This window comes from Cupressus sempervirens, chromosome 3 (genome assembly GCF_028749045.1).
Source record: "Cupressus sempervirens isolate cs-2001-9-10 chromosome 3, ASM2874904v1, whole genome shotgun sequence".
Lineage (NCBI taxonomy): Eukaryota > Viridiplantae > Streptophyta > Pinopsida > Cupressales > Cupressaceae > Cupressus > Cupressus sempervirens.
The window spans coordinates 21,174,169-21,246,257 of record NC_143120.1 but is presented as its reverse complement, the minus strand read 5'-3'; the positions used below and the strand labels follow the sequence as shown (position 1 = coordinate 21,246,257).

General features: G+C 34.9%; 1 long non-coding RNA gene and 2 pseudogenes across 2 annotated transcripts; all 3 read left to right on the top strand.

Annotated features, from left to right (window-relative positions):
* Window positions 1-22,305: 22,305 nt before the first annotated feature.
* LOC149564543 (uncharacterized) lies at window positions 22,306-65,450 on the top strand (annotated as a pseudogene). The gene is made up of 5 exons (XR_016361370.1): window positions 22,306-22,882; window positions 23,099-23,193; window positions 26,385-26,456; window positions 50,836-53,217; window positions 65,373-65,450. The product of XR_016361370.1 is annotated as an uncharacterized LOC149564543 (transcript).
* On the top strand, window positions 54,729-56,250 carry LOC149564545 (uncharacterized). Its single transcript, XR_016361440.1, has 2 exons — window positions 54,729-54,891; window positions 55,018-56,250. It is a non-coding gene; the product is annotated as an uncharacterized LOC149564545 (long non-coding RNA).
* LOC149564544 (uncharacterized) lies at window positions 62,692-64,635 on the top strand (annotated as a pseudogene).
* Window positions 65,451-72,089: the final 6,639 nt, after the last annotated feature.

The following is a 72,089-nucleotide window of genomic DNA, read 5'->3' as shown; positions in this document are numbered from 1 at the left end:
TCCTCTCATGTAGAAGAGACACTGATTTGCAGATCCGACAATATACACACTCCATCATGTCATGGTGAAAGCACAACATCAACACATCAAGTAGGTGATATTCCATCTTTTACATCTTATTGCCAAGGCACATCATCTTCGGTTCAAGGTACACAATACACTCAACCTTATATTGATGTTCAAAATATTGAGAGAATTGAAGAGATTAGAACACCTTCTAGAATTCATTTTAGAAGACCAAAATATTTGATTGATATTGATACTAACATTTTGAAATCAATGCCTGACAAGATTAGCAAGCGTACTTGTCAAAGAAAAGTTAATAATATGTGGAGATTATTTTTTGAAGAATTAAATATTACAGGTCAATGCCAATTATTTGTTGAAATGATGAGAAATTTGAAATTTAGGCCTATCATGAAGATTTTTGGGCTAAGAATGATGGACGATTCAAATGAAAGAAATATTGTAAAGAATTTAATGAGTGCTTATGACAAAGTGGGTTCTAAATCACACACTGAAGATACTAATATCACAAGATGAGTAGTCACATCAACAATAGTAAGTAGACAAATGAAGAAAGCTCGACTCATGAGAAAGACAAGAAAAATATTAAAAATTGGTAGAGGTACCCTAAGGAGAGCCATGCTAAGGCGTGAGAGATTAGAAGATCCAACAAAAAATGAGTTATGGACATTTAGCGATAGACTACCACGAAAGGATAAAGAATTTAGTGAAGCCTTGAAATCATTGATTGAAGATTTTTGGAAAAATAATACACGTGTTTCTCCTAATCAAAGAGATGTTATAAGAAGGAGGATTGGTAGCTGAAATCGTGAGCCACATGCAAAACATTTTTTGAAATCAACTCAGACACAATTTTTTGCAAAATTTATTGGTATGTATCTTCAAATTCAAATAAGTGAAAGATTTTTTGAGATGGGTAAACCTTTTTATGTGAAGATAAATCACACGCACAACTTCTTGTTGTAGGATACATATTGAATTTTCTAACCATTTTGATGTTTTTCGGCATATATGCATAGTTTTGCATTCTCAGTTTGTTTTGTAGGATTGTGACATAAAAGAACCACCAAGATCTTCAAGGGAATTCATATCCAACATTTTATGTGAAATAGGGGACAACCAAAAATTTTACAAGACATCATGCTTGGATGGTACGTGCTTATTTTGTGGTTCTTTGCAACTTTTATCAACTTCTCAACATATGGATAGTACACATGCAATTGGAAATGAAATAGTAGATTACAAAAAATTCAAGATAGTGACATATGCTCTAAAAGATGGGAAACATGGTAAAAGATGTGATCTAGTCATTGAAAAGATTCCAGTGTATGAGTTCATAAAGATTTTTTGTGAAAAGATTATTTACGAGTATGCAAGGTATACCCATAGAGCTCGATGTTTGAATTTGCAATTCAAGTTGTACAAGGATATGTTTCCATTGGATACCATTGTTTCGATTGTAGATTTTGCAGAGAACTACACACTATAACCACAAAATGAGGTGCAAACAAAGTATTATACATGTCAACCGGTTTCAATATTTGTTCACATAACATTCATGCATTCACCTACAAGTATAGAGGATGACAGGAAGATTTTGAGGGAGTACCATTTTTATATTAGTGATGATCAATCACATTCTATGGAGTTTGTACATAGTTATTTTCAACTATTTTATGGAGATTTGGCTAACAGGGGCATATCATATCGTCAACACATTATTTGGTCAGACAATTGTGCATCTTAATTCAAGAATGCACGGATGTTCTATTGGTTGAGCAGGATGCATAGGTTGTGTATAATTCAATATATGTGGAATTTCACAAAGGCTAGTCATGGTAAGGGAGAGCATGATGGTGCAAGCGCATGCATTAAAAGAGCCTTGGCTCGTGAAGAACTAAAGTACAAAGATGGAGCAATATTGATAGATGCAAAATCCATCGTCCAATGGTGTAATGCTACAATGGGTCTAGGTAAGGAAGGTGAGTCTACAGTTCGTAGATTTTTTTGGTTGATACATAATACTAACATTGCACCATATCAGGATTGTTGCACACTAATAGGATCTAGTGAGTTACACTCTTTTAGAAGCTCTGATGCAGGTTCATGGAGTATCCACACATGAAAAATTGCATGCTATTGTCCATCATGTGCAAAGGAAAATTGGGATGACTGTGAGTCAACTAAATGGGTGGACAAATGAGATATACGGGTTTTGGACCCAATTGACACCTATCATCCCCAACAAGCACTAGAAATGGTAGAGATGGATTCATCTATTGACTTTGACCGCTTGTTAGATCTAGTGCAACCTGGTAATATATATATATATATATATATATATATATATATATATATATATATATATATATATATATATATATATATATATATATATATATATATATATATATATATATATATATATATATATATAATTTATTTATTTATTTATATATCTTTGTAATTTGAATATGTAACTTTATAACTTTTACCCAAGTATTTTCTAAATTAATGACCACATTTTGTACATTTGTCACTGCAGGCCATGTTTTTGCTGTTATTGCACCTGAAAACAATGAAGAAGGGACAAATTATTATTTGTGTCATTATGTTGAAGCCAAACAAAAATTGTATCACTCGGTTATAGATGGTGAAGGTTTAGAGTCATGTCTGTGCGGTGGTTGTAACAGGCACATGGCTTAGACAATATCCTATGAAGAATCCTAACTTGTGGTTATTCGAGAATTGGCAAACAGAGAGGAAGATTCTTCATTATTCAAACCTTGTTTTCGCATCAAATGTCCACTTGATAAAATATGGTGGAAAACCACATAATAAGATTCTTTGGAAAGTTTGCGAGTCAGACAATGAGGCAATACTTGAGACATTAAAATATCGAGAAAATCCAGTTGGCTCATTAGATTGAATAGGGAGAGAGGGAGAGAGATAAAAAGTGATCAATTGGATCCAAATACAATGTTACAACCTCTTCCCCAAGACTATCACATGACTAAGGTGGACCGTATTGTTATGATGTGTAAGTGATGAGATTTAGTTTTTATTTGTTTAGAATCTAGATACATTATTTGAATTTATATTAGATTCTTTAATAGGACCTATTTTTTTAATCTTATCTTAGATTTTTTACTGTGCTAAATCTTGTTAAAGTTGCCAGTTCGCTAGTCTATACAAAGCAATCAGCAAAGAAACCTCTATAACTTGAATTCCAATGGTGGAACCATGATGGCCTTTTGAAATCAAGTAATATACTGTATAAACAATGTAAATATGTATTTTGGTCTTGTTTTTTAGAGGTTTGTTTTTTTTTTCCAAGAGGCCCTAGGCGACTTTGCATACCCGGCTAGGCAATGAAATCAGCAAATAAGTGTTTGAAAGGAGCATAGAATATAGCCAAGAATGCACTCTTGGAAGCCAGTTGTGAAGAACGGTGCAATGAGAGCACTAGGGGGACCCCATGGTGAAATAGAGTTTTGAGTTGATTGATGAGGATTAGCATAATAAGGGAATAGAGAGAAGATTCCCTTGGAATAGGGTATAGGAGAAATACCCTAAGGCTAGGAGAAAGCCTAGAGTGAGTTCTAGTAGTCGATGCTAGAACCTTGTTCAAGATCATTTGTCCTCCAACTCCAAACTATTTCCAATACCAAACTGAAACTGATTTTCTAGAATAATCAAAACTGACAACACCAGAAGGCTAGATTACCATGCACCATGCACCTAGTACATACCAACTATTATAAAGACTCAAAACTGGCTATTTCAGTCTGCCAACTAGGCCTAGTTTAAGGCCATTTACAAAGCAACTCACAATCCCTTGACTTTTGGAACTCTGATGACCCAAAATAGTCTTAAGAGATGACTCAAATGCAAGGATTCTTTTTTTTTTTGGTCTCATGATCATCTTTACAATGGTTTTTACAAAACCCTCCTTTCTAGCCCCTTTACCCTAGGGCTTTCTACAAATCTTACTTTGTAACATCTCTAGAATCTCAAAATGGTTCAAACACCTTCACTTTGGTTATATTAGACGACTTCCAATGTAAAATGAAACTCTTGTTTAGAGAAAACACTAAATCCACCTTTGGAGCAATCAATTTTGACAACCCAAACTTGTCTCCCACACATGGAAATGAGGTTTTAAACTCATTTAGACTCTCAAAACCAAATGAAATCTCCCTTTGGACCCTTTACATGACTTGATTAAGCCCAATTTGGCTTATATTGCCAATGTTGGCAATTTTACAAAATATTGCACTTTTAGTGCCTTTTACATCTTTTAGAGGCTTTGGTAGCCTTATTAGATTATTTAATACCTTTATAGGTCTTTTCTATCCACCCCTAACCTAGAATCAATCTTGATGCAGAGGATAGGGTGATGGACCCAAGTAACAACCCAAAATGAGCAAATTTGTAGTAATGTGCCAAGTGACCCTTCTAGGTCTTGATGGGCAAATCCTGCAAACAGTCAACTCTAAGATTTTTTTAGGCTTTAATATTTTTTTTCTACCCTATCTAGCATGTTCCCATCAACACCTTTTAGTTTCCACACCCTCCAAGCCAAAATGCATAATTCACCCAAATGTTGTCAATGTAAAAATTGAAAAGTTGCATTAGCAACTTTTAGGAAATAACCATAAAAATATCTATATTTCTATATTCCTTTGAGGTTTTACTATTGTTGAACCTTTTCTAAGTCATAGAATTGGAATCAAGTGAAAAATGTAAAAACTGCACTTTTTGTGCAAAGTTGCATTGTTGAAAGTGGTAAAAGTTGCTCAAATTTGCAACTTAGTGGAAAAAAGGTCGTGGGATCGAACTGTCTACGCTGTTAGCTCTAGGTGGCTGAGTAAACCCTATCCTCAACCTCGTCATGTCCCCTTCATTTCTCGAACATTCTCGAGCATGCCGAACCGGAATGTCCCCATGGGTCACTAAATCCCATAGGGCTGCAATCTTTGACGGGGCATATCTTGAAGCTTGTGTGAGGTATGGATGTGATTATAGTTCCTACAGGACCATGTTGTAGAGACCTACAATAACATCTCTCACTTTTTGGAGATCACATTTTGTTTTCATTTTACAACGCCATCTCGGGTGATGTTGAAACTTGCAGTGTTGGCTAGTACAAAGTTGCCAACTACCAAATCTCTCTCACCTTTCATTGTGGGATCGAACTGCCTGCTCCATTAGCTTCGAGTAGCTAGGTAAACCCTATCCTCAACCTTATCATGTCCCCTTCAGCGCTCGAACATTCTCGGGCATGCCGAACCAGAATGTCCCCAAGGGTCACTAAATCCCACAGGGTTGCGATCTTTGATGGGGCATATCTCGGAGCTCATGTGATGTATGGATGCGATTCTAGTTCCTACAGGACCATGTTGTAGATGCCTACAATAACCTCTCTTTCTTTTTGGAGATCACCTTCTGTTTTCATTTTACAATGCCATCTCGGGTGATGCTGAAACTTGCAGTGTTGGCTAGTACAAAGTTGCCAACTGCCAAATCTCTCTCAGCTTTCGTCATGGGATCAAATTGTCTACTCTATTAGCTCTAGGTGGCTAGGTAAACCCTATCCTCAACATCATCATGTCCCCTTCAGTGCTTGAACATTCTTGGGCATGCCGAACCGGAATGTCCCCAAGGGTCACTAAATCCCACAGGGCTACGATCTTTGACAGGGCATATCTCAGAGCTCGTGTGAGGTATGGATGGAATTCTAGTTCCTACAGGACCATGTTATAGAGACCTACAATAACCTCTCTCACTTTTTGGATATCACATTCTATTTTCATTTTACAACGCCATCTCGGGTGATGTTGAAACTTGCAGTGTTGGCTAGTACAAAGTTGCCAACTGCCAAATCTCTCTCACCTTTCATCGTGGAAACGAACTGTCTACTCCATTAGCTTCGGGTGGCTAGGTAAACCCTATCCTCAACCTCTTCATGTCCCCTTCATTGCTCAAACATTCTTGGGCACGCCGAACTAGAATGTCCCCAAGGGTCACTAAATCTCATAGGGTTGTGCTCTTTGACGGGGCATATCTCAGAGCTCGTGTGAGGTATGGATGCGATTTTAGTTCCTACAAGACCGTGTTGTAAAGACTTACAATAACCTCTCTCACTTTTTGGAGATCACATTTCTTTTTTATTTTACAATGCCATCTCGGGTGATCCTAAAACTTGCAATGTTGGCTAGTACAAAGTTGCCAACTGCCGAATTTCTCTCACCTTTCATCGTGGGATCGAACTGTCTGCTCTATTAGCTCTGAGTGGCTAGGTAAACCCTATCCTCAACCTTTCCATGTCCCCTTCAGCACTCAAAAATTCTCGGGCATGCCAAATTGGAATGTCCCCAAGGGTCACTAAATCCCATAGGGTTGTGATCTTTGACGAGGCATATCTCGGAGCTCATGTGAGGTATGGATGTGATTCTTTTTCCTACAGGACCATGTTGCAAAGACCTACAATAACCTCTCTCATTTTTTGGAGATCACATTCTGTTTTTATTTTACAACGTCATCTCGGGTGATGCTAAAACTTGTAGTGTTGGCTAGTACAAAGTTGCCAACTGCCAAATCTCTCTCACCTTTCATCGAGGGATCGAACTGTCTGCTTCGTTAGCTCCGGGTGGTTAGGTAAACCCTATCCTCAACCTATTAAACAAATATTTTTAGACCACTATTAAATCTATCTCTCTAATGACTTGTCAAATGTCTTTTGTTGGATGAAAATGATCACCAATTGAACCATTGATAATTACAAAATATCTTGCACCCTCTAAAAAAGGAATATTCCATTTACATCATTTCTTAACAAAACCAAATTTTATCATAACTTTGTGCAAGAAATCCCTTTGAAGCCTATCATAAGCTTTCATCATAGTCAGGTTAATGACACATGAGGGAAGGGAGTTTTTTTTAATGGAATGCAATACTTCATGAAAAAATAATCCACCATCCGTAGTTTCTCTTCCAAAAATAAGCCCCCTTCTATTTAGAAACAATCAAAGGGAGAATATACCTTCAATTTTCTCATCCTGAGATAGAATGCCATTGAAATCCCCAAGCACAATAAATTTATCATATTCAATGCTGGAAATAGCCTAAGAATAGGAATCCAAAAGCTCTGTCTTATCATCACATGTAGAAGTAGGGCCATATATATTGAGCACTGTGAATGACATACCAAAATTAGTAACAACTACTTGCCACTAGTTAGGAAAAGACTGAATATATAGTAGTGCAAGATTTATGGTTCCAAAGAATACATGAACCACCCGAAGCATGTGCAACATGAACATGAAATGAGTTCCACTTAGTCAACTTTGCAATAATAGAAGAATATGATTATTGAGACAATTTTTTTTTGAAGCAAAATTACATCAACACCACCCACATCAAGTTAGATTAGAGAGAAAATCTTTTGTTTGACATTTCACAAAAGGTCCCTCATTCTTCTACGGAGTGCCTTTTGCACTCCTTTTCCTTTTGCTATCTATCAAATTTTTATCTAGAGTAGCTTGAATACCAAGGTCAATTTTCTCCTTAATCTTTTAAGCATTAGTTTTGCTTTTTTGTCTCTTACAAGTAGACACTTGACTTGAATCGGGCATGGGAGTTTGATGTGGAGAATAGCTTTGCAAAGGATCAAAATTCTTCTTAGAGTCCTTATTCGCAAAATATGACTTACTAATAGGCACCTTATGTACAACCAAGTCAGAATTAGTTAAATCATTATAGAAATTATCAACTATTATAGGACTGTAATGAATAAAAGGAAACGTTATTGGGGTTACATGGATTAGTAACTATCACTATTCCCTTAAATAATAATGAACACTGTTGTATACACATAGCCAAAACTAAAAAAAATTGTTGTTTCAAATGTTGTTATAGGGACACTAGCTAAATAGCCTAATATTTGCACAACAAAAAGTGGGTAAAGTAAGACAAACCTTTAATTGATGAGAAAAATAAGAAATCTAAGGAGGAGATGGCTTTAGTGCAACCAATTATATCACCAAGTACAAGATCAATCACATTACAAGACTAGAAAAAGATGAAAAAGAGTAGAAGAGATCAGGTAATATTAGATGAAGCTATCATACTTTCAATCTATGAGCATACAAAATTGGATTCTGATGCTATGATAAATTATGGAGAATTGTGAATGGGAAAGATGCAAAAGAGAAAGATAGGAAGTGAAGTACAAACAAGTATTATAAGATGTAAAGGACATCTTATTACAAATTGTTCTAGATCCACCAGCCAATGACAAACCTCCAATGATTGATCAATTAAGTTTACTTGTAAAATAGGTAAATGCACCTGATGTTGATGTTAATGAAAATTTGATACAATTAGAAGAGAAAAGAATAGAGAAGAATATTATGGAGAAACTAAATGAGTCCATTACTACTCAACAAGTTGAACTTGGTGGTATTACAACCGAGCTAGAAAATATTCTTAAGGAGATAATCCACCTACTCCAATAGTTATGTGATGTACTACATTTGACACAATATATTTTAAAGAAAGTTGAAAAATATTGATGAGGATTTAAAGAATAGTGTTTCTAAGTTAACTGAGGTACCTTAGTTAATCCAGGTTGATTTAAGTAAAGACATGGACAAGATGAGAAGACAAAGTCTTGAATTTCAAGCACTCTTGATACCTTACTTGGAACTCATACAAACGAATGTTAATAAGGTTAGATAACTTATTCTTACTCCTAAAATATCTATTATTTAACATGTGATTGAACTTTGAATGGAGATACATCCACAACACTTGGCATTGGATGGCCACTTGGTAAATATTAAATCTATCTCTCTAATATTTGTAGACCACTATTTTGTTGGATAGAGTAATTTCAAACTACTGATTTCTTTAATGGAGTTCCTAATAAATCTCAAGGTTCTCATTTAGGTGACCAATTGCCAGGAGGTCCACGAATATTGCCTGATAAAGTCTATTGCCAATCAATATTGTATCAAAAATTCAAACTAATTAGGTATTGAATTAAACTTGATAAACAAATGATAGAGAAGGAAAAATTTAAACATGAACAAGATCATAAATCATATGATGATGACATATTGCAAATGATTAACTTATGCTTAAACAATGATAAAGTTTATTGTTAATCAATATTCTATCAAAGTTTTGAATAGATTAGGTATTGAATTTAATTTCATACATGCACATATCTAATTTAATGTCATACACGAACATATCTAATCTAATGTCATACATGAACAAACATGAACAAACATATCATATCATATGTTGTACATATGAACAAACATATCATATATTAACCAATAATGTCATAAGTTGAATAATGTCATACATCAAATATAGAATGTCATATACATCAAATGTGTATCAAATATTTCCACTGATGCCTATATATATACATGTCTAGATCAACTACATCTTTTCCTTCCCACAAGGGGAAGGAAACAAGTCTCTCGACGTCCTTTTTCGTCGTGTGGAGGGAGACGGTGGAGATGATGGGGCCCTCTTGACATGCTCACTTGACCTCTTATTGAGGCTCTTCTCTAGCTCTAACTAATATAAAGAAAGTAGATATGAATCAATATTTATTATAGTTGAAATCAAATATATGTACACACAAAATTAATTATTTTCTTACCGCCAACAAATAGTCACTCTGTAAGTTCACCTCAAATGCTCGTGGACGATTAGGCGTGATGAGACCCTACAACAATTCAATAAATATAATCACTTATAAATACACATATCACCAAAAAAAAAATTGTACCTAAGTAAATATCACCAAATTCATCTTATACCCACCAATTCCAACCCAAGTTTTGATTGTGGGTCCAAGATATTTAGAGCCTGTGAAATTTGATCTAACAACTTATTTTTGGGTTTAGAGAGAAAATACATGTCATAAATGGTAAGATAAGGTCCAATAAATGAAAGGAATTATTTGATTGAAGTTGAAATAGAGAAGCACACTTATAGATAAGGGTAACCTTGAGTTTTTAAAGAAAATGAATCAGTATAGGACTTAAATAATAATTTGAAGGTCCAATGAGTGTTAGGAGAGTGTGAAATCAATGTAGGAACCTATAATGTATATTAAAATGGGGCTAAAATTAATACAAAATAAGTGTTGTTACTTTTTCAAATGATACATGTAGTCCCCACTTTATTGGAAGCATGTGTCCACCTCATGCACACAATAAAGTAGAAGAAAAAAGAGAAAGAGGTAAAGATTTTGGGAAAACTACAAGGAGATTAAATATCACCAAGCTGAAGGACAAAAGCTCCCAAACCAAGAATATTAACTATTACATTCATTTGCAAGGATACATAAAAGAATAACAAAACCCTAAAGCTTACTAAGATTCCAAGTCAACTAGTTGAAGAGACCTCACTCAAGAAAATGTCTCAATCTCAAGCATCGTGTTGAAAAAGCTATAACAAAAGCTCAAGTGGTCACTTGAGAAAAGAAAGTGCAAAAATAAAAGATAAGAAAATACTCAATGATTTATCCCACTAGCATAGCTATAAGAGTATGAAAAGAAGAGAGAAGGGCCATGAATCCTAAGGTCTAGTAAGTTATCTTATCCAAGTTTATTTTGTATGAGAGGAGGACGAGGAAAAGAATGAAAGAATGTAGAATTTTGTTATTATAGTTCCATTCATCCCAAAGAAATAGTGAAGGAGAGTTGATGGTGTTGATTCCAAAAACTATAGTTTCTTTGAATCCTAAGGATATGCCTAGTTCTATTATCAAGTTCAACATTTGACTTTGGCCTATGAATAATATTAATTTAAAACAAAAATTCTCCTGCACTTATGACTCTACTAGACCAAGGTGAGTATATCTAATCAACAATTATATCTTTAAACTTGACTATTATTTATAGAAACCATATAACTTCCATCTTGTAGGTCCTACTCCTAGTTGCAATCAACTTGGAATACAAATAATCTTCTATTCCTATCTTTACTTTTAATTTCATTATCTACTACTCTTAGTCCTCATACCTTTATTTGATTTTGCTACTTCATCTCTACTTATAACTTCAATATGTGCTCCTAGTTCTTCCTTATCTAATTCTTTCACTGCCAGTTCTACCTTCACTTCTAGTTTTTGAATTAAAAGTAGCCAAAACTAGGGGGTTGACCCTTTAACAACAAACTGACCTACTATCAGTAGATAACCATTAAAAAAAACTACCCCTTACCACTTAGTAAAACAAAAACAAGGTTTTGATCCATAATTAAAACAGTATCAGTAGGCCTAACATACATACTGCTTGTGTAAAAACCATAAAAGCTATAGTAATATATAAAAAATGGTTAACATTAGAAATTTTGAGATTAACTATTATAAACAACAACTAAAATGAAGAAAATTCTTTCATACCTTCGTCAATGGCTATGAGCTAGCCATAGCTGCGGCCACTCCTCTATCAACAAACTATCGCAGATGAGGAGGTGTGTTTGACATCATGAGCTTCATGTCATACAATACATGTTACATCTAACATGAAACATAAAATAAATATAATCAAATGAATTAAATTAACATGAAACAACTATACCTGTGTGAAGCTTGTATGATGTCTATGCTCCGAGTCTATGGTAAAGGTTGAGGGTCCTGTGGAGAACTGATGCACATGCATAATTTTTTTTGTCAATCCTTAATATGATTATGTAATAAATATATGTATTAATTAAAATGATTAAATCGATACATACCTCAGGACTCATGGAAGGGATAAAAAATGGGCTTGGAGGATCGCTGCTAGGCCCAGCAACACTCTGACCTTGAATTTTGAACAATGTCAATAGATGCTAATTAATTAATCATTCACTATACATATGAAATGTGATCAAATTAGTAAATTATAATTGTAATTTACTTGTGTGTCAATGCCAAATGTGTCATTCAGGAACTGATCGGTGACAAGCCCATCATCTGCACCATCTCCAGCATGAGTGCCAAATGTGCATAGGGATCCACATGAAGTGCACATGTGAGCACCATGCACAGAAGGTTCCCCCTCAACTAATGGGCTCGTGGAATGGATGAGGGTTTGTGTCAAAGCATTAATGGTCCCTAGAGTGCTAGCCTCTACATTTTCCTTCAAAACTGAAGGAATAGTCACATGCTCGTGTTCTGGCTTGACCACAGGTGCCCTAACTACATTAGGGTCACAACGTGCTCCTAAAATCTCAAATATTGACCCCCCACCTCTACCCTAGGAGTCTAATATATCAAAATAATTGGGGATCTCTCCAAGGACAAACTCACAATATAATTTCTTCAAAAAATACATGGGGACCTCATGATTGTTGCAAGGAGGGGCATAAAAAACCATCCACCATCTATCCCAAAAATTATTTCTAATAGTATCGTGTATGCACCAATGGATGGGGAATCGTTTAGTACCCTCTCTAACAGTATTTTGCTTACTGGGTTTTCTAAATAATGCACATATACTACCTTTTGGTATTTCTTTTTTTTTTTAACATCTTCATATGACAATTTATTGGCATAAAATCTTTTTTGTTCATCCCTCTTAACCCGCCAAATATCTAACTGACCACTAACTGAGGCTATCTGGGTGTTAACGGATTCGAGGGATGATGCCAATTGAGCCCTCATTGGATTGGTTTTTCCGAATTCTTTCAATCGAGCAATGAGTCTTTCTAATTCAATTTTGCCTCTCACTATTTCATTTATTATATTTTCTTGTGTGCCTAGCGGAGGTCTTGCAATTGGTTCGAGTTGTGAAATTTGTTGTTCTTCTTGAGGAGGGTTTTGGTTTTGAGGCTCTTGAGGGTTTTGACATTCTTGTGGATTTTTCGGTTGATTATGGACATTTCCTGATAAAAAATCAATTGAAATCCAAATAAATAAACAAATCTAAATGAAATTTGTAAAAACCCTACAAAACAATATAAAAAACCTACAAAACAATATGAAAAACTTATCAAACAATGCAAAGTTAGGTTTGTATCACTTAGGGCATCGTCGTGGGTGCGCTTGTGGTCTTGGATTTCGACGATGAGGAGGCATTTTGGCAAATGGTGGTGAAAATGCTAAGTTTTCAACTCGCGTACGCGCTACTCGCTGTAGGAGTATAACAAAATACTGATAAAAGTGATGGGTTGTGGGTCTATAGCCCATCATATACACTTTTTTTGTTTTGATAATAGCGTGTATGCGCTATAGCACGCACACGCTATGGCTTCGGTTACCCAAGCCATAGCATGCACGCGCTATAGCATGCACACGCTATAGTGTGTGTACGCTATAACGCATATGCACTATTTAAAATAGGAAAAAAAAACCACTTGTCACCTTTTTGGCACCACAAGTCGGTGCATATGCCCCATGTGTAGAAAGATTTGTCATACAATTCTACAATATCATATACATTTTTGAATTTGGCTTTTTTCTCAAATTTTAGTCACTCTCTGCAATCGGCTCTCTTAACTCATGCACCAATACCATTACAATCTCCTTTACCATGTCCAACCTCAAGAAAACTCCACATATGTTGGATATTAGTTTGCTTATATGTGTTCTACTCAACCAATAGAATATTCTACCATTCTTGAATTGTTTTGTACAATTATATGACCATATTAGATGTTGTGTCATTTGAATTTCTCTCTCCCTTAAATCATCATAAAAGGCCTTGAAGCAATACCAAACAAAGTCAAATGAGTGTAGTTTATTATCACTCATATAGAAATGGTACTATCTCAAAAGAATTAATCCTCTTTTGTAATATCATATGTATGCATATAAACAATATGAACAAAAAATGCTACTTGCACTAAATTGTAATATTGTGATTATACCTCATCTTGGAGTGCAAGTGTCTAGTTCTTTTCAAAGTCAACGACTAAAAGTATACTACCAATTATAAACTTATTCTCGCATATGAGAAATTGTTCATCAAGCCATCTAGCATATTGATACTGTTTAACATATTCTGGTATGACTTGCATGCCAACTATTTTTTTATGTAATTAGATCACACCTTCTTCTAACCTTTCCACCCTTCAATGGATATTCAAAAATTTTGAATCCTTTGACATCAACTTATTGTTGTCCAAAATAAGTTAAACTATTTTCATGCAAACATTCATCTAACAAAGAAGATTTGACATACATATCACATGCACTAGAAATAAATGCATCGAAAAGAAAATATTTCTCATTAGGTATGTTAAAAAATAATCTTGATATGAAATCCTTTATAGTTTGAGATGGTATTTTTAAACTACGTCTACAACATTTTAAATTAGTATGCGTGGTACTACGTATAGATTGAAATACATCATAATGGTAATGAGATTGAACATGGGTATTACAACAACATGCAACAATGTCCTTGTTAATCCTAACATACCATGCTTAATTTTCAAAATATCTTTGACTAATGCTTGTAGCTAACAACTTATCATCTAAATTATTTTTGAACAATTAAGTTTGATTCATATCCAAAAGGTGTTTAGGATGTGGATCACAAATTTTTTATCCAACTCCCAATTCAAGAATATCTCTTGAATTAGGTGATACTCTTGTATTATCATGCCAAAAAAATTTAATCAAAGTTTTGACTTCACAAGTAAGTTTCATATTAGATCTTGGGAGTCTACTACTAGAAGTCCACAAACTATTTGTTAGATCACTTTCAAAGTTATCATTTCTCTTTGTAGATCTTTCTAAAGTTTTACAACTCACATTAAGATATCCAATTATGTTACTAACTATCCTTTTTGTAAAAATTTGATTTGTTAACTAAAGGTGTTGTTATTTCTCATTGTGTTACATTCTTATATTCAAAGAAACTTTGCTTTCTAATAACATCAAAGGCACTAATAACAATGGATACAACTTATTTTAAAAACTTATCTTTATTATTTGGTTTTACAAAAATTCCTAACCTTTCCATCACTTTTTACATTTTAAACATTTTAATTAGTTGCAACATTATTTGACATTGAAACCCAAATTTCTTATTATAAAAAAAATTCTCTGAATAATTTACTACCATGTGTCCTAATTTGAGTCCACAATATCAATCTATGAAGATTATCTAGTACTTCACTAGAAATTTGATAATATTCATGTGCTTCACTTTGTTCATGTACTTCACTATCATTCAAACATGTTTCTTCATTAGTTGACTTGTTCCGACGTCTACATTCATATTTTGGTTTGCAAATAGAGTTTTATTTTCAATTTTAATTAGGATTTGAAAGCCATTTTCATTTTTTTGTTTGTATTTCATTTGTGGTTTGAATTTAGATTGGATTTTTTTGTGCATGATCATTTGTCACTCTATTCTCATGAAGAAAGTCTAAATCATTTAAATCATAACCTTCTTGTACCAAATTACCAATTTCATTATGAGAATAAACTCGAGGTGTGGAGACACATTTGTATTGAATGCTTGATCAAAATGTGCAATTTAACCTCCTTGTATTGGGTTCTCTTATTTGAACTCTGCATTCATTATGTTATCCTCAATGTTCTTCTCTTGTGAAATGGTTGTTGAGCTTGAAGCCCCAAAATTGAACTCAAATCTCAAATTCTATGTCTTCTCTCTTCTTTGTTGATTTGATCCCATGTTTTCACTAATTTAAATTCAAATAAATTTGAACTTTTTAAATGCAAAAGAAGACAAGAAAACAAAATAATATGACATAATTATGTTGTTGGAGCTTGAGACTGTTGAACAATGATTACAACTATTTTTGTATGCCCATGTGGGGTAGATTTTTGGGCCCTAATGCATAGGCACTCATTTTGTAAATGAAGTTCTTATTATTTAAAAAATTGGCACCTAATTTATAAATGGGCACCTAATTTATAAATGGGCACCTAGTTCATGCTCAATGACCAAACACAAATTGTGTGCCCACTTTTTGAATTCAAAAACAGGCACCCAATTATGAAGACATTGGTGGGAACCACCTCTTAGCCACATATTTTGGCTTGGGGAAAGGCATGGTATAGGCTTGGTAGGACCAAGCCTAGGCCTTGATCTCTCAAAATCTAGCTAAGACAATTAATTAACAAATTCAGGCATTGCCATAATTTCTATTAGATGGTCTTCATGATCAAATTTGTTGATGAAATGAAAACCCATTACAAGTCTCACTATCTTGATTACAAGAATGTAAATTTTATAGTGATGTGATTTTATTCACCATAGTTACATTATTTATCAATCAAAACTGTCACCTAAATGTGAAACTGTGAGGTTCACTAAAACTTTAATAACATTTTCAATTTTATTTTTTTCTTAAATTAATTTAAATTTCACCAATCTGTATGCAATTCTTTTGAAGTTAAAAACAAATATTTTTTTGAAAAAAGTGAAAATTTGATCAAATTACATATGGTATCCATACATGAAGGTGTTATAAATTAGCTTAATTGCCAATTAAAATTTTAAATTTTAAAAATTATTCAACAAAAAATTAAGGAAAAATATTCTCATCAATCTTTGATGTGTCAGGTAACTTCCTTTAAAATGACTCACAAAAATTAATTAATTTATATCATATTATAGTGTTCATACACCAGTGTGGTGTGGTCCTGAAACAATCATTTTGAAAAAAATAGTTTTTAAAGATCTATACAAAAACCAAATGTCATATGGGTATTGAAAATAAATTACATATTCAAATGGTAGAATCCAAGCACTACGATGTCTATTGTTGAACTTTATAATATTCAAATTCTAAGTGCTTGAAATTTTTACATCAATTGGCAAGAAATTCCAAAAATAGGAAAATCATTTCCACTTTTTGCCCAAAAGTAAGCCTTGACTTCTTGCACTAAGCTTGTTAATAAAGCATTATAACAAGTAAATTATTAAATGAATGGTTTAGTTGTTAGAGTTGTTGACTTCTGGGCAAAGTGTTGATAACATGACAATAAGGAACCCTTCAGTGGATAGTGGACAAGTCAATAAAGAAGAATAGCCCCTAAAACCACCAAATACTTGAAAACTAAAAAACCCCTAAGTCTTGAATTAAAAAAATCTTCAACACCATGGGAAAGCAATAAAATGCCCAAACAGGATCTCCATGATGGGAGAGAACCTATGTTGTAATTTCTTATAGTTGATGTATTGCTACATATATAGGAGCATTGGAACTCAGAAGTTCATGGTTCTATATAATTTCAAATGGTTGTAGAATTTATTTATGACAAAGAACATTATAGCATATTCTCTACACTTCTCTCAATCAAAAACTTTGATAGTGAAGATGTTGCTTTAGTTTAGTTGACTTCTTTTGTTTCTTTTATTTTTCGTCCCTTCTTTCCATGTTGCAATTACTTTTCTAGTGTTTTTCTTAAAAAATTATATTTTCTTTTTGGGGTTCTCCCACTAGTAGGCATTAGGCATGATTCTCTCCTCTTTCCTTCTGCTTTTTTATTTTAGTGTTTTATTAATTAGTAATGTCAATAAACTATGGAGGAAAATATTATTTTGTTCTAATTTATTTTATAATATATTTTCTCCTTGTCATATTTTGTTGAGCAACATTCTTTTTACCCTTATTAATTAAAAAATTCAGCATGAATTCTAATCCTTTCAATGATGATGTCTCTAGGGAAGGAGTGGATTTATGTTGTATATTCTTGTACTGATTTATTGGTTCATATGGGAGTGGTGGAACTTAGAAAGTTCATGGTTTCATTACTTCTAAATGCTTGTAGTATTTATATATGACAATACTACTTTACTTTCTAAAGCTCGAGTGCTAAGTTACCTTGAATCTTGCAATCATTAATTTAACGGTAAAACTTAAAGAAATGATAATTAATCCATAAATCCTCAATATTCAACCTTTCATCATTAACCATAAATCCTATACCTTGACCTCTACACCTTATACCTTAGGCATTGAATCTTAAGCCTTAAAACCAAACATTAATAATTTAACATTAAAATCTATCAAGATAAATTCAATCTTTAAATCCTCAACATTAAACCCTCCAACATTAACCATAATTTACAAACCGTAATCCCAAGGTTCTAAAACCATGATTAATTTAAGAGAGAGGATATAGAAGGAGAAGGGAAGGAGGAAGGGAGGGCTTGAGCTAGAGAGGCAAGAGAGTCATGTGGTAAAGGGAAGTAAAGAGGGAACATGAATTGTGTTGACATTCAAGTTCACCACTTGGTTTTATCCTTTCATTGTCAGAATCTTCGTAATGGGAGATGAATCATGTTGAACTTTCTCATAATTGTTGTAGTATTTCATATGAGAATGGTGAACTTAGTGAATTCATTATTCTATGACATCTACATGGTTGTAGTGTTTATGTCTAACGAAGACCTCATTATTTTCTATCTTTGCACTACTTATGGCTCAATATTTCACCCTTTTTCTTTTTTTTTTCTTGAAAGTTGGAGAAGAATGAGTCATGGCCTTTCTTCAAAAGAAAAATAAACAAACTAATATATTGTTAATATCATGATTTAATTTTGTTTTAATGTGTGAATGTAAATATGTATTTCAATTCATATGAAAAACTTGTACATTTTTATCAACCCCTTTTGATACATAGACTCTTTCTATAAATAAATAACATAAAAGTACATATTGCTATGAATAAATAATATAAAAGTACATATTCACTAAAAAATATTATTATTATTTATTAACTTTGTATCCATTAACCATTTAAATTAAAAATAAACTGATGTATTATTTTTCTAATATCTAACACATATAAATAAAATTGATTCAAATTAATGATGATACAAAATATTCAAAATTGACTGCAGAAGATTTCCAAAAACACCCACACAAACTATGTCCAGCAGGTAGCAATCCAAACAGAACAAAAAAAATAGTAAAGATCAAACAACAAGAACAAGCCAGGGGAAGAACCCTAGCCCAGCCGGCAGCCAATGCTTCTCCACATTCTCCGAAAAAAATTCAAGGGGAAGTCCCAACAACTGTTATGAGCTTGGCCTCAACTAACCAATACAAGGAGGTTAAATTGTCTTATGTAATGTGGTTTACAAAGTTATTACTAAGTTGATTTCTGAGAGACTGAAAAGGTGGCTTCCCATAATTATCTTAGAAGAACAAGGTGGTTTTGTTGCTGGCAGACAAATTTTGGATGGGGTGGTTATTGCTACTGAGGCTATTCACTCTATGGCTACTTCAAGGGAGAGAGCAATGTTTGTTAAGCTAGATATGGCTAAGGCCTACAATAGAGTTAAATGGAGTTTCCTAAGGAGTATTCTTCTTTCTTTTGGATTTAGCTCTGACTGGGTGAGTTGGACTACAAGTTGTGTTACTTCTGCTTCTTTTTCTGTTCTTATTAATGGTCAACCTTCTTAGCTATTTGGTGCTTCTAGAGGCCTCTGCCAAGGTGACCCTCTCTCCCCATATCTATTCATCATCATGGCCGAAGGCTTGGGCAGAATCATTAAGTATCAGGTGTCCCAAAATTCTATTCAAGGCTGGCAGTGGGGTAATGACTTACCTTCTCTTTCCCATCTTCAATTTGTTGATGATTCTTCTCTTGTGGGTCTTGCTAGGATCAAGGAAGCTGAAGCCTTTCGACATGCTTTGGACATTTATTTGGCAGCTTCAGGCCAGAAAGTTAATGAGCACAAATCTTCCATTTACTTTTTTAACACTCCTGATTCTATTTAGCACAGGATTGTTGGTATCCTACAGTTTCAGATTGGGTCACTTCCTTTGACTTATCTTGGCATTCCTATTGCTGTTTCTAGGCAGCCACATCTCTTCTGGAAAAATTTGATTACCAAGCTTCAGGATAAGGTAAATCATTGGACTCATAGATGGCTTTCTACTGCTACCCAGGTTACTCTTCTTCAAGCTGTTATCCAAGCTCTTCCTAATTATAGAAGCATGGTTCAGGCTGCTCCTATTTACTTTCTCAAGGAGTTTGATGCTCTTTCCCGACAATTCCTTTGGAGTGGTAATTTGCGTAGTACTAAATGGAGTTTGGTTAATTGGGCAACATCAACTTTGGGCTTGTATTATCACTCATAAATATTTTTATGGTGCTGATCCTTGCTCTGTTTCTACACTTTCTCTTGAAGGTTGTGGCTCAATGGTTTGGCATACTTTGAAGACAGGTGCGATGTTGGTGAAGAGGGGTCTGTTCTGGATATGTAAAGGAGGTTCTCAGGCTTTGTTTTGGTTTGATGCTTGGGATGGATTCCCTTCCATTTTATCTGTGTACCCTCATCTTCAGTCTCTTTGTGACTCTTTTCTTGCTGCTGGATGGGATAAAGTGGCTCATTACAAGTCTCCTTATCAATTAAGACTTGTTGTTGGTTACAGATGGAAGCATTCTTCTAATTGGCCTCCTAGAGGTACAGATGGAGATCGTCAGGAGCTTTCTCAAATTTTGGCCTCTAGAGAGTGTTCCTCTTTGCTTGGTCTAGATGTTTTGGCTTGGGGCGGTACCTTGTCTAGTAAATATCATGTTTCTGCTGGGTATCAGGAGATAACTAGACAATTATTTGGGGATGATGAGGTCCCTTGGTGGAAGCAAGTTTGGAATAAAGTTTCTTGGTCCAAGTGCAATTTTTTCATGTGGCTAGTAGCTCACAACCGTTGTCTTACCTGGGATAATCTTTGTAAACGGGGATTTCAAGGCCCCTCTTATTGTGTTTTGTGTGGTAATGGAGAAGAGTCTGTCTCCCATCTATTTTTCCATTGCTCCTATTCTACTCAAATATGGCACCTTTGGTGGAGCGCTTGGGGTTGCTCTTGTAGGCATGCTTCCTCTTTGCCTGAGTTCTAGGCCCGCTTGGGCAGTGCTCCCTCCAAGTCTTCTTCTCTCCATGCTGCTTGGATTGCTAGCCCATCTTTCATGCTTTGGCATATCTAGTTGGAGAGGAATCGTCGCATATTCCAAGATGTTTGGCTTGGTGTTTTGCATCTTTGGTGGAAGATATCACATTCTCTTCAGGAAACTATTCTTGTGAAGTGTGAGCTTGATGGGGGTATGGATCCGGTTGATCAATTTTCATCTTCAGGATGGGGCTGCAGCTCAAATGTTTCTTTCTATGTCCAGGCAGCTTCACCATCCGAGGAAGGGTCGGGTTAACCGGGATGGGCATTGGACTCCTCCTCCCTGTGGAGTTCTGAAAATTAACACTGATGGTTCTTCCCGTGGGAATCTTGGCCCTGCTGGTATTGGGGGAGTGGCTCGTTGTAGTTCTGGGGATGTTAAATTTTTCTTTTCAGTTCATGAGGGTGATTACACTAACAATCTCATGGAAGCTCAGGCTATTTTATATGTTGTGGAACAGTGTTGCTTGCGAGGATGGAGTACGATTATCTGTGAGTCTGATTCCTAGGTGGTGGTGAACATGCTTTTTTCGTAGGAGCTTGAGGATGTTAGTTGGCAGCTGGCCACTGTTGTTAAGCAGATTATTCTCTTCTCTACTTCTTTTCAGTTCATTAGGTTCACGTATATTCCTCGTGAATGGAACAGAGCTGCTGATTGTTTAGCCAAATGGGCTTCTAGTCATGATCCAGGTTGGAATATTAGGGATAGAAGGCAACTGTCCTTTGAGACGGTGCAAGAATTTGATGATCCCGTTGCTCAGGATCGAGCTCCTTGTTGTATTCTTTTCTGTCTTAATAAATTTTTACCCCTCTTTTCTCAAAAAAAAAATATTAATTATTTAGACAGAAGACAAAACTAATCTATCTGCTGTCCATAGATAAAAAGTAATGTGATATTATGATTTTGTTCCCACAAACTTTCCTCCTATTTTCCAGGAAGAAAACAGTCTGAAAGCTATACTAAATTTCCAGTGTTTTTGTTTTTCTTAAATTGACTCCAGACTTATATTTGAGGGCTGTAAGTGGGTCAAGGCACTGGGACGACAGCTTATTTAAGCTAACTTTCCTCTCATTTTCCACATTTTTCATTTGGCGTGTGAGAAAAAACCTTTTTTACCTAACATGATTCTGGACTCTGCAAATAATAGACAAAAGATTTTAACTATGGAAGGTCCCATATGCACGCTGCAAAAATTGCGGGGCAATTTTTTACCTTGTACAGCTTTGATGATAGATTCAAACTAGTCTTAACCCTAACATACTCGGGAAATTGTATAATTCCCAAACATAATGTTTTTTTATTTTAATTTTCATGTATAGGAGCCTGAAGAAAGTCCTTGACTAGCCCATCAAATCTTTGCTGAAAACCATACAAACTAATCCCGCTGGCCATTCATGTCATGGAGGGAACTTCGTGGAGGACTATTCCAACTGCGCCATCTCCAACGCTTAGACTTGAGTTACAGTACCCTCTTTCCTCCTCTTGCTATCCCTTCACAGCTTTACAAGCTCAGCAATTTGAGGTTTTTAAGGCTTAAGCTTGTATGTCTCTAACTTTGTTGGCCAAATTCCAAAAGAGCTCGCTAATCTCTCTGCCTTAACATATCTTGATTTTACTAATAATTATTTGAATGGTTCAATCCCAATCTTTCCAAACTCACACATCTTAGTCTAGGCAGAGATGTTTTAAGTGGCAACATCCCAACATCTTTGGGTAATCTGTCGAACCTGACATATCTTGATCTGAGTTCTAACTATTTGAATGGTACAATTCCTACCCTCTTGGGTAAGTTGTCAAAGCTCAGGGAACTAAACCTTGGTTTTAACTCTTTGAGAGGCACCATCCCAACATCTTTGAGTAAGCTATCAAAGCTCACATATCTTGACCTGGGACATAACTCTTTAAATGGTACAATCCCAACTTCTTTAGACAACCTCACCAAATTAACAACACTTGATCTTAGACATAACCAGCTCACCGGAACTTTCACACTTTCCTTTTTTGATAGAACCCATAATATTCAAGAGTTATTTCTTTCAAGGAATATGCTGACAGTAAAAGTCAATGCCACTTATATTCCTAATTTTCAACTTGAATCCATAGGTTTAGGTTCTTGTAATATAGAAGGGGACTTTCCAGCTTTCATTTCAACACAATACTTCTTGGGCTCACTAGATTTGTCTCAAAACTCTCTTAGTGGAAATATTCCTGATTGGCTATGGGATTCTATGCACCTTTCTTATCTCAACCTATCTTGTAACCAATTGGTAGGTAATTTACCATTGAAGTTGTTGGGTTTCGAAAATAATTATCATGTAGGCTCAACTATTGATTTGCACGATAATAAGTTACAAGGAAATATTCCCCTTCCTCTACAAAATGTGAATATCTTGGATCTTTCAGAGAATCTACATCACGGACGCATTTTAATAGGAATCGGTAAATATGGACAAGATCTTGGATTTTTGTCACTAGCAAAAAACAATTTTAAGTGGTGTCATTCCACATTCTATTTGTGAGGCAAATAATTTAGAAGTTTTGGATTTGTCAAATAACAAGCTTAGAGGTAAGATTCCCTCAAGTTTATACCAATGGTCTATGTTGTCCATGCTAAATCTAGAAAAGAATGATCTCAAGGGCACAATTCCAAACATATTTGGGAACTTGACTCGTCAAGAAACATTGAAACTAGGTTTCCATGGGCTAAATGGGAAGATACCATCGTCTCTTAGAAATTGTACTTCTTTGGAAATCATAGATTTTAGGAATAACAATATGCATGGGGACATTTCTACTTGGATTGAAAGGTTGCAAAGGTTTCACATCCTAATACTGAAATCAAATAGATTTGTTGGTCAAATACTCTCTGAATTATCAAAACTACAAAAACTTCAAATATTGGACCTATCAAGAAATAAATTTTCAGGCCTTTTTCCAAGTGGCTTTATGATCTCGATTGCAATGGCAAATGAGACAGAAAATACTGGAACTCTTGAAATTATACGTGATAGTGGCATTTATATAGATAGTATAATCATTAAAAACAAAGGACAAGACATGGAGTATACAAGAATATTGAGATTAGTAAAATGTCTTGATCTATCAGACAACAACTTAATAGGTAAAATGCCTTGGGATATTGAATCCTTGAAAGCATTGATAATTCTCAATGTTTAGAGAAACCATTACAGTGGTGAGATTCCAAAATCCTTGGGTAGCATGGTACAGCTAGAATCACTTGATATTTTAAGAAATGAATTTGATGGGATGTTTCCCATTGAATTGATACATCTTACATATTTGGGCTACTTTGATGTTTCTCATAATAATCTATCAGGAATGATACCACGAACAAGACAAATGATATGATGACATTTAATGTCTCATCTTTTTCCAACAATTTAGATCTATGTAGCCTGCAAATCAATGTGTCATGCTCAAGAAATCATCCTGTTTCTTCCAATGATGAAGAAGAAAATAACGAAATGTTGCAAGAAGATATGTAGTGGGATGTGGGAATGGGAATGGGCAGTGCACTTGGATTTCCAGTTCTGATTTGGGTACTTCGTTTAAGAAAATGTTTGAGTACAAAATGTTTCAGAATAATGGACGACATTACTTACTGCCTTTTCCAAGCAGTCAGAAAAAAATTGTTTAATACAAGATAAAAATGTTCTTCTGATCTTCATCTCCTTTACACTGTTTATTTCACAAATTTTATTTTTTCTGTTAATGATTTTCCAATTAAATTACAGATGTTATTTATATTGACAATGCTTTTGTATAATAGCTTAAAATTGCATTTTTCAGATACGATAAAGCTAGTCTTTATGTGTATTCTGCCCAGGTTTCAATTGAAAGTGTACAATATCATGTTGTATATATTAGACCAGACACTAACATTCACAAGTGGAGTATATTTTTGTCCTCAATAAATCTAGTTTCCTCTTGTTGAAAATAGGAAAGTGCACAACAAATTCATACATATCATCAATTCTGTGACTGTCGAGATTCAGAATTACATAGGTACGGAGAAAAAGTTCAATTAGCTGAGAAAAAAAATCAAATTTCTCATTCAACCTACTTGTTACTTAATTCTGATTTTTCATTGCGTTTCTCCATTACCATATTGGTTCCACATTATGAGTGCTGAGATGGATTTGCAGACTTTCACCATACAAAAGAAAACTAAAATTTAAGAAAAGCTTATCATGAAAGTTCTGACTTGTTCTGTTCAGTCAATAAATTGTGTTTTTGAGATTTATATGTCATTAGTGTATAGTAGCACTCAATTTGCAGCAATTATATCTCTCCTTTATATCTCCATTTGGATAGGATAAACTTGAAGACTCTGTTTCTCATCTACTTCAGGAAGCGCTACAGTTCAATTAGAGGTGTGTCTAATTTGACTGAATATGTTGTTTAATTATAGGATTATTCCCGACTGTTGAAGTATGATATGGTTTCAGTGTGCAGGTTTTCTAATCAATTTTTGTTGCAAATTTTAAGTGGAGCTCGGTACCATAGCCACTCTACCAGAAATACATGGTACTCACTTTGCATTGGATAATTACTTCTTCTGGTTTTGGTTAACAAGAAATCTTTATGAATCCTATTTGTTCCATGACAGTTGAGGCATAAATTAAAGGGCTTTCTATGGATGTGCAACGAAGGCAGCTTATAATGGGTAGTTCAAAGTTTACGAGGCATGAATCAGAGAAAAAGTATGTCCTTTCCACAACATCATTCGAATGTTAGGAATTGAAATGAAGGTGTCTTGAAATGAAGGAACTAATAAATTGAAGTCAAACACAGAGTTTACAGAAATAATTAACTTTGTTTGCAAACAATTCTTGTGGGCAATTTTAGCATCTATGATTTCTTGAGTGCATTTTCCATGTTGTCAGTATCTGATATCTTAAATTGGCAGAATTTGCTGAATATTTGAAAATAGGTCTTTGCTGAATGCTTGACATTGTGTGCCTAAGAAAGCGGTTTTGGTGGGGAGAGCACAAAATCCATTTCGGAGCTGATTTGAATGGTAATAAGAATAATTTCAATTTTTATATAAAGCCTCAAGATGATTAAAAAAAGGGCCTGTTTCAGATATTAGATAGTGGTAGCCCTAATAAAATGCTAATTATTATTCGGTTAGCATTACAGAATAATTATCAGAAGTTACAACTGATAGAAAGATTGTTGAGAACAAGAGGAAGGATTTTGGATCCATTATCTTCAATTACTCCTGGGCTATTTGTTCATATTCCCATAGCTACTCTTCCAGAAATACCAGGTACTTACCTTGCATTTGATAATTACTTATTGTATTTATATGATAGCTGAGGCACCTTTTTAATGAATATTATTTTTAAACTGATGGAAAGGAGGTATTGCTTAACAAGAGTTTTATGAATAGTATTCGTTATGTTACAAGCATTTGACACTTTTAAATTGGCAGATTTTGCAGAAAAATCCAACAGGCTTTTGCCGAAACACACAACTCATGGCATTTTCAGAGCTGATTTCAATGGTAAGAATAAATCCACTTTTTATATCAAGGCTCAAGATGTTCAAACGATACGCATGTCTAACTATTTCAGGTACCCCTACTAAAATGCTAATTGTTGTTCATACAGAATTAACAGCAGAAAGTAATATTGTTAGAAAGATTGTTTAGAACAAAAGGAAGGATATTGTTCCCATTCTCTTCAGTTGTTTGTCTGGGATAGCAACTGTATAGAGCATATGAAAGGTAAAGACAGAACCTTCATTCTCATCACAATGCAGGTGATAAATGCTTAAATTCCACAAAATAGTTTTACAGAGTATGGGATTTCAGATTTTCAGTGAACAAAAATGATCTGATTCATCAAAATATATTACTAAAGATGTTCCCTTATATAAACGGTACGCCAAATTCAAGGAAAGAAGAAGGGTAAATGTCTTAGTCTCAGTGGATGTTTCCAATCACAAGTGGAGTGACATCTATCCAGAAACTCCAAGCAAGAATCTTTATGGGTGAAGAAATTCCAAGGCAACAGAAATATACGTTACAATTATGGTGTTGTTTTTAACACGTTCAAAATTTGATGATTATATTCTATTGAAAACTTAACACTACAGATGTTTAATTTAGAGTTTTCTTAGCTACCATAGCCATTGGGGCAACACAAGATCTAATATCATCCCATTGGGATCATTTGGATCGGTCTCCCTAACAGTCTTGAATGTGAACAGAGCGATACCTGGAGCAAATGGATTGCAGAATGCTGAAGAACAAATCTTATATTTCAATAACAGTAAAGCCGAAGAGAATTTTCTTTCTTTTCATAGTAACAGTTTCAAAGTTTCTTTACTTCTGATGATCCTTACATCTCCCATATTTGATTGCAATTTGGCTTTATTTATAAGATTTCCATCCCTTCTGTATTAAGGGTAGCGACCCCAAGAATCTGTTGTATAAGGAAGATTTCCCACCTTTTCTTCGCAAGCGGATCAAGAGGACACTTCCTTTTGCTCCTTGAAATGAGCATAGTAGCATTAATACATGTTTGCATAGTTAAGCTCATATTTTCTTATGTTATTTCATTTATTCAGTTGTTTACAATTGGTGCTATATTATGATGTTTGAAGATATATAAATGTTTCTATGAGTCTATGTATGTTCACAGATATTACTTAATTTGACATGGAGAATATTGATTTCTAAACATGTATGGAGATTCAATTACATCATATTTGAATTGCATATTTAATAAGTAGCATTGAATAACTACAACATTCTAGTAATAAAATGAATAAGGAAAAATAGGCATGAAGAACACAAGAATGGAAGAGATGAGGATCACAGATCTAATAATTCAGTTTTCTTCTAGAACTTGAGAAAAATAATTATATCCAACATTCATAATTGTTCAACAATTGTATAATCACCCTATCAAAATTGGCAATTTCAAATAGATGGCCAAAATTAGACTTTTTGACTTCCATTCCTGAATCAAAAGTTGCCGCAGTATTTATCATGGATGCAAAGTGTAACAAACATATTTTTAAATCTTTTTGCAAATCACACCTTCCCAATGTGGAGGAATTTTTTCCCCAAAAGATGTGAATGTTTACAAACTGAGTGAAAGCCCCTTCATGAATGAATTGTTGTAACCCAACTTTTTGCTACACGAGCTAAGAGCCAGAAAAATAAAAAATCATGCCTTAAACTATCTGAAAATGCTTTTGAAACATGTCATGTCTAAGTTGCCTAGATATGAAATTTATGAAAATAATTTTCAAATGTAATCATCATAAATTTAGAGTTATTACTTAGTAGTTGTGATGTAAAGGGGATGGATACAGTCCAAAACTGTCTTAAAATATTTTAATCTTGCAATCTTTTTCTAGAAAATTCTAGAATTTGTTTGTGGAAGTTTTCCACTTGTTTATATCTTGGAAAAGAGTGTATAAAATAACAAAAGGTGCCCTGTCCATAGTAGAATATAGGAAGGCCATTTTTAGAGCATAGTTAACTTGTTTTATGACTTTTATGGGGGTCTAAACTAAGAGACAAAATTATGGACGAAATTGCTATTTTAATTTAGTTGTTTTTCCATATTGAAAATGTAAATGTCAAAAATGGGTAACATGTGGCATGGTAGTTTTTTTCATGATTTTGTAAAATCACAAGTGGTTTTCAGGTTGTAAAATCACTATAAAATGAGGGCTTGGGGAGGTGTTTGTAAAATTGAGTTCAGTTTGCAAGATTGGTGCTAGAAGGAGTCTCAATGAGTTCAAGTTGTGGTGATGCGCTCTTGTAAGAACTTGCATTGCAAGTGTATTGTAATCATCTTCGTTTGATAATACATTGTGCGGGTTTTAGAGGGTGGAGTTTTTCTCCCAGAAGAGTTTCCCCACGATAATCACTATGTTATGTGTTCATTGTTATTTTGATTATATTATCATGCATTTCTTCAGATCTCTGCAATAGTTAGTTGAATTTACATAATTGTCCTCTCAAAGATTAGTGTAGGAAGCGATTTTGCACACCTTTGCTTCCTTACAAGTGGTATCAAAGCCTAGTTAGTTTTGGTTCTATTTGTTGGGTACAAGATTTTTTGAGCTAATCAAGGTTTGAGTGGGAGCTTGTGCAGAGTATTTCATTTCTGTGTTGCAGGATTGAAAAGATGGCAAGCATGTCAGGGAGAATCGATGTTGAAAAGTTTTCTGGCACAAACTTTGAGATGTGGAAGCTGAAGATGGAAGATCTGTTGACTGATCAAGATCTATGAGATGCGATTGATGAGAAAAAGCCGAGACCCACAGATCTAGCTGCACAATATGATGTGATAGACAAAAAAGCTAAAGGTCTCATCATATTGTGTCTTGCAGATTCGATTCTAATTAATATCCATGAAAAACCTACCGCGAAGAAGCTTTGGAAAAAGCTAAGTGAGATTTATCAAGCAAAATCACTTGTAAACAAGATTTTCTTGAGGAAGAATTTGTATTCCTTGAGAATGGATGAAGGTGGACAAATTTTTGAGCATCTGGAAAGCTTTAATATGTTGGTGACTCAGTTGACCTTAGTAGGGGTGCCATTGGGTGAAGAAGAAATGTGTCAAATGTTGCTATGTTCATTGCCAGACTCATGGGATAGTCTTGTGATGGCTAGAGGGAGCACTTCAATTGTCTTGAAGATGGAGGATGTTGTTGGTTCTCTACTATATGAGGAGATGAGAAGGAAGATCTCTCTAAATGCCAAAGAGGCTTTGAGTGTTCGAGGAAGATCAAAAGAAAGAGGCAAGAATGAAAAGCAGCTTAGCCATTCTAAGTCCAAAAATAAGGGGAGATCAAAATCTCCTGATAAGTCCAAGGCAATCTGCTAGAATTCTGACAAACCTAGACACTTTCGAAAGGTCTGCAAAGAGGACAAGAAAAAAAGAAGAAGAAGCAAGATTCTAATTCTGAGTTTGAGAAGGAAGATGGAGATGCTTTTATCATAGCCTTGGCCACTAATGTAGGTGAAAATGCATGGATTAATAGACTCAAGTGTATCTTTCCACATGACTCCTAATAGAAACTAGTTTAGTAAGTATGAAAATTTTGATGGTGGTAAGGTGTATTTGGGTGATAACTCAGTACTTGATATTGTTGGTCGTGGAAGTATTCATGTAAAATTTTCTAATAGTAGAATTAGAAGATTTGATGGTGTCTTGTATGCATGTACAATTTTTTGAAGCAGGTGTAAAAATGGTGAGACATGCTATGGTAATAGCAAGAGGAAGTAGATTGGGTACATTGTACCAGCTTGATGCATGCACAATTGAGTGCAATAGTACTTCTAATAAGATTGTGAAGAAGACTACTCAGTTGGAGAAGGAGAAGATTTCTCTTTCAACAAATGGCCGTGGTTTTTGGGTACCCAAGGGTGCTTTGTCTACCAAATCAAAGTTTCCTACAGAGAAGACCATGTTATGGCACCAAAGACTCGGCCACATTTGTGAGAAGGGTCTATGGACCTTGAAAAATAAGAACATTGTTGATGGGTTAAATGAATGCAATCTTGAACTTGATTTTTGTGAGCATTGTATCTATGGTAAACAAAACTGCATTTAGTTTTACTCAAGTTCTCATAAGTCCTAATGTATTTTGGATCTAATCCATTTGGATGTGTTTGTTCTATTTGATATTCTTTCTATTGGTAGATTAGTTTATTATTATTTTTTTATTGATGATTTTAGTAGAAGAACATGAGTTTATTTCCTTAGGAGTAAAGCTGAAGTTTTCAGTCATTTTAAAGAATTTAAAGCAATGATTGAATTGCAGACTGGAAAGAAAATAAAATGTTTGAGAACTAATAATGGTGGTGAATTTTTCTCCAATAATTTTGACACATTTTGTAAAGATTGTGGTATTAAAAGAGAGAAGAAAACTCCATATTCTCCACAGCAGAATGGAGTTGCAGAAAGAATGAATAGGACCTTGATGGAGAAGGCTAGGAGTATGATGAGTAGTGTTGGACTAGACCAAAAGTTCTAGGCCAAAGCTATAGCCACTGCCTGCTACCTAATAAACAGGTCTCCTACATCAACTCTTGTTGATAAGATGCCAATGGAAGCGTGGATGGGCCACAAGCCTTCACTTAGACATTTAAGAGTGTTTGGTTGTGAGGCATATGCTCATGTGCCAAAGGAGAAGTGGACAAAATTGGACAATAAAGTTGTCAAATGTATCTTCATTGGATATAGTTATGGTGTGAAAGGATACAAGCTTTGGGATTCTATTGCACAAAAGGTATTTTATTCCAAAAGTGTTGTTTTTAGAGAAACTAAGCCTTTTTCTATTACAGTGTAGCCAAAGAAGAAAAGAAAGATGTGATTCAACTTCTTTCTACACATGAGAAAGTTGAATCGAGGCCCTTAGAAAGACGAGATGTTGAAGAAAGCTCTACAAGTTCTAAATCATCAAAGGAAGAGGGAGAACCTAGTCATGAACCTGAACCTCCTAAACTTGAACAAAATCTTGTTCAAAGATCTACTAGACAAAGGAAACCACCTGAAAGGTATGGGTATTCTCCTGATGATTGGAGATGCATATTTACATTGAATGTTAATATTGATGAACCGAGATCTGTACAAGAGGCTCTTGGTATGAATAATTCAGAGTCTTAGAAAATAGGCATGGATGAAGAAATGGAAGCTCTTAAGAGGAATCAAACATGGGACCTTGTACCATTGCTTGAAGGACATAAGCCTATTGGTTGTAAATGGGTGTTCCAAAGGGAGATGGGTTCAAATGGAAGCATTGAGAAATATAAAGCACGTTTTGTTGCAAAAGGTTACTCTTAGGTTGAGGAAGTCGATTATGGTGAGATTTTTTCTCCGGTAGCCAAAATGACATCCATTATATTTTTTCTTTCTATTGCAACAGCTTATGATTTAGAAATCAAGAAAATGGATGTGAAAACTACTTTTCTTCATGAAGATTTGGAGGAAGAAAATTACATGTCACAGCCATAGCACTTTGTGGTGAAAGGTAAAAGTCATTTGGTCTATAAATTGAAGAAATCCTTGTATGGTTTAAAACAAAGTCCTAGGATGTGGTACAAAAAGTTTGATACATATGTGTTGAGTTTGGGATTTGTACGATCTAAATTTGATCACTGTATATATTTCAAATCTGATGGTGATGATTTCCTGGTTATTGCCTTGTATGTTGATGATATGTTGTTTACTGGCAAAGGAAAAGGTTTGATTGCAAAGTTAAAATCTCAACTCTCAATAAAGTTTGAAATGAAAGATCTTGGTGCAACTAGGCACATTCTGGGAATTGAGATTATAAGAGATAGATAGAACATAAAGCTTTGGCTAGGCTAGAGTAAGTATCTTGGTACTATTTTGAACAGGTATAATATTCAGGATTCAAGACCATTGAGTGTTCTTGTTACTATGGGAACAAAGCTTTCTAGCTCATAGTGTCCCACATCCCCATTGGAGATGGAAGAGTGAGTCGAGTACCATATTAGAGTGCCATTGGAAGTTTCATTTATGCTATGGTCTATACAAGACTAGACATTGCCCAAGTAGTGGGAGTACTTTTCCATTATATGTCTAATATAGGAAGAGCACATTGAGATTTAGTAAAAAGAGTTTTTAGATACTTGCGTGGTAGCTCAGAGTACTCGATATGTTTTCATGGAATAGGAAACAAGCATTCCTTGGATATTCGAGTCTATGTGGATTCAAACTGGGTTGGTGATGTTGATAGAAGAAGATCCACTAGTGTATATGCGATTACATTATTTGGTGATGTAATCAGTTGGATGAGCAAGCAACAGGCTATGGTCACTTTGTCCACTATTAAGGTAGAGTATATGGTAGCTACTCATGCTTGCAAGGAAGGCATCTGGCTAAAGAGATTGTGTTCAGATATAGAGTTCAAACAAGGTGCAGTGACAATTTATAGTGACGGCCAGAGTGCAATCTGCCTAGTGAAGAACCTGACTTTTCATGCAAGGACTAAGCATATTGATGTACAATATAATTTTGTGAGAGATATGGTCGAGGATGGCAAGGTGAAGTTGGAAAAGGTAGAGACTTTGGTGAATGTTGATGATGCATTAACTAAGCTCATGAGCATAGAGAAATTTAGATGGTATTCAAAATCTATGTGCCTCTCTACCCCTAGTAATTAAGTCCATGATATTTTGGATCCCCTAACTCTTGAAAGGTGTTCAACAAGTGGGAGAATGTTGAGAACATGTGTCTCAACCTTGCAAACTTTTTTTGAAAAATTTCAGAATTTGTTTGTGGAAGTTTTCCACTTGTTTATATCTTGGAAAAGAGTGTATAAAATACCAAATGGTGCATTTTCCATAGTAGAATATAGGAGGGCCATTTTTAGAGCATAGTTAGCTTGTTTTATGACTTTTATGAGGGTCTAAACTGTTAGAGTAAATAATTAATATCTAATTATTTATTCTATTGCTTAAGTTTACTTAGGTCATGCATTTATTTAATATTTCATATTTAATGCATGTAGTGGTTAGTTGTTGACAACACGGGAGTTTGTTCCCTTCTTGTTGTCATCCTTATCTTCTACCTCCTTCCAGCTTGTTCTACAAGCTTCCATGAGCTCTTTATATTCGGGCTCTCTCTCATTGTATCATTGAACAACAACATCATTTCTTATTGTAAATACATTTCTCATTGTGTTTGCATTCATGGTGTCTCTCATGTCCGTTTAGGGTTTTTGCCCGTGCTCCATGCTCTTCCCTTCTATGGCTTCTCTTTGACAGGTTTCGCATGCAGGTGATCTTGGCGTCTTCGGAGTTGGCTTTCCTCAACTCCAACATGGTATCAGAGCCTCCCTGCTGCTTCTTGTTTGAAGGATTTTTGAAGCCGTGATTTGAAGTCACAAACCCTAGTTTGTTTGTGCAATTTTTCTTCAAATCAGGGGATCGGCAATTTTTCAAAGCACTTTGGGACCAAACGGACATCACCATTGGATCCGAAAGGCCGTTTGCAGTCAGGATTCATATAAAACTTGTCATTTTTGGAGACAGGGCAATTTTGGCGATTATTTGAGGCCTCCAGGAGTCTGCCGTACGGTCGTACGGACGCAGCGACGGATTTTTTTTTTTTTTAAATATATATTGGGGTGCACCGCCACCTCGCCACCGCGGGGCCACCACCGCGCCACCTGCGCATAGCCTGCAGCAGCCGCAGCAGGCAGCGCCACCCGCGAACCACCGCGGCCCGGCCGCCTCCTAGCAGCCGCCCTCCGCCGGCGGCGCCTCTCCAGTTCTCAGCCCGCGCTCCGCCGCGGCCCGGTCTCCTCTCGGTTCCGCCGCCCCTGCGGCCGCCTCCGCCCGCCCGCTCTACGCTACATCTGTAGGATACGTCAGCAGCTGCGGGGGTGACACGTGGCCTGGGCGCCACGTGGCACCTTGCCACGTGGACCCGCCACGTCACCCCTGCCACGTCAGCCACGTCTCACCCGTACTGCCACGTGGAAATGCCACGTGGCACTCATTTTTTGCTGCGACGGCCACCAAACCGTCAAATTTAATCGCTTGACTTGCTGACGTCAGCGCTGCATCAGTCCTTGCATGCACCTCTCCTGATTCACTTTTGGACCTACTTGTGGTTTTTTGGCCATAACTCTTGCATACGGAGGTATTTTTCCAATCTGAAAGAAGTGCCGGAAAGCTAGTTCTAAGATGAAGATTTTGGTGTAGGTATTTTTAGGTTTTGATGCATTTTTATTGCCTGTTTTTTCTGTTGAAGTCTGAAGACCTATTTTTGACTCCGGCATGCATATCTTTTACATCCCATGTCAGTTTTTTGAAAACTTTATATTTCTGGAAAGCTGGTTCTGTGTACTTTTCAGAACTGTAGTCTTTTTTCTTCTTTTTTGGCCTCTGCTCTTTCTATCATAGTTTTGGCATTTTTGCTCTATGGTGGATATTTTGAGTGTTTTAGGCCCGAGGATCATTTTCCTGGCATGGTTTGCTTTCTTTTCGGCTGTACTTTCTTTTGGTTCAGTTCTTTTTAATTTTTGATCATTGTAGCTATCTTTTTGAAGCACTTTTTATTCTCGCACTGAGATAAATTGTCACTTTTTTTTCGGGAGTCATGAACGTTGTTTTGAGTCAGCTGTGCATGCACTATTTCATAAAGCACCATGGGGGGGATTATTGTTTGCTGTTTTAGGCATTCTCCCTTTGTCAAGTGAGTGTCCCTTCCACAACATTAGCCCATGCAGAGTCAGTTAGACCGTGTCTTTATCGGTGTCTGTACCTCTTTTCCTCTTTCCTCGTTCTTGGTTCTTTGGCTCACCTTCTCAGTTGCCTGTCATCACACCCCGTCTGCATTAAGGGGGGGTTATGTTGTGTTCTAATACATCCATGGTTTGATGGTTCGATAGTGTGAACTATGTATTCAGTGGTTGATCCTATATACAAGGCGATTGCAGTGGCTGGCTACCTATGCATTTCGGTGAGATGGATCATCTACCATATAGACATGCTCAGTTCATGCCTTCTTCTTCCATGGAAGGTTCTTCAAATTAGCAGTTTGGCATATTTGCGACTTCTTCATGCTTCAGTGATGCTGCTTCTTCATGATCACTCTTTGTTCCTGTTTTAGGGGACATTTTCCCTAGTTGGAGACTTCTTTAGCTCTTCACTGGGTTCTTACCTCTTTTTGGGGGAGGGTTTTTCCCATGTGGTTTTCTCTCTTTCCTCGCTTACAGAGGTTGCATTTTCTTGCATTGTACTTGGGTACCTAAAATGGCCTCGTTTTCGGGACCCATTTTGCATTCATCTTAGTTTTGTGAGCTTAAGGCATTTCCCTAAGTTGCACTTAAGGGGGGGTGTTAGAGTAAATAATTAATATCTAATTATTTATTCTATTGCTTAAGTTTACTTAGGTCATGCATTTATTTAATATTTCATATTTAATGCATGTAGTGGTTAGTTGTTGACAACACGGGAGTTTGTTCCCTTCTTGTTGTCATCCTTATCTTCTACCTCCTTCCAGCTTGTTCTACAAGCTTCCATGAGCTCTTTATATTCGGGCTCTCTCTCATTGTATCATTGAACAACAACATCATTTCTTATTATAAATACATTTCTCATTGTGTTTGCATTCATGGTGTCTCTCATGTCCGTTTAGGGTTTTTGCCCGTGCTCCATGCTCTTCCCTTCTATGGCTTCTCTTTGACAGGTTTCGCATGCAGGTGATCTTGGCGTCTTCGGAGTTGGCTTTCCTCAACTCCAACATAAACTAAGAGACAAAATTATGGACATGACTACTATTTTAACCTAGTTGTTTTTTCCATATTGGAAATGAATGTTAAAAATGGGTAACATGTGGCATGGTAGTTTTGCCCATGTTTTGTAAAACCACAAGTGGTTTCTAGGTTGTAAAATCACTATAAAAGGAGGGCTTGGGGAGGTGTTTTTAAAATTGAGTTCAGTTTGCAACAATGGTGCTAGGAGGAGTCTCTCCACGTTCAAGTTGTGGTGATGTGCTCCTATAAGAACTTGCATTGCAAGTGTATTGTAATCATTTTGGTTTGATAATACATTGTGCGGGTTTTGGAGGGTGGGGTTTTTCTCCCAAAAGGGTTTCCCTATGGTACTGTGTTATGTGTTCATTGTTATTTTGATAATGTTATTATGCATTTCTTGAGATCTCTGCAATAGTTAGTTGAATTTTCATAATTATCCTCTCAAAGATTAGCATAGGAAGTGATTCCGCGCATGTTTTCTTCCTTATAAAAACTTCTTCAAACAATCTTAAGACAAAGAAATAGAATTTGTCAATAATTTTAAAAATGGATCTGCAACTTCAATCTTTATTTACAAAAGATAAAAACTCTGATTACAATGTGGTTTTCACTCATCAATGGATCGATGGATGTCAACATATGTCCATTAAAACTACTAAAAATTGCCAAACAAACTTGCTTAAGCTTCTTGCACATTCAAATATTCACTATGCACTACCATCACATTCTGTGACAATGTAACTTCAAACTAAAATGGGTAAATCTTATTTTGCTACTTTGAACACTTCAAAACTTGCAACGAATAAAATCTTCAGCCTTTCCAAGAATCTATGCCCAGTTGGGATGTCTTCTCCCTTCAAACCCCTCAAAAATTAGCTACCAAATGGGATTTTTCTAATTTAACACTACCAATGAATTTTCTAATTTAATGCTACAAATGAAATAAAATAGTATGTCATTATCTTGCTATTGCAACATTTTTTATGCTTCACAATTTCATAGCTTCCTAATAAAGATGGGAATTGCATTTTCCACGTGAATTGGAGTAATCAATTTTTGCATGTTGTAAGTGCCCACTACTCAGCCCCTAATTTTTAGGAATGTTCAAATAAATTTGAAAACCCTTGGCCTCCAAAATCCCTACACCTACATTTGCATTTCTCTGGGCATCTTGACATTTATTACATTGAAATTGCCAATTTTGATCATACTGTACTATGATCTTAGACTTGTTACTGTGATAGCTTGTGATAGCTATGGTTTTCCATAAGATTTGGGAGAAAACGGTAACTTGCTTGAGACATAGAGTATTCTCCATTTTCAATTTTTAGTTTAAACTCATTTTGGTGAGTGTATTAGGATCCAAATATATAAAGGAATCAATTAATTTTTCTTTACTTATCACAAGGACATATGTTGTAATTCCCCTAAATTGTACTTGATCTAGATCTCCTATGAAAGTGATTTCTATACCATCATAAGAGAATTTTAGGCATTGGTGATATGTAGAGGGTACTTTTTTCATGGTATGAATCTGAAGGTGCCCTAATATCATGTTACAAGGTAGAACAAGGTTTGTAAGTTGGAATAGTGCATTCTTAGTTGTAGAAGCAATTCTGATAGGAAATACAATAAGTTCTTTAGAAGGGCATTCGCCATCACCATATGCTTTTATTCTAGTTCTTTTGGATGCATTAATATCCTCTTTATTATAACCAAGACCTTCAACAACTCTTAGAGTACAAATATTAAGTCCCACTCTACTATCTATCAAGACTCATCTAACTTTAGCATTATGGACAAAAACTTTGAGTTGTAAGGGATCATTGTGATTAGGTCTAACTTGAGGGGCATTACATGGTGAAAAGGTGACACACTTTGATTTAGAAAAGTGCCTTATCATGGCTTGAAATTGGGCAGCATCAATGTTATTGGGTAGATTTGACTCTTTTAAGAATCTTCTGATGCTGGGGGGACATGTGTAGAAAATCAAGGATAGATAATTAGTAGTAACTATGGGTCTAGGAGAAGCTCCAAGTAGAGTGATCTTATTGTAGAAAGTAATGACTGTACATTGAGAGTTTTTGTCCTTTGATAGAAAATGTAGACACTCATGTATTTGCCCCATTGAAACAATTTAAGATGTAATCATGCACAATTTAGGCATAATTAACATTGGACCACAAATTTGAACTTGAAATAAAGGACTTTCCTTTATCATGTTCTACCAAAGGATTCTTGAAAATAGTGTGATTAGTATTGGAGGACCTCACCAGAAGAGATACTTTGATTAAATGTTGGTCTATTAAATCTAGCATTGTGTGTTTCAATTGAAAACATGAGGTTGTCTTGTGACCTTTCATTTGATGATAATCACATAATTTTTTGTCATCCCGCTAAGGGGGTTTTATATTTGGTTCATCTTTTATTGTAGGTAACTAAAGGAAATTATTTTGGATCAGTTTTGTTAGCACAGAATCGAGAGCTTCACTCAATGGTGTAAATTATTGATCTTTATTTTGAGGATGCCATCATGGTTGATTTTGCATTGTGTTATTCGTTGCGTGTTCTTGAGGTGAGGGTTTGAGTTATCATTTTTGTATTTGTAGTGATGGACCCTTTAAGATTGAGTTTTGCCTACATAGTGTTAATCATTAGAGCATCAACAACACCATCATTTGTAACATTCTTGTTTTGAGACCACAATTTTTCTTTCTCATTTGAAATGATCAAGTTGTTATTGTATTTTTTTAAATCTTTAGTACACCCTTGGAAATAAAAGCATCTTCAATATTAACTCCCTTTTTCATGAGCTTAGCAATTGTCCTTGGACTTTTGATCATGATCTCATACATAATTTTAGGTACTAGATTTGAATGAATAAGTGGACTTTTTTGTTCTTCTAGAATATCAAATGAACACTGGCTAACAAGGTTCCTCCAACACAATAGGAATGTCAATTATGATTCTCCCAACTTTTTATTTGTTGTACATAGATCTATCAATGTAACCTCATTTGAAGTGTTGAAAGGAAAATGGGATACAAACTTATCTTCCAACTCATTCAAGGATTTTGCATTCCTAGGTAATTTAAAATACCATTCCATTGCTTGTCCTCCAAGACTACAAGGAAATAATTGCATAAGATATATCTCATCATGGCTTACTTCAATGCAAAAAAGTATAGAATTCTCCAATATGATCTATAGGATTTCCTTTTACTCTATATTACTCAAATATGGGCACATCAAAATTCCTTGGAAACAGAGGCGTATATATCTTTTTGTCAATGAATGTTGTTGAGGTGCCTCCACTTGTTGAATATCAAGAAACATAAACTACGTTTTTTTTGTTAGAGGCATTTGTTCAAAGTGTTGTGGCACATACTCATTACATGAGGATGTACTAGTCCCTCCCCCATGGCATCCTAGATGATACCAAATTATTGTACAATCTATGTCAATGAATACATCTCTATCAGATGAATGGTTTAGTCAATCATGCAACAACTTTATTATACAAATTTAAGGTAGTATCTATCCTCACTCCTATTATCTCTCCCATATAACATAAACTCATTTAGATTATGATTATTTAGAATAATTAGATTTTGTATGCAACAATATCTTATATTTTATTTAAAATACATTATATTCATTACAAATAATAAAGATAACATATCAAAATGGTTTTAAAAATAAATAGTTAGGTTCCAAAAATTATTAAAAAGTGCAAAAAAGAATTATATTAATATTTATCTTTCATTATTGGTTAATGTGAATGCAAAATTTTTTTAAAATATATATACACAAAAAAAGTTGAAGTTAAATTCATGTGAAAAAGAGTTTATTTATAGTATAAGCTAGCATATATTACTCATTATCAAATTATTTTAAAAAATCTAGATACATTTAATGAAATTTTTGAAAGTGTTTTGATTTTTAAAAAAATATAAATTAAATTTACAAAGAAAATGATTTGTATCAATACTTATATTAGGATAATTTATTTGGTGCAATGGACAAAATGAAGACTAAGATGATCAATACAATTTTTTTGTGAGACATTATTATTTTACACAATTACATAACATTTCTCTATATTTATAATTTTTTTCAATTTATTAATTATAACTTTTTTTTTGTTTTACTTTTGAACAAAACACAATATTTATATTTGTAACTATATATTTAACTTTGAACAATTTTACATTTCAACAAATAAAATAATAATATATTAATAGAATATATAATTTTAATTAAATTAAATTTATTTAAAAATATTAAAAACAATTTATATTCGGTAAGTCCATACAAATACAAAATTAACTATGAGACAAGTATAGACCACTATTTGTACTTGTTAATACTTATAATATGTCTCACAATCAAATGTAGCTCATAATTGATATAAAAAATTGAAAAATTGTTCCACATTCCTAATTGTTGGTGTAAATAAGTATTTACTTATTACACTTACTTAAGTTTACTTAGGTTAATGCATTATTTATTATTTTGCATTATTTTATTATTTATTTGTGAGACACTTAGGAGTTTGCACACCTTTTTGAGTTGTCATGTTGACAACACAAGAGTACACAACTCTATTTTAACACATGGTGTCTACAACACTGTTTTGCATGTCACACCCTTGTAGGCTTATCCTCTCATCACTGCACTTACTTTCGTGCTTAATGGAGGATAACCCATATCTAGTGGACATGTGCTTGGTTGTATGACTTATTATGATGCTGATTACGAGGCATTCTAGATGCATCTCAGAGGCCTTTATACACAGGCACTCCTAGTGTACTTTCACATTGCATTAATTATGACGTATTGAATACATTATCATTTTGATCATACTCTCTCTCTCTTTGGTCTATTGTGTGCTTGTGTTTGAGTTCTTAGTTCCTGGGTGAATTTTGCCCTTAGGCAAATTCTTACATGGTATCAGAGCAACTTGGAGATTTTCTCATCACATAGTCGTTTGAGACCACACTTGCTTCATCACCTCAGCCCGAATTCGAAGTGCTACAAAAATTGAGAGTGTCTTGCATTAGATTTGACCTCACCATTGTATTCAAAATGCTAAATTGGTGAAAATCGACTATAAACACGCCTACCTGGGCCCAAAGTTGACTGTGAGGCAATTTTTTTTTGCGAATCGGAACCCAGAGACCTCAATTTGTAGTTCAGATATGGTCATTTTCGGATCTATTTAATTAAGTTTTAGATCTGAATTAATTTCTGTTGATATTTTTTGAAATTATTTTTGGAAACTATTGCCCTTTTTTTCAAAATTATTTCTTGTCAGAGAAAAAAAATTTCAGTATTGGATTGTCACACCCCAGCCCACAGATTATTTAATTATTTCACAGGGCACTATTATTTATAATTTATGGGCATATGCAATTCACTCGCGGGTGGCCGTACGTAGTATATTACTCAAAAAGCACGATTAAGGTTCAGCCCTGTTCACACTCCACCAGCAGGAGCATTGAATAATGACATAGACTTGATTGCCGACCAACTTCACGAATGGCAAGTCGTAAGCCCAGCCTGCTCGACCCTTCGACAACTCTTCAGTTAATTACCAGAGGCTATTCTATATTAAACTACATTACGAACTACCATATATCCAATGTGGGACTAAAGTCCCCTCATCAACCCCCACTCATATAAATATTCAAGTTAGGGCATAGACATCTGAGCCTGCGTTAAGTTTTTTAGCATCGCAGATCTCAAACAGCTTTAAACTCTGGCATGCGAAAGGGTTTCAGGCACGTTAACAATCTCCAGTGAGAGCTAAAGATTTCTGTTGTTGTTTCCTTTTTGCCTGCACATGAAGTTCTTTCTAGCCGTGGTAACAAATTCCAACACGAGTTGCAGGTTTTCGGTGTCATTTTCAGAATCCGATGAGTGTTATTAAACCTGTGCACGGATTTTTGGTGGTCTCATTTTTTCTTCGGCATCAAACAATGTAGTATCTGCAGTTGCCAATCGTTGTCAAAGTCTTTATTGGCACTTTAATTTCAGCCTACGACACGTCATTGTATGCCTAAAATGTGAGCACACTTCTATGAGTCATTATATTAAAGATTTCTCAAAAATGAGGTCTCGAATGGCGACTCATAGGTCTCTTTTCATGGAGTGTAGGGGTTTGTAATGGAGGCTCTCAGTCTGACCTAGTTTGTGCCCATACAAGTACACCACGAAACAAGAGATTCAATGATCTAATACGCATGCAAATAGAAATGAAAAAAATAATAATCTAAATGATAACAATGCAAAACAATGCAAGAAATGAAATCTAATCTATGAAAAGAAATAACAATTCAGATCTAATCTATGAAAGCAAGATCTAATCTATCAATGCAAGATCTAAGCTAACATGAAAATCAAAGTATGGATCATGATGATGGAAGCCATGCATGCAAGAGAGAATGAGACAAGAAGATAGAAGTTCTCCACAAAAGTTTTAATATTCAAAACTCCTTCAAAAATCACTCTCCAAACTTGCAACATAACAATAGCATAATAATGGGTGTCCCCAAAATGAGGAGAGGACTCTCCCTTATAAAGAAGATTGGACGATCTAGATTAAGAGAAAAAAGATTTAATCAAGGGTGGAGAAATAATGATCCATGTGAACTAAAGATCCACCAATGAGAAAAGTGGAGTGGTTGAAAAGAAAGTGGAGAAAGGATGAAGATAAGTCCCATATTAACTGTAGATAAAAGATTTATTTAATTTATTTATTTGTTTTAACTCCTTTTTCATCAAAAAGAGATTTAAGTGGGATATTTTATTTAATTAAAATGGAGTAAGTTCTTTTAATTAAATAGGAAATATTTAATCAAATTAAAAGAGAGGTTTTTCTCTTAATTAATTAAATGGAGATGAATTATTCAATTAAAAGAGAGGTTTTCTTTTAATTAAATGGAGACTTATTTTATTTAATTAAAAGAGAGCAAGTTCTTTTAATTAAATAAGAAATATTTAATTAAATTAAAAGAGAGGTTTTCTTTTAATTAAACGGGGACTTATTTTATTTAATTAAAAGAGAGCAAGTTCTTTTAATTAAATAGGAAATATTTAATTAAATTAAAAGAGAAGTTTTTCTCTTAATTAATTAAATGTGGATGAACTATTTAATTAAAAGAGAGGTTTTCTTTTAATTAAACAAGGACTTATTTTATTTAATTAAAAGAGAACAAGTTCTTTTAATTAAATAGGAATTATTTAATTAAATTAAAAGAGAACAAGTTCTTTTAATTAAATAGGAAATATTTAATTAAATTAAAAGAGAGGTTTTTCTCTTAATTAATTAAATGTGGATGAACTATTTAATTAAAAGAGAGGTTTTCTTTTAATTAAACGGGGACTTATTTTATTTAATTAAAAGAGAGCAAGTTCTTTTAATTAAATAAGACTTAGGATAAAATGACCAACCTTAGAAATAAAACAAATTGAATTTGATCAAGGAAATTGATTTGAATTAATTTAATAAAATATTACACACCATTGATTTAGGAAATTTGATAAATTGATAAATTGAATAATGGGGGCCCATAGTCTAGGTGACCATTTTAGGGTGCATATAGTCATCAGCTTGCCACTTGGATTGACAGCGACTGCACTGTTGTGCCTGTGTACAGACCTTGACATGTCTGCAGTTTGGCCCACGTCATTTGACCGAGATTGCCATGTCACCCATGGAACTCGTGTAGTGCCATGTCGAATTTCATTTGACACATGTCCATTTTCGTGCAGTACGTGAACGTTGATGGTCTGCCACGTCACCCTAAAGGCCATTTTTTGCTGATGTCATCAAAATATGGTGTTAAAATTGACAGCTGCCTGACCGTCATTTTCAGGCATTTTACAACTGTAGTGATGGCCATTTGACCATCAAATTTAGCATACCAGATTTTGCTCCAAACCCCTCTCCAAATTGCTTTTCAATTTGGCAGCCTGAGTTCATGAGCCCATATCTCGGACATCCGGACTCCGATTCAAGTGCAATTATTTTTGAAATTGGATAAAAATTTTTGAATTTTTTAGTGGCGGTGTTGTTTTCTAGTTTTGGTACACAGATTTTGTAGAAATTATATTTTTTGGTGACTATACCTGCATAATCTTACATTTTGCAACTTCAGAAGCTCTGTATGGGCACATCCAGTCACTTTTTTAGGTTCTATTTTTTTTTAAAGTGTTTATTTTTTCATCTACTTTCCAGATCTAAAGTTAGATTCTAGGGTTGTGTGGACCAATTTTTCACTTTCAGAATTAGGCCTTCTTTGCATAATCTTGCATTTTACAACTTCAAAAGCTCTGTATGGGCACATCCAGTCACTTTTTTAAGTTCTATTTTTTTTAAAGTGTGTATTTTTTCATCTACTTTCCAGATCTAAAGTTAGATTCTAGGGTTGTGTGGACCAATTTCTCACTTTCAGAATTAGGCCTTCTTTGGCATTGTAAAGCTTTGATTCTTTTTCAAAATTGTTGTAAAACTAAGCTACAATGCTCAAGTGATAGATTTAAGCCTCATAAGGCAGTTTTAAAAGAAAAATCAAAAAATCCACTTTGTTCATTTTGACAAGTGCCCCATTGTAAACGCACTACCTATAAAGTGCCAAAGCATCTTTTTTTTTTTTTGGGGGGGGGGGGGGGGTCTTTTGATTGAGTGAAAGGGGGGGTGTGTACTGTGTTTTTTGTCTCTATTTTTTACTCTTTTCATTTCTGCATCATGGGTTTTAAATGTCCTCCTCTAACTTCACACAACTATTCTACATGGAAAGATATTGCATTGAGTAGATTAATGGAAAAAGGATATAGTCTGTATGTTGATGGTACAATTACCAAACCTACTGATGCTAATGAACTCATTGATTGGCAAAGACAAGATCAACAGGCTTTAGGTGTTATCAAGAGTTGTGTACATGGGGATCTTCTCTTTCACATTAAAAATTGTTCAAACTCTAAAGAAGCTTGGGATAAACTTGAACAATTGTATGATAAAGTGGATGAAGAAAATGGATTTCAGATTGAAGATGATCTACTTCTCTCGGATCCTAAGAATTATGACACAATTCAGGATTACATCATTAAAGTCAATGAGTATAGGGAACTTCTTAAAGATTGTGGAAATCCCATGAAGGATGACAAGTTGATTCATCGTATCCTAAAGAGGTTACCTTCTGAGTAGGCTAACTTTATTTTGAGTTTTAATACTCACAAGTTAACCATGGGATCTGCTTACCAGAAGCCTTCCTTTGATGGATTTGCAGACATGTTGATTGTTGAAGAATCTCACTTGGTGGATTTTGGACTTCTCAAGTCATCAAAGACCAAAGTCTTTGTGGCTAGTGATGATCACAAATCAAGTCAAGGGGGAAAAAGTAACAAGAAGGAGAAGCAATGGAAGCATAAAACACAATCTGAGACACAACAATCCTCCTCTCAACAAGGTTGTTCTTCTTCAAATAAGAAGGGAAGTAATGTAAAGAAGGACAAACTTTTTTGTGCATACTACAAAAAGCCAAATCATGATGAGCATCATTGCAAGACAAAAAGAATCGATGAGTTAGAAAATCTACTCAAGAAGAACAAGATACAAGTGCTAGGTACTTCCAAGGATTCAACTCCAACCTCTTCGAAGGGTAAAGGTCAAGCACTTATGGCAAACACTAGTTCTTCTTTGGAATGGATACTTGACTCAGGTGCCTCTTATCACATGGGTTCTTCAAAGGAAGACTTTTCTTCATTAAAGCAATCAAAGGTACCACACATCTTCGTGAGAGATGATACTAAGATGGAAGTTGAAGGGAAAGGACATGTGGAAATGGAAAATGGGGAATTTGAGGATGTGCTCTACATTCCAAATCTAACCTCCAATCTCCTATCAGTTTATCAAATCACTCACCTTGGAGATGGTCATAAGGTTGAGTTCCTTCCAGATTCAGTGATGGTGCAAAGTCTCAAAGATGATTCATTGGTTGCAGTGGGAAAAGTCAATGATGACAAGAGGCTTTATTCTTTCTCCCAATTTGTTCCTAAGAGTCCTTCTCAAGCCTTGTTGACTGAATCTACTTCAAACATCAACTTATGGCATGAGTGGTTTGGTCACCTTGACTTTCGCTCTCTTCAACAACGTTGCTCTAAACATATGGTCAAAGGTCTACCTAATATCAAATTTTCCAAGGGAGAGTGTTCATCTTGTTTAGTGGATATGAATCTCAATGAGAAGTATGATAAAGGGAAGTCTTCTCAAGCTCCAGTTGTTCTTTAGCTAGTTCACATGGTATTAGGAGGTCCCTTTGCAGTGACTTCAGTCAGCCAAGGCCGCTACATACTCACATTTGTTGATGACTTTTCAAGATTCACTTGGGTCTCCTTCCTTCATCATAAGAATGAAATGGTTCATAAGCTTAAAGATTTTAAGACTCGTGTTGAATACAAGTCAAGGAAAGCCATCAAGGTACTAAGGGTGGACAATGAGAACAAATGTGTAGACAGAAGACTCAAGAACTTTTGCAAAAATTGGGGGAATTGATCTTCAGAACTCACCAGCATTTAGTCTGCACAAGACAGATGTTGTAGCAATGAGGATTAGGAATCTCAAGACCATGGCAAGTTGCATGATTAAGGCCAATTCTTTTGATCCTACATTAGAAGTTGAAGCCATTAGCAATGCTACTCACATACTTAACAGATCTCCTCATCCAGCTTTAGATGGCAAGACTCCTTTTGAGGCATGGTGCGGCAGAAAACCAGTTGTGAGTCACCTTAGAGTCTTCAATTGTCCAACATGAGCTAACTTATCTTCCAAGAGTTGCAAGACACTGACACCTAGGCCTTGTACCTTCATTGGCTATGAAGACAATGTGAAGGCTTACAAACTTATGGATCCAGATGTAAGGAAACTCAGGTGCGGAAATAGCTTCCTACACTAATCTCATAAGGAAAGTATGATGCAAATCCTATTAAAATCTTCTACACTTACAGATTCAATATCATGTAAACAACAATATTGCAGCCAACCATGCATACAAAAAATAGATAGAGAAAGGAACACATAACACAAGGATTTGCCGGTGGGAAAAAAACTTTCGGTAAAAAAACCCCACCCCTTCAGAACTTGCACAATGTATTATCTTCAACACAAGATTACAATACACTTGGAATGCAAGTTCAACATCAACAACAGAAGACTTCAGTAGCTACTCGCAGTACCAACAATACACCTTTTTCACATCGCTTCTCTTCACAACCCTAAAAATTCTTATAACATGCGCTTCACTTTAAGGCTACTCCCAAAGGTAAACCGTATTAGGGTTTTACCATTCTCCGAGAAAATAGGAACCCCAAAAAAAATTTTTGAAGTAGAGTGTATAGTACTCAAATATCTTAGTTGCCACATGTCTTCACCTATCATTGAATCTTCCTAACATAGCTCTTACGTGTCATAAGAATCCGTCATAACCGTTTTAGTCACGATCTCCTTACACACAATTCAAGATGTCGACACATCAACATTATTTGCAAGAAATACATTTTACAAAACAAATAATAAGAATAGGAATTATACAAGGTTGAGACACCTTATTCCTAACACCAGAGGCACATGAGATCTTTGTGGAGAAGGTTGTTCACTTTGAGGAAAGTTCTTCCACCTTTTCCTTTACTCCTCTTCGCACATCATACACAGTGGAAACTGATAGTGACACCAGTGACAGTGCTTCAACAGGTTCAGACACGTGGGGTTTTGGCGACAGTTGCAGTGAGAGGTCACATCAGTCTAGTCCACATGCTTACATTGCCACAGTGAAAGGTCCATCACATCATGGTACATCTCGTCTTCCAGCTACTACTTTAGTTGACTTGGGAGATAGACTTGAGGACTTACATCTTCTCATTGATGAAAGTGATTCTTCTACAGTTGTTGCAAGGGCTCACTTTGACCCTCATGTCCATTCTCTACATGATCAATCTTCTTAGGTTGGTGTGATTGTGGATCCTTATGAACAACAATTAGTGGAGGTCTCTTTGTCAGTTGAGGAGACAGATGGTTCAGTGGAACAGGTTCAACAGACATCCTTGCCAGATCTGCATTCATTCTTTTCAGCGCAGTTGGAAGGGGTGAACTTCAGCATCAATACAAATACTTGAGCAAGTATCAGGGCCAGCATACATCTTCAGGAGTGTACCTTTGGCATTGTTTCTTCCTAAAAGGAGGAACACCTTTCTGCATTCTTGGACCAACTTCTTCATTGGAGCAACTTTCACTTGTCGACATTCTTCTTTTGGGGGGGGGGGGAGCCTATTCTATCTCTCTTCCTTCTTTCATTCTCTTATGTATATACTCGATGTATGTCGTAATGGGGGGTCTTGATTACTCCATCCATCGATGCATCCTTATTTATCTCTCTTTTTGGGGGAGGGTTTTTCCCATGAGATTTTCCCTCTTTCCCCGCTTTATGAGAGATTTTCATCTTCATTATGTACAATGGGTACCTAACATGGCCTAGTAGCCGGGACCCATTATGCATCTTCATCCTCTAGTTCGCAAGCTTAAGGGGGTTTGTTGGTGTAAATAAGTATTTACTTATTATACTTACTTAAGTTTACTTAGGTTAATGCATTATTTATTATTTTGCATTATTTTATTATTTATTTGTGAGACACTTAGGAGTTTGCGCACCTTTTTGAGTTGTCATGTTGATAACACAAGAGTACGCAACTCTATTTTAGCACATGGTGTCTACAACATTGTTTTGCGTGTCACACCCTTGTAGGCTTATCCTCTCATCACTGCACTTACTTCCGTGCTTAATGGAGGATAACCCATATCTGGTGGACATGTGCTTGGTTGTATGACTTATCATGATGTTGATTACAAGGCATTCTAGATGTATCTCAGAGGCCTTTATATACAGGCACTCCTAGTGTACTTTCACATTGCATTAATTATGACATATTGAATACATTATCATTCTAATCATACTCTCTCTCTCTTTGGTCTACTGTGTGCTTGTGTTTGTGTTCTTACTTCCTAGGTGAATTTTTTCGTTAGGAAAATTCTTAAACTAATCAATAACAAACATGTTTTTAAATCTATTTTAATTTATAGATCTGTTGAAAATTTGTTCAAGACTCCCCTCTAGATTTGTGACAAAGGCTCAACTGTCTCCTGTGTACGATAAGTTGGGTGGTTGTATTGGATATTGATAGATCCGTCTTCTGCTGCAACTAAAACCCTCAATCTAACAAGTGATATCAAAGCTTGGTGATAGGTTCGAATCCTCAAACTCTTAGGTAACATTGAAGAGGAGATTGTTAGAAAAAAAATTAGCACAATCCTTGACAAGGGCTTACCCGCCTCAATGTGTACTATAAGTTGAGTTGTTGTATCGAATATTAAGTGTTTTGGTGCTTCTTTTATAAATATATAAATTAAATATGAAAATAAGAGCTAATAAAATATAACACTACATGACAAAATAATAGATAGAGCAAGTGTAAGAATATGTATTATTAACAATAAATGTAAAAAAGAAAAAGCATAGAAAACTAAAATTAACCAAAAATACATACAAATACTACTATATAACTATATGAAAACACAATTCTTCTATAATAAATCTAAAACTATCTAAGAATTGACACACACTATCTATTTGCAAACATAATATGAGTCTTCACTTCTCTATTAAGACATTTGTTAAAAAATACAACGTCAATTTCTAATTAGATTATAAATAAAACTCATAAACAAGACAAATACATATAAAAGATAGAAAAACTATTTCCCTTAATTTACCTTCTATACATTTTTGGCATACCTATACAACCGCTAGATGCAATTGCTAGCATCTAAGAGAGACAAAAAAAAAAAAAAATTGATACAAATATAAAAATTGATACAAATTAAGATAATAGAAAATAATGTTTGTGGTGAATTATTGAGAGAGAAGACAAGACTGATCTATCAGCTGTCCACAGATAAAAAGTAACAATTTTGTTCCCACAAACTTTTCTCCGCTTTTCCACGAAATCTCAACAACTCTAATGTCTTTTCATCACCAACAAAGTAAACGGTCCGAAAGAAAAATTGTATGCTAAATTTCCACCACTTTTGTCTTTCTTAATTGACTCTAGACTTATATTGGAGGGCTGTAAGTAAGTGGGTCAAGATATTGGGAGAACAGGTTTTGTAACCTAACTTTCCTCTTATTTTCCACGTTTTTTGTTTTTGCGTGTGAGGAAAAGTCTTTTATACCCATCGTGATTCTTGACTTGCAGACGAAAGATTTTAACTTTCAAAGATTCCATAAAATTGCGTATGAATATTCTAAGCGTGTTTACCTTGTAGAGTTTTGATGATAGATTCAAAGGAGTCTTAACCCCAATATCACTAGGGAAACACTATAATTCCCAAACATTTTTTTTATTGTTAAAATTAAATTTTCATCTATAGGGGCCTAATGAAAGTCCTTGGCCAGGCCATTCTTTCTTAAAATCTTTAACAACAATCATAAATTACTACAAAACTAAGAATTCCCATAACAAGAATGATGGAACAACTGGTGAGCACAAACGCCAATGAATCGACCATTATAGAGCTATACAACAAACAGTAGGAACTCCTCCTTATCCCACACACTCCAAACAAATCTTTCAAGCAATATGCTAACTATAAAAATCAATGCCACTTGTATTCCCAATTTTCAACTTGAATCCATTTCTTTCGGATCTTGTAATATACAAGGGGATTTTCCAAGTTTTATTTCAACACAATACTTCTTACGGTCACTAGATTTGTCTCAAAACTCTCTTAGCAGAAATATTCCTGATTGGCTATGGGATTCTAGGCACCTTAATTATCTCAACCTCTCTTCTAATCAATTCGTAGGTAATTTGCCCTTCAAGTTGCTTGGATTTGAGAATAATAATTGTGACCCCTCAGACATCGATTTGCATAATAATAAGTTGCAGGGAAATATTCCACTTGCTCTACATAACATGGAGTTCTTAGATCTTTCAGAGAATCTATTTCATGGACCCATTCCAACAAAAATTGGTAAGTATGGACAAGCTCTACAATTTTTGTCACTAGCAAAAAATAATTTGAGTGGTGTCATTCCACATTCTATCTGTGAGTCAAATAATTTACAAGTTTTGGATTTGTCAAATAACAAGCTTAGAGGTAACATTCCCTCAAGTTTGTACCAATGCTCCATGTTGTCCATACTAAATCTGGAAAAGAATGATCTTAAGGGCACAATTCCAAATATATTTGGAAACATGACTCTTCTAGAAACATTGAAATTGGGTTTCAATAGGCTAAACGGGGACATCCCATCATCCCTTAGAAATTGTACCTCTTTGAAAATCTTAGATTTGAGGAACAACAATATGCGTGGGGGTATTTCTACCTGGATTGAAAGCTTGCAAAGGCTTCGCATCCTGATATTGAAATCAAATAGATTTGTTGGACAGATACCCTCAGAATTATCAAAACTACGAAGTCTTCAAACATTAGATTTGTCAAGCAACAAATTTTCAGGCATTGTTCCAAGTGGCTTTATGAACTCAACTACAATGGCAAATCACACAGAAAACACAGAAACTCTTGAATTGATAGGTGGTGGTATCATTTACATAGATAGTATAATCATCAAAAACAAAGGACAAGACATGGAGTATGTGAGATTATTGACATTTGTAAAATGTCTTGATCTATCAGACAACAATTTAATAGGCAAAATACCTTGGGACATTCAATCCCTCAAAGGATTGATAATTCTCAATGTTTCATGGAACCATTTCAGTGGCAAGATTCCAGAATCCTTGGGAAGTATGGTGCAGCTAGAATCACTTGACCTTTCCAGAAATGAATTTGTTGGGATGTTTCCTGTTGAGCTGATACATCTTACATATTTGAGCTACTTTGATGTCTCTCATAATAACCTATCAGGAGTGTTACCACAAGGAGGACAAATGATGACATTTAATGCTTCATCATTTTCCAACAATTTAGATCTATGTGGCCTACAAATCAATGTGTCATGTTCAAGAAATGTTGGAAGAAGATATGTGGTGGGGTGTGGGATTGGGAATGGGCAATGCACTTGGATTTTCAGGTGTAATTTGGATGTTGTGTTTCAGTGAATCTTGGAGAGCAAAATGTTTCAGAGTAATGGATGGCACTATTGACTGTCTCTTCCAAACATTTAGAAAAAGATTTTACAATACAATATAATGATATTATTTTGATCTCCATCTCCTTTAGATCTGCATATTCAACATGAAGACAAAGTAAGTTTAATTCACACAGTTTATTTATGTAGTTAATGGTTTTTAAAGTGAATAGCAGAAGTTCTTTATACTGATAATGCTGTACAACTATAATAAACCTAATCTTTATGTGTATTATGTCAGGTTCCAATTGCAAGTCTACAATACTATGTTGAATATATAGATCAGGCACCATCATTCACAAATGGAGCATTTTTTGTTCCTCAATAAATGCAGTTTCCAAGTGCTGAAGATAGAAAATTACACAACAAATTCATTCATATCTTTCTACCATCATCAGTTCTGTGACTGTCAAGTTTCAGAATTACATAGGTACCGATAACAAACTCAATTCTATTTTTCATTTCTTTTCTCTATTATAATATTGGCTCCACATAATGAATGCTGAAATGGACTTGCAAAAGTTCACCGTACAAAAGGCTCTCATGCAATTTCAAAGATTTGATAAACATTATTACTAGTTCTGAACTGTTCTGTTCAGTCAATAAATTATGTTTTTGAGATTTTTTTATTTTTATTTTTTTATAATAGCATTCAATTTGCAACCATTATTTCTCTCCTTGATGTTGCATCATTAATTCCAGGACAATGAATAGAATGAAAAGAATAAATTATTGAATTATAGGATAAACTTGAAGACTCTATTTCTCATCCACTTCAGGGAGCACTGCAGTTCAACCAGAGGTGTGTTTAATTTGAGTGACTGTGTTGTTTCTTGCCTTCGATTGTATTATTCCTGACTGCTGAAGTTTGATATGATTTCAATTTGCAGGTTTTCTATTCAAGTTTCTCAATTGTTAGCAAATTTTAAGTGGAGCTTAGGAGAATCATCTATTGATATACGGTACCATAGCCGCTCTACTAGAAATACATGGTACTCACTTTGCACCTTACTTATTGTGGTTTTGGTAAACAAGACATTTGTATGAATCTTATTTGTTCTATGACAGCAGAGGCATATATTCAAGGTTAAAACTGCAACGAAGGCAGCTTATAATTGACCATTTAGTTCAAAGTTTATGAGGCATGATTCAGAAATAAAGTATGTCCTTTCCACATTATCATTTGATTGTTAGGAATTCAAATGAGTTTGCCTTGGAAGTGGAAAATATGCTTGAAGTCAAAACAGAGTTTAAAGAAATAATTATTTTATAAATAGTCTTTTTAAGTAATCAAAATATTAAAGTTATATATTAAGAAAGATCGAAAACAAGGATCAGCCCACTAAAGTTTCAAAAAATGGTTAACTTTGTTTGCAAACATTTTTTTGTGGACAATTGTAAGATCTCTGATTTGTTGCCAGTGTGTTTTCTACGTTGTAAATATTTGCTATCTTAAATTCACAGATTTTGCTGAAAAGTTAAAAATAGGTCTTTGCTGAATGCTTAACATTGTGTTGCCAACAAGCAGTTTTTGTGGGGAAAGCACAAAATTCATTTCAGAGCTGATTTGAATGGTAATAAGAATAATCTCAATTTTTATATCAAGCCTCAATATGTTTAAAAAATAGTCCTGTTTCATATATTAGATAGTGCTACCCCTAATAAAATGTTAATTATTATCCGGTTGCATTAGAGAATTAGTAGCAGAAAGTATAGCTGATAGAAAGATTGGTGAGAAACAAGAGGAAGGATAATTGTTCCCATAGAGCATATGGAATGTACACACATCTTCTCTTCACGAATAACAATTTGGAATATAGGTGATAAAAGCTTAAATTCCAACAATAGTTCTATGGATTAATTCTCTAACTGTCGAATTCCAATATGATTTCAGTGTATGCGGCATCAGATTCAAGTTTATAATATGTATGCGGCATCAGATTCCCATAGTTACTCTTCCAGAAATACCAAGTACTCACCTTACATTTGATAATTACATAATGTATTTTTTCTTAACAAGAAATTTATATGAATATTATCTTTTAAAAGTTCCAAGTTGAACTGATGGAAAGGATGTGTTACTTAAAAAGAAGTTTTGATGAATATTATTTGTTATGTTACTAAGTATTTGATTTTCTTTTTGATGAATAGATCTTTTTCATTAATTAAAATATAAAGATACATATTCACCAAAAAAAGAGCAAGGGATACAAGTTCAGACCCAATGTTAGATATCAACTATCCATAAAAAAACATATGTAAGCAAAAAAATAAAACCTTCAGACTGCAAGAACAGAAGTCCTTGAGATTATTGGCTAGCTTAGCCCAACAATCAGCAGTAGCAGCATCATCTATTGACAGATTTTGCAGAAAAATCAAACAGGTCTTTGCTGAATGCTAAAGATTGTGTGACCTAGAGTGCAGTGTTTGTGGGTCAAGCACACAATTCGTGGCATTTTCAGTTCTGATTTTGATGGTAAGAATAATTCCACTTTTTATTTCAAGCATCAAGATGTTCAAACAATAGGCATGTCCACTTATTCAGGTATTAGATAGTGGTGCCCCTACTCAAATGCTAATTATTGTTTGGTTGGGCATACAGAGTTAACAGCAGAAAGTAATGCTGATAGAAAGATTGTTCAGAACAAAAGGAAGGATGTTGCTCCCATTCTCTTCAATTGTTTGCCTGGGATAGCAACTATAGATTTAGGATATGAAAGGTAAAGACTGAGCCATCTCTTCACAACACCAATCTGGAATGCAGGTGAAAAAAGCTTAGATTCCACCAATAGTTGTACAGAGCATGGGATTTCATATTTTCATTGAACAAAGATGATTTGATTCATCAAAATACATTACTAAAGATTTTATCTTAAAAACAAATGAAACAGCAAATTCAAGGGAAGAAAAAGGGTAGCCCTTACAAATTTAGTGTCAGTGGATGTCTTGGTATGCCCAAGAACACAATATATTGCTTCCAATCACAAGTGGACCAACATATATCCAGAAACAGCAAGCAAGAATCTTTATGGTTCAGGAATTTTCAAGGCAACAGAGGCATAGCTCACAATTCTGGTATTGTTTTTAACACGTCAAAAATTTGATGATTATATTCTATTGAAAAACTTAAAAACTACGGATACTCAATTTAGAGTTCTCTTAACTAACATAATCATTGTGGTACCACGAGATCTAATATCAGCCCATTCGTATTACTTGAATCGGTTTCCCTAACATTCTTGAATGTGTACAGGGCCATACCTGGAGAAAATAGATTGCAGAATGGTGAAGAGCAATCTTATATTTCAATCTGTTGGTTTCCGACACTTTCTCTAATGAAGGAAGATTGTTTAAATCTTCTGAACCAATAAATCTCAATAACAGTAAGATGAAGAGAATTTGCTTCTTTCAAAATTTCTTTGCTTTTGATGATCCTTACATTTTCCATATTTGATTGGAATCGCCTTATTAATGAGATTTCCATCCCTACTGTGTTGAGGGTAGCAACCCCAAGAATCTGTTGTACAAGGAAGATTTCCCACATTTTCCTTCCCAAGCGGATCAAGGGGACAATTCCTTGAGATGAGCAGAGTAGCATTGATAGATGTTTGCATAGTGAAGCTCATATTGTCTTTTTCATTATTTGTCAGTCACATCCTCCGTTTGGGTTTTAGTCTGTTCAAAGAGCAGAAACCAAAGTTGGCTAAATTATTGTAATTCTGTTTATTGAATTATGTATATAGCTTGCCACTTCAATAAACATGTTTTATTTAGGTGGTTGTGTATTGCAAATGTATTATGTGATTATGATAAATAATGGTTTTTGATGATATTATTTTTCTTTTGTACTATTTTATTTTATTCATGTGTACATTACTTAATTCAATATAAAAATATTGATTTAAAATTATTCTGAAAAATTGTACCTCTTTTTCTATATGATTTAAACTTCTTTTTTATTTTAATTTTATTTTTATTCTATTATTTTATTTCCTTTAAACTTTTTTTTTTAAATTAAAAAAATTCATTTGTTTCCTCAATGAAAATCATAAGATTATTTTTGGTTAGTTTCTAATTCCAAAAATAATGTTATCTTGGTCTAATGAGAATGGGATTGATTATTTCAATAATAAGTTTCTAATTTATTGAATATTTCTATATGGTTGTCATTTTTTCTCACTAAATTCATCTTCTCAAGCCTTGTGCTTGGTCTACTGATGCAATTCTCATTGTGTTGTCTCAAAGGTAATCATAGTTTTTAAAAATTGTCAGCCCTTCCCCTTTTTCTTTTTTCCAAATAAGATTTTATCTTCCTTTTTAATATTTAATATTTTTAGTCTATTATTTTAATCCCTTTAAATTATCTTTAGTTTTAACAATAAAATTCACTTGTTTCCCTAATGAGAATAAGATTGCTTTTTGATAAGTTTCTAATTCCAATAGGATGTTATTTTGATTATGATGAGGATAAGATAGTTTCAATGATAAAATTCTAATTGATTGAATGACTTTACATGTATACCAATATTTTTTCAATGAATCCATATTCTCCAGTCATATACTTGGTGTATTTTGATGAAATTCTTAGTTGTGTTGTCTTCTCTAATCACAAAGGTGGTCATGATTTTTGTTTTGTTTTCTAACAAAGAGTTTGGTATAGAGTTGCTAGATCATATTATTTTTCATTGCAATTTTTTTTGAAGATTGTAGAAGATATATATATATATATATATATATATATATATATATATATATATAATGTGGATTAAGTTTTATTTATTTAATTTAATTTTTTTTAATTGTAGAATCTTATTTTACAAATAGTTGTTGCTTATTGATGATACTTAAAATGGAAAGAAGCATACATAGCATCCTCCTACCTTTATAAGGAAATGCCTTTTTCCTAATTTTTGTTTTTGACAGCTATGATTAATAAGATTTTTTTTAAAAAATTACATACATTTTTCTTTTAAAAAATTAATAATTCATTTTGTAAGTTTGAAAGAGCTAATTTTTTATATGATACAAATTTTGGAGATTTCTAGTTGATTTTTAATATTTCACCTATAGATCATACTCTATGATCTTTCATAAAAAAATACAATATTAAACAAAAAAAATTTAAAGTTTCTTAATTGAAAAATATTTTATAGAATGAAAAGGGAAAAGATCAAAAAGTTTATTTCAATAAACATAGAAAAAATTAAAGCTTCTTTCTAAAATTTAGAAAAATAGAAAAAGTTACGTCTACTATAAATTTTACAAAAAACAACTTATTATCTTCGCCAAACACTTATTTCTAATGACAAAAAGTTATTTCCTTTTTTTAAAGAAAATTTATTCTATATAAAAATAATAATATTTTGCATTTCATTAACTTTCATCAAATATCACATAGTTTAATATTTTGAATTTACACTACTATTGACCTCTAAATTGTAAAATGTCACAATGTAGTACAAGTTGTAGTATGACAAAAAGTTGAAAGTAAAGTAAGAACTAGAAAATCTTGTCTCGATTGATCCAAATAACTCCAAAATAGTTTTTCCAAAGCTTTAATGTGCTCTTGGATTAGTTAGGCTCGACGCCATCTTTTTTTGAGCTCTTGGTTGTAATCTTGCAATATTTGGCAAAAAGTTACAACTTTGCATTTTTACACCTCTGTTACTCCAAACTTGTCCTAAGTGGTCCAAATCACATAGGAACCATTATAAGAACCTAATTGACATTGGAATTTTCTACATCAAACTCCAACTCGACCACCCTTAGGTGGTTGTAATGCACAAAATTGCTCATATGCAACTTTTAGGGTTTGCAACCCAAAATGGACTCAATTAGGCTTAACCTTATTAGATTTGTTGCATTTAAGTCTTATTAAAAACATGACACACAAATCACATCAAAATAGTTATATCCCCCTGCACCATACACCTAGGGTATGAAGAAATCAAGTCCCTTGATTAGTTAGGTCTTGAAATGTCTTCAAATGCTTGATGATATCTTATTTAGCCATCCAAGTGACCCCTACTTTAGGTGAAGTTTCCCACTTTACTAAATATTATTTGTACACCCCTTTCATTATTTTCTTAATAACCTTGGAATTAATGATGTATTCCAACTGTACTAGTTGACTAGGGGGTAGATTTGTGATCCAATCAAGTTCGTCTATACTTGCAATCATGTTGCCCTATATTTGTGGGTTCCCCCTTATCGATACAAATCACTAACATTAAAAATTGGTGAAATACCTATGTCAGGAGACAATTTCACTTCATAGGCATTGTTGCCAAAATTGTATACAACTTTAAATGGCACTATCTTTTTCATTAATGGCTTTGTTGGTTTCCCTTTAGGTAATCTTTCTTTCCTTAAATATGCCATCACAAAACCTCCCACTTTGAAGTGTCATTCTCTCCTAGTCTTGTCTACTTAGGCTTTCTATTTTTCTTCACTTTGTTGCAAGGTTTTCTTAACCTACTCATGGGTTTTATTTTATGTTCTCTGCAAATGTTTCATTCAAGGCACTTCTTTTGTCCATTGCACCTATGTCTCTAAGTTCCATCACCCCTCTAGGATTACATCCATAAACTCTCTCAAAGGGACTCTTACATGTACTCATATGTACAAAGTCATTATAGGCATACCTAGCTTGTCTAGTGACTAAGTCTCAAGCTTGTTCATGTTATTTGGTTAATCTCATCAACATATTACCCAATGATCCATTTACAACTTCAGTCTAACCATCAAATTGTGGAATAGAAGAAGATGAAAATGACAAATTGACAATTTCTTGCACAAAGTTCTCCAAAAATAACCCACAAACTTGTAATCTATGTCACTCATAATGCTTATAAGAAGACCATGAATCCTCACCATCTCCTTGAAGAGTAGGCCCACAATGTAGGATGCATCATTGGTACTTTTGCAAGGAATAAAAGTATGCCATCTTACTAAACCTATCCACCACCACATATAGGCTATCAAATCCCCTCACTATTTAGGCAAACCAAACATAAAATCCATACTAAGGAATTCCCAAGGCCTAGTAGGAATAGCCAAAGGTTGATACAAGCCCACATTGGAGGTTGTCCCCTTAGCTCTCTAATAAATGTAATTGTGTTCAACAAAATATCTTACATCACTCTGTACTTTAGGAGAGTATAGAACCCACTTACATGTTCCAAGGTCTTGTCTAGGCCAAAATGCCCAGCAAGACTACCTCAACATTTCTCTTTGTTAATATTTTCTCTCACAAAGCATCAAGGAATGCATGAAAAATGCCATTTAAAAAATAGCCCATCCTGTAACAAAAAGTTTGAGTAATCAACACGAAATGTGTTGGATAAATTTGAACAACTCTTATAAATCTTTGAAAAATCTTTGTCATCCTCATATAGGTTCCTTAATGCCTCTAACCTTGCACTTTGCAATTATTTCTCATGTATACTAAGCACTCTCCTACTGAAGGAATTTTCTACCTTGTTTTTAGTACTCTTTTTATGCCTAATGGTAATAGTGTAAGCTTGTGATTGCTTCACTCACTTTAAATGCGTTTGGTTAAGTTTCTCCTTCATATTTAGGAAACTAAGAGCAAGGTTGGTAGTATATAAAATGAATTCCTTATGCAATAAGTAATGCCTACACTTCTTTATGGATTGAACCAAAGTGTATAGCTCAAGATCATAGGTGGAGTACTTTTGTTTAGCCTCATTTAACTTTTTAGAGAAGAATGCTACTAGGTGATCTTCTTAACTCAACACTACTCTAATAGCCAACATACTACTAGCATCACATTCAACTAATAATACTTGATTGAAATTTGACAACCTAAAAGAGGGTATCTCTGCTACTTTCTTTTTCAACAAGGAAAAAGACTACGAAATAGCAAGCTAGAAAACTATGAAATGTCGCCATCTCAAAGGTACCAAGCATTGCAAATTATAAAACTCTGAAATGTTTCCGTTTGATAGGTGCTAAAATTGGATGTTGTGAGCCCACTACAACATTCGGGGTCAAATTGTGATGACAATTTGCGACAGAAGTGCAATATGAGTGTGATTTTTATGTTTTTTTGGAAAATATTCCCGACGTCATTGTAATACTGACAGTGTTGTCGTAATTGTGACACCCACATGATTATTTTTTCAAAAAAGGCTCATTTGTTATATGTCAAGCTAGGGTGAAGTCACAAACCTAGGGAGAAGTATCGGTATGGCTACCCCGACATTCACATGTCCCCATTTTTTTTTCGTGAGGCAAGGTCGTAGGACCACATAATCGAATGTTGAATCTCCCTACTGCCAGAGGATATGTTGAATGAATCTCCCTCCTGAATCTCCCTACTCCTTTCCTTATTGTAAAGTAAAAATGGGACCCAGAAAACTCTCCCTACTCCTTTCCTGATTACACATTATTACCAACATAGAATCTAATCTTTCAGTATTTCCTCGATTTAAAATCTTTCAGTATTTCCTCGATTTAACAAGGAAAGCGGTTAACCATATTCCAGAAAAGGACGCTGAGTCGATGGTCTCACTGTCAGCATTTTAAATGTTTGTTTTTCACATTGGAAAATTGATGATTTTTTATATTACCCGATCAGATTTGGTGTACTATTATAGCATTGTTTGGCTCGAATCCTGATCTGAAATCTTTTAAATTAAAGATTTGGCTACACAACGCCCACCCTGTTTCACAAGTAGCTACGGTGAAGGAAGGCCAATATCACGTGGAAGAAAACAGTAGTGTCAATTGAATAATTTGTAATTGACAAGATATAACTTTGGCGTATAGCTGGACGGAAGCTCAAGCTTCTCGATCTTCTAAGATCTCTAAGTTTTTTTCCCTCTAAATTGTATATCATGAAAAAAGAAGTTATAATAGTTATATTATTAAGGAAATAAAACTATATAATAGTTAAAAGAAATTTGTGTTTATGGTATAGTAAAGAAATATAACTAACATCAATATTTTAAAAGTTTTGTTAACTATAATATGTGAGATATTTAAAATTTTAGGAATCAAATCTATTATTGAATTAAATTTTTCAAATGCAAAACATGTTTACAGTTGACATTTTTTGTTTTATTACTGTTGATATTTTATTTTTCTTTCACACATGTATTGAACTTTTATAGTGCTACTAGTTCTTTAATTGAATCAACAATGAAAGGATTGTGAATCCTTATAACATGAATAACAACCCAATTCTCTGGTAGCAATAGCTAGAATGACAAAACCCTACACTATACCTTCAAAATTTTAATCCATAATTGATAGCGATTACGTCTAATCCCTCAATAACCACTAATACTATGATCTTCACACAATTTATCCCACAAACAAACAAACAATAGGAGACTCCTCTTTATCCCACAAACTTCAAGAAGTGTTGAAATAAGGACGACTTTAGTGAAGGCCACATATTTGCACGTACAATTGTGGAGATTTTAAATGGAGAAGGTTTCTCTCCACTTTCACTCAAAGCGGAGACACAATTATAAAGAGAGCAAGTTGTTTGAAGGAAGAGCAGAGAAGTGTTGTGTAATCTAACAATGAAGATGTTGATGATAATGCTGTTGTTAGTAATTCTGATGAGAGGAATTCCTTGTTCATCTCAATTGTGTCATATAGATGACAGGAATTCCCTACTCGATTTGAAAGAGGGCCTCAGCTTCACTTCCTCTTTCAACACTCTGCAATCGTGGAAGGGATTTAACTGTTGCAAATGGCAAGGAGTCACGTGCCACCCAATCACTACCCACATCATCTCTTTGGATCTCAACCCTTGGTACCTCAATGCCTCCTAGTTTACTGATGAATCCAGGCCATTGATGTCATGGAGGGAACTTTGTGAAGGACTATTCCAACTGCGACATCTCCAATGCTTGGACTTGAGTGATAGTGCTTCCTTCCCTCCTCTTGCTATCCCTTCACATCTCTACAAGCTCTGCAATTTGAGGTATTTAAGTTTGTATGCATCTAACTTTGTTGTCCATATTTCGAAAGAGATCGCTAACCTCTCTGTCTTAACATATCTTGATTTTAGTGATAATGATTTGAATGGTACAATTCCAACATTTTTAGGCAATTTGTCAAAGTTCACACATAACTAAACTTTGGTTATAACTCTTTGAGTGACACCATCCCAATGTCTTTGAGTAAGCTATAAAAGCTCACAAACCTTGACCCTTGACATAACTCTTTGAGTGGTACAATCCCAACCTTATTGGGTAAGTTGTCAAAGCTCACAAAACTAAACCTTGGTTTTAACTTTATGAATAGCACCATTCCAACATCTTTGAGTGAGTTATCAAAACTCACAAACCTTGAGCTGGTATATAACTCTTTGAATGGTACAATCCCAACCTTATTGCGTAAGTTGTCAAAGCTCATAGAACTAAACCTTGGGTTTAACTCTAGCTCACATATATTGACCTAAGTTCTAACTATTTGAATGGTATAATTCCAACCTCCTTAGATAATTTCACCAAATTAACAAAACTTGATCTTAAACACAACCAACTTAGTAGAAGTTTGACACTTTCTTTTTTTGATAAAGTCCATAATATTAAAGGGTTATATCTTTCAAGGAATGTGTTGAGTGTAAAAATCAATGCCATGTTTATATTCCTAATTTTCAACTTGAATACATGGATTTTAGATTTTGTAATATACAAGGGGATTTCCCATCTTTCATTTCAACTCAATACTTCTTACAATCACTAGATTTGTCTCAAAACTCTCTTAGTGGAAATATTTATGTTTGACTATGGAAATCTTGGCAGCTTTATTATCTCAACCTCTCTTCTAGTCAATTCATAGGTAATTTACCCTTCAAGTTGCTTGGATTTGAGCATAATTTGATCCTCAACGCTCATACATCGATTTGCATAATAATTAGTTGCAAGGATATATTCCACTTCCTCTACATAACATGGAGTTCTTAGATCTTTTAGAGAATCTATTTCATGGACCCATTCCAACAGAAATTGTTAAGTATAGACAAGGTCTTGTATTTTTGTCACTAGCGAAAAACAATTTGAGTTGTATCATTCCACATTCTATTTGTGAATCAAATAATTTAGAGATTTTGGACTTGTCAAATAACAAGCTTAGAGGTAAGATTCCCTCAAATCTATACCAATGCTCTATGTTGTTCATGCTATATCTAGAACAAAATGATCTTAAGGGCACAATTCCAAATATATTTGGGAATATGTCTTGTCTAGAAACATGGAAGCTAGGTTTCAATATGTTAAATAGGAATATATCATCATCCCTTAGAAATTGTACCTCTTTGGAAATCTTAAATTTGAGGAATAACAATATGCATGGGGTATTTCTACTTGGATTGAAAGCTTGCAAAGGCTTCGCATCTTGATATTGAAATCAAATAGATTTGTTGGCCAAATACCCTCCAAATTATCAAAGCTACAAAATCTTCAGATATTAGATTTGTCAAGCAACAAATTTTCAAGTGTTGTTCCAAGTGGCTTTATGAACTCGACCACAATGACAAGTCAGATAGAAAACACAAAAACTCTTGAATTTATAGAGAGTGGTATCATTTACATAGATAGTATAATCATAAAAAATAGAGGACGGGACATGGAGTATGTGAGATTATTGACATTAGTAAAATGTCTTGATCTATCAAACAACAATTTAACAGACAAAATAACTTGGGATATTCAATCCCTCAAAGGATTGAAACTCTCAATGTTTCACAGAACCATTTCAATGGCAAGATTCCAAAATCCTTGGGAAGCATGGTATGACTAGAATCACTTGACCTTTCCACAAATGAATTTGTTGGAATGTTTCCTGTTGAGTTGATATATCTTACATATTAGAACTACTTTGATGCTTCTCATAATAAACTATGAGGAGTGTTACCACAAGGAGGACAAATGATGACATTTAATGCTTCATCATTTTCCAACAATTTAGACCTATGTGGCCTACAAATCAATGTGTCAATGTTCAAGAAATCATGTCGTTTCTTCCATTGATGATGAAAAAAATGAAGAAATGTCGGAAGAAGATATGTGGTGGGATGTAGGAATGGGAATGGGCAATGCACTTGGATTTTCAGGTGTAATTTGGATGTTGTGTTTCAGTGAATCTTGGAGAGCAAAATGTTTCAGAGTAATGGATGGCACTAGTGACTGCCTCTACCAAACATTCAGAAAAAGATTGTATAATACAATATAATGATATTCTTTTGATCTCAGTCTCCTTTATGTCTGTATATCCGACATGAAGACAAAGTAAGTTTAATTCACAAATTTTATTTGTGCTGTTGATGTCTACAATATTATGTTCGATATATAGATCAGATACCATTCTTCACGAATGAAGCATATTTTGTTCCTCAGTAAATGTTGTTTCCTCTTGGTGAAAATATAAAATTATACAACAAATTTACTCATATCTTTCTACCATCATCAGTTCTGTGACTGTCAAGTTTCAGAATTACATAGGTACGGAGAGCAAACTCACTACTGATTTTTCATTGCTTTTCTCCACTACACTATTGGCTCCACATAATGAATGCTGAAATGGACTTGCAAACATTCACCGTACAAAAGGTTATCATACAATTTCAAAGATTTGATAAACATTATTACTAGTTCCGACCTGTTCAGTCAATAAATTATGTTTTTTAGATTTTTTTTAAATAATTCTTTTATAATAGCATTCAATTTGTAACAATTTAGTTGTCGTTTGCCTTAAAAAAATAAATTGTTTTAACAATTATATCTCTCCTTTATGTTGCATCAATAATTGCAGGACAATGAGTAGAATGGATATCTGTCCTTGATGCTGCATCATTAATTATAGGATAAACTTGAAGATTCTGTTCAACTAGAGGTGTGTTTAATTTGAGTGACTGTGTTGTTTCTTGCCTACGACTGAATTATTCATGACTGCTGAAGTTTGATATGATTTCAGTGTGCAGGTTTTCCATTCAAATTTCTCAATTTGTTAGCAAATTTTAAGTGGAGCTTAGGAGAATCATGTATTGGTATACGGTACCATAGCCCCTCTACCAGAAACTCATGGTACTCACTTTTTGTGGTTTTGGTTAACGAGAAATTTGTATGAATCTCTTCTTTGTTCAATGATAGTTGAGGCACGTATTCAAGGTTAAAACTGTTAAAAAGGTTTTCTATGGATGTGCAGCGAAGGCAACTTATAATTGACTAGTTAGTTCAAAGTTTCTGAGGCACGAATCAGACAATAAGTATGTCCGTTCCACATTATCATTTGATTGTTAGGAATTCAAATGAGGTATTCTTGAAAGTGGAAATATGCTTGAAGTCAAACAGAGTTTAACGAAATAAATTTTTTTTTTATGAATAGTCTTTTTAATTAATTAAAATATTAAAGTTACATATTTTGTGAACAATTATAGCATCTCTGATTTGTTGCCAGTGTATTTTCTATGTTGTAAATATTTGATATCTTAAGTTGACATATTTTAATTAAAAGTCAAAAATAGGTCTTTGCTGAATGCAAGAAAGCAGTTTTTGTGGGGAAAGCACAAAATTCATTTCAGAGCTGATTTGAATGGTAATAAGAATAATTTCAATTTTTATTAAGCCTCAATATGTTTAAACAATAGCCCTGTTTCAGATATTAGATAATGTCACCCCTAATAAAATGCAAATTATTATCCGGTTGGCATTAGAGAATCAGTAGCAGAAAGTATAGCTGATAGAAACATTATTGAAAACAAGAGGAAGGATATTCGCTGGGATAACTGTTCACATAGAACATATGGAAGGTACACACATCTTCTCATCACAATAACAATTTGGAATACAGGTGATAAAAGCTTAAATTCCAACAACAGTTCTATGAATTAATTCTCTAACTGTCGAATTTCAATATAATCGAATTAATTAGCAGATTTTTTTGGAGTTTAGAATCAGCTTTACCGAGTCCATAATCTGGGAACTATGATAGTCCTTAGTATGCGGCATCATATTCCAATAGTTACTCTTCCAGAAATACCAGGTACTCTCACCTTACATTTAATAATCACATATTGTAGTTTTAGTTTTGCTTAACAAGAAATTTATATGAATATTATCTTTATTAATAATTACTTATTGTAGTTTTGCTTAACAAGAAATTTATAGAGCATCACATTCAATTAATAATACTTGATTGAAATCTGACAACCGAAAAGAGGGTATCTCTGCTACTTTCTTTTTCAGCAAGGAAAAAGACTACCAAATAGCAAGCTGGAAAAATGTGAAATTTTGCCATCTCGAAGGTACCAAGCTTTGCAAATTATAAAACTCTGAAATGTTTCCATTTCGTAGGTGCTAAAAATTGGATGTTGTGAGCCCACTACAACATCGGGGTGAAATCATGATGAAGGTAGAAGCAAGGAGTTGGGTCTCAATTCTGAGAAGTCCATGGATTGAGGTCGTGCTCTTTTCGAAACAGATTCCCATTTTTAAAAAATAGGTACCTATTTTAGGCTCGAACACCCGATCCAAAATTTAAAAAATGGGCACCCTTTTTTCAAAAATCGGGTACCCATTATCGGAAAAAGAGGGGTAAAAATTTATTAAGACATAAAGGAATACAACAAGGAGAGCTCAACAAGGAACTCGATCCTAAGCAACAAGATCATCAAATTCTTGCACCATCTCAAAGGAAAGTTGCCTCCTATCCATAATATTCCAACCCAGATCATGACTAGAAGCCCATTTGGCTAAACAATCAGCAGCTCTGTTCCATTCACGAGAAATATACGTGAACCTAATGAATTGAAAATAGGTAGAAAAGAGAATAATCTGATTAACAATAGTGGCCAGTTGCCAACTAACATTGTCAAGCTCCTGCAAAGAAAGCAAGTTCACCACCACCTGGGAATTAGACTCACAGATAATCTTATGCCATCCCCGCAAGCAACATTGTTCCACAACATATAAAATAGCCTGAGCTTCCATGAGATTGTTAGTGAAATCACCCTTATGAACTGAGAAAAGGAATTTAACATCACCAGAACTACAATGAGCCACTCCCCCAATACCAGCAGGGCCTGGATTCCCTCAGGAAGAACCATCAGTGTTAATTTTCAGAACTCCATAGGGAGGAGGAGTCCAATTTCCATCCCGATTTACCCGACCCTTCCTCTGATGTTGATGCTGCTTAGACATAGAAGGAAACCTTTGAGCTACAACCCCATCCTGAAGATGAAAATTGAGGCGATTGCATATAGCAAGATCAACCGGATCCATACCCCCATCTAGCTCATACTTCACATGAATAGTTTCCTGAAGAGAATGTGAGATCTTCCACCAAAGATGCAAAACATTTGGCCAAACATCTTGGAATATTCGACGATTCCTCTCCAACCAGATATGCCAAAGCATGAATGAAGGGCCAGCAATCCAAGCAGCATGGAGAGGAGAAGACTTGGAGGGAGCACTTCCCAAGCAGGCCCAGAACTCAGGCAAAGAGGAAGCATGCCTACAAGAGCAATCCCAAGCACTCCACCAAAGGTGCCATAGTTGAATAGAATAGGAGCAATGGAAGAAAAGATGGGAGACAGACTCCTCCCCATTACCACACAAAACACAATAAGAGGGGCCCTAAAATCCACGTTTACAAAGATTGTCCCATGTAAGACAGTGGTTGTGAGCCACTAGCCACATGAAAAAATTGCACTTGGACTAAGAAACTTTATTCCAAACTTGCTTCCACCAAGGGACCTTAGCATCCCCAAATAATTGTCTAGTTATCTCCTCATACCCAGAAGAGACATGATATTTACTAGACAAGGTGCCTCCCCAAGCCAAAACATCAGGACCTAGCAAAGAGGAACACTCTCTAGAGGCCAGAATCTGAGAAAGCTCCTGACGATCCACATCTATACCTTTAGGAGGCCAATCAAAAGAATGCTTCCATCTATAACCAACAATAGGTCCCAATTTAAAAGGAGTCTTGTAATGAGCCACTTTATCCCATCCAGCGGCATGAAAAGAGTCACAAAGAGGCTAAAGATGAGGGTACATGGATAAAATGGAAGGGAATCCATCCCAAGCATCAGACCAAAATAGAGCTTGAGAACCACATTTACATATCTAGAATAGATCCCTCTTGACTAACACCGCACTTGTCTTCAAAGTATGCCAAACCATTGAGCCACAACCTTCAAGAGGAAGTGTAGAAATAGAGCAAGGATCAACACCATGAAAATATTTATGAGTGATAATACAAGCCCAAAGTTGATGTTTTCTAGAGCACCATCGCCAATAAAGTTTAGCAGCCAAAGCTTGACTACTCAAGAGAGTAGATCGAAGACCAAGACCACCCTCTTTTTTAGGCCTACAAATAGGTGCCCAACTAATCAAGCTCCATTTAGTACTATGCAAATTACCACTCCAAAGGAATTGCCATGAAAGAGCATCAAACTCCTTGAGAAAGTAAATAGGAGCAACTTGAACCATGCTTCTATAAGTAGGAAGAGCTTAGATAACAACTTGAAGAAGAGTAACTCGGGCAGTAGTAGAAAGCCATCTATGAATCCAATGATTAACCTTATCCTAAAGCTTTGTAATCAAATTTTGCTAGAAGAGACATGGCTTCCTAGAAACAGTAATATGAATGCCAAGATAAGTCAAAGGAAGTGACCCAATCTGAAATTGTAAGATACCAACAATCCTATGTTGAATAGAATTAGGAGTGTTAAAAAAGTAAATGGAAGATTTGTGCTCATTAACTTTTTGGCCTAAAATTTTTAAATAAATGTCCAAATCATGTCGAAAGGCTTCAGTTTCCTTGATCCTAGCATGACCCGCAAGAGCAGAATCATCAACAAATTGAAAACGGGAAAGAGAAGGTAAGCCATTACCCCACTGCCACCCCTGAATAGAATTTTGGGACACCTGATACTTAATGAATCTGCCCAAGCCTTCAGCCATGATGATGAATAGATATGGGGAGAGAGGGTCACCTTGGCGAAGGCCTCTAGAGGCACCAAATAGCTGAGAAGGTTGACCATTAATAAGGATAGAAAAAGAGGCAAAAGTAACACAACTCATAGTCCAACTCACCCAGTCAGAGCTAAATCCAAAAGAAGGAAGAATACTCCTTAGGAAACTCCATTTAACTCTATCATAGGCCTTAGCCATATCCATCTTAACAAACATTGCTCTCTCCCTTGAAGTAGCCATAGAGTGAATAGCCTCAGTAACAATAACCACCCCATCCCAAATTTGTCTTCCAGCAACAAAACCACCTTGTTCTTCTGAGATAATAATGGGAAGCCACTTTTTAATTCTCTCAGCAATCAACTTAGTAATAACTTTGTAAACCACATTACATAAGGCAATTGGTCTAAAAAACTCTAATTGATTAGCACCCTCTCTCTTAGGAATAAGAGTCAAGAATGTAGAATTCAAAGCCCGAAGCATCTGCTTGCTAGAATAGGATTCCTTAACCACCTCCAAAAAATCATGATTAATGATGTCCAAAAATTCTTGAAAGAACTCAACTGGAAAGCCATCAGGACCAGGAGCCTTCCCCTTAGGCATGCCAAAGACTGCCTCCTCTAGCTCTTCCAAAGATATTGGACACATGAAATAATCATTCATTTCCTGAGTGATAAGGGAAGGAATACAAGACAAAAGAATATTTTCTTCATTATCAGCAGGAGGAGAGTCCTCAGAGAAGAGGGTAGAAAAGTACCGAGTAGCCTCCTAAAACAAAGCTGGCAAGGAATTTAGATGGATACCTTGAGAATTAACTAAAGAAGAGATATTGCTCTAATTCCGGCGAGATTGCACAGTTTTATGGAAAAAGGCAGTGTTCTGATCACCTTCTTGGAGCCAATCAACTCTAGCCTTTTGCTTCCAAAAAATTTCCTTTCAAAGTTCCCATTCTTCTAGAGCTCTAGAAGCAAGGGATTCAGCCCTTCCAAGATACTCTGATAAACCTCGATCTCTAATCTCCCTTGTGATGACATCAAGATCTTCTTGAGCAAGCCTCTTCATAGAGTGAAGGTTCCCAAAGCATTGCCTATTCCATATCTTGAGCTTCCTTTTAACATATTGAAGCCTTTTAGAAAATGAGTACATTGCTGTACCATATGCAGGAGCACCATCTTTCCACCAGCATAAAACAAAATCATGAAGAGAGGAGTCATGAAGCCACATCAACTGGAACTTAAAAGGAGGATGCTTTGGAACATAAGCCCCAATAGTAGAAATTTTGATTGGCCAATGATTAGAACCCCTCCAATCAAGGATTTCCAAAGAGAGAGTAAGAGTGCCACTAACCCATAAGCAAGAAACAAGAAATCTATCCAGATGTTCTAAGATAGCAGCAACTCCAGTCCTTCAATTATTCCAAGTATATAGACCATTAGAAGGCTTAACATTAGAGAGATGCAAAAGAGATATGTGTTGCTAAAGAAGAGCAAAAGAACGCCCTAGTCTAGCCAAACCACCTTGCTTCTCCTCCAGACTTAAAACTAAATTGAAGTCCCCTGCTAACACCCAAGGATGATAAGGGTGACAATTTCTAACATATTGAATATGGTTCCAAAGTTCCTCCTTTCCCACAAGATCAACAGGTGCACACACATTAGTTACCATGATTACCTCTCCTGAGTCTAGAGCAGAAGCAACCATAGAGAGAGCTGAGCGAGAAGACACCCAGCCAAGGGGAGAAATTTTTCATGGATCCCAAAATATAGCTAAACCACCAGCACTGCCTATTGCCCCAACACACTGACATTGGCCACAAGACCAAATACTAGAGGCATGTTGGACCATAGACTCCACAGAGAGCTTAGTCTCTTGGATACAAAAAACATCAAGACTATGATTAACTACCAAGTTATGAATAGCCTTTTGTCTAGGGATGCTATTCAACCCCCTAACGTTCCATGAGAGAATAATCATCATTGGGTAGAATTGGGAAAAAGAGCATCCAAAGGTTTCACTGAACCAGACTCAATCAATATATCTCTTATGAGTTTAATCTTCTCTCAGTCTATTTTGCACCCACTTCTTAGAGGGGGAGTAAAAGAAACACGCTTAAAGGGTCTAGGCATCAACCCCAAGGGGAGAGGAGATCCCTTGCCCTTACTTAATGGTAGTACATCCTTAACTAGATCAGCCAGAACAACATCATTATCCTCCAACACCACAGGAGTCACTAGAGCCTCTGTCACAGGAGCTATAGGGACCTCACAGTTCTGGTATACTGCAACTTGGGATGCCCCACAAGCATCATTAGGAACAAATCCCTCATCTGAGAAAACTGAATTAGAAGAGATAGGAGGATAAATACCCTCCTCTAGAACCATACTATCCAGCACCTCAAAGCGATTAAAACCTGAATCAGATAATCTTTCTTTCAAAGGCCTCTTCTGACCATGCCTCTTAGCTCATGGGTGAGCAGGGGTAAAGCCATCCTTATCCTGCATTTGAGCGTTACCCTTACTTGTAGCATCTTGCGGATTCATCCCCTTGGTAGTATTGGCCATCTGAGATTGTCCTTTCCCTGTAGTATCTGCCAAACCACCATTGCTAGCTGTAGAACCATCCACTCCTTTGGAAGTCAAGTTACGGGGCCATTGATGCTGTAAATGACCATACTCATGAAAAATCCAATAACAAAAAGGGAGAGATTCATAATCTA